The sequence below is a fragment of the Micrasema longulum genome, unplaced genomic scaffold (assembly GCF_059751315.1).
Source record: "Micrasema longulum isolate JH-2025_06_02 unplaced genomic scaffold, ASM5975131v1 h1tg001657l, whole genome shotgun sequence".
NCBI classification, from domain to species: Eukaryota; Metazoa; Arthropoda; class Insecta; order Trichoptera; family Brachycentridae; genus Micrasema; species Micrasema longulum.
In genome coordinates, this window is record NW_028278836.1 from 1 (window position 1) to 55,848 (window position 55,848).

The 55,848-nt window shown below is 33.5% G+C and overlaps 1 protein-coding gene across 1 annotated transcript; it reads right to left on the reverse strand.

The window, feature by feature from the left end:
* Positions 1 to 5,755: 5,755 nt before the first annotated feature.
* Positions 5,756 to 38,691, reverse strand: LOC148274420 (WD repeat-containing protein 47). Its single transcript, XM_088237140.1, has 7 exons — positions 38,377 to 38,691; positions 18,893 to 19,083; positions 12,476 to 12,656; positions 10,631 to 10,774; positions 9,514 to 9,669; positions 8,700 to 8,919; positions 5,756 to 7,278 (listed from the first exon to the last, which is right to left on the reverse strand). The coding sequence occupies exons 1-7, from the start codon at positions 38,689 to 38,691 to the stop codon at positions 7,133 to 7,135; spliced, it is 1,353 nt and encodes a 450-aa protein (XP_088093266.1). The 3' UTR covers positions 5,756 to 7,132.
* Between the last annotated feature and the right edge of the window lie 17,157 nt (positions 38,692 to 55,848).

Consider the following 55,848-nt stretch of genomic DNA (forward strand, 5'->3'; position numbering starts at 1 on the left):
TATCAGATACACAGTTTAAAAATATGTGTATGTAATTTATACAATAAATAATAAAAGTGGCTTAATTGTATTTAGTAAAAAATATTATTTATGGAGAGAGGAAATGGAAAAAAAATGGTTAACTAGAAATGCAAAAAGTTAACAATAACACCGGAAAAATAATTCATTTACAGTCAATAATAATTAAGTTTAATAAAGAACTTAAAACTTTACAGCAATATTGTTACAGACAGGATAAAAGTATATAATCATAAAAACAAAAGGCAATTTATATACGCACATAGATAAACGCAGAACATATATTAATAATCGCAAATAGACAGGAAATTAATAAACACTTTTTTTAATAAACACTTTACGCATTAAAAGACATTTTAATATACTGAATTAAATAAACAAATCTTATCTTATTACATACACTTGATGCCTAAAATTAAATAAGAAATAAGATAAAACAGTTGGTTAAATTATTATCTAATTAAATTAGCAAGATTTAAAACAGAAATGTTAAATGTATAATCGCCACTCGCAACATATGTATAATATATTATACTAATTTATAGCAACACTAAAGGGTTTGGGAACAAAAAAATGAAGATAATTTAAACTTACGCAAACACTTCAAGATGAAGTGATTCAATGCCCATCTTAATGGTAAAAGTTAGAAAACTAAAGCACAAATATTTATTATGACAGTAATTATGATTGCTTTACCAGTATAAAAACATAACATGTTTAACATTTCATCACCATTTCCTTTCCGCAACTAATGGTGCATAGGGCACTGCATTAATCATTTATTAAACTTTTAACGGTCATTGTAATTGTGACCAAACTCTTTAATGATAAAAAACAATCCTAAACCTATATCTAGCACACTTTGCGTGCAAAAAACAGAGAAAAATACTTTTCGCTGTCCCTATTATTACGAAAATAGAGAATCATATAAATGAACAACACTTTTTATTACATAAATATTTTTTATTGGTGAACTTCTCATTTCTCATATAAAATATTAATAGATTCATTCAAATACTCGTCTATGTTATTTACAAATTAGAATAGGTAAAAACAAGTGATTTACAAACTTAATATTTTAACATTGTAAAGGTACACAAGAATGTCATGCATTTTCATAATTTGATAAATCAATATCTCGGTTTATGGTTATAGTTTAATTTAGAAGAAGTAATAAAATTATGTGAGATCGTTCATACATTGAACAGATTTAGGTATTATTAATTACATGTAAAATCATGTATCTGAGAAAACGTTTAGATTTAATCTGAAGTGCATTTTTAAAATGAATTAGCGAACTGCAAAAGTAAAATAAATATTAGGATTTGAAAAAAAACCTGTCTACTCAACATAATAATGCATGTAACTATGTAATTACTTGTTCTAATACAGCAATGACATAACAGAATTTACAGACTGCCCATTCATTTGAAAACCAAGAAATCAACTGATTTACTAAAGATAATAATTTGTGACCATTCTTTAAAATTAAGTGCCATAAATAACTGTAAGTAGCAGTTTGCCAGAGTGGATTACATAAACTACATATGTATACTAATTTTTCATAGAAAACTTGAACTATTGTAATTATTACAAATGAAATGCAACAAATATCATCAATGGTATCTGAGAAGTAAAGTTACAGCACTACTAGTAATCATATTTGGAAGATCCTTAAAAAAAATAGTGCCTATCCAGCCAATTACTTAAAAAATCTTACTTTAATAGACATCAAAGTTTTATATGAGTTCAAAATTAAATAAAAATAAAAAAACACTTGATTTTTCAATTGGATTAATATAGCTAATGTTACTTAAAGTTATGTCTCAGAATAACCTTTATAATACTATAAGGTGTATTAAAGCATGTTAATTTGTGAGAAAAGGTTTAACTAAAAAAAAAAAAGCAACCTTGGCTTTTTAAGGAAACAAATAAATGTATGAAGGAGAGGCAGACATTAAACTATGGCACCATTTTTAAACTGTCTGCCTTCGATGTCCAGTAATCTCTATAACAAAATGTAATAAACTGGTGATGTTTCCATTAGGTGTTTTGTATTAGACAGTACACACGCATGTATAAGAATAATACAGGTACATCACTAAAGATAAGTGGTTATGTACTAAGTTAAGGTAAAAAATAAATCACTCGAATGAAAATTTTATCACAGGAAGACAATTTTTTCTCAAGATGTAGAAGGAAACAATATTGTTCTAAAAATAAAATCACAAGTAAAATTTCAGCATATAAAACCTAAAGTTAATTATCAATAATGTTTTTAAAAATTTAAAACATCTTCGTTGTTAAAATTTAGCACAAGATAGTAAATCTATAAAACTGCTGAAATAAAAAATATTTAAAAAACTGGACCAGTATATTAACACAACAACTTGAATAAATTAATTATGATTCATTAAACGCCTTTTTTTAAATGTGTTTTTAAAGTTAAGAAATTGTAATAAAATTTTCTTTAAGAAGCTTATAACAAATCATTTCAACAACTATAAAAGATTTTTATAAACATCTATAAAACTGTGAATTTTCAAAACTTCCAATTATTAGATTGTCAAACAATAGGATTACAAGAAGAAAATAAAAACATGATACAGAAGAAATACATGAAAATGAATATTGAAAATTGATTTTTTATTGTTTTCACAATCAATATGTGACTTTATAACTATGTGCAATAGTTAGCGACAACTTTCATTTTTAAGTTGCAGTATAGCTTGGAACATCAATCAGTATTGAGTATTTATTGCAAAGGGGTTTTTACCCCATATATTAGTGGAATATTGCAGATATAAGAGCCGTAAGTAATTTTTCAAAAGTTTAAAAAACAGTTATTAAAAATGTATGTTTTGAACATTATGTGGTCTATACATGGATGTTTGGTTGTCTTTCCTGTACCAAAAAATGAACGAATTGTGTGATGTGATGAGGAATAAATGTTTAGATATATTATGTATAACGGAAAGTTGGAAAAAGGGAAGCGTTCGATGGAACACGGTGACGCCCTGGTTCTTAGGTCGGGTGTCCAAGATACAGACAGAGCCTGCCAGGGTGTTGCCGCGTTTCTATCGCCCAGAATGATAGAGTGTATGAAAGAGTATGTCTTTATAAGTTCTAGACTTATGTTTGTCAGATTCAAGATTGGATTGACAGGTATTATTGTAATAATAGGATATACTCCTGTGAATTCCGACTGCGAATCTGAGAAGGATAAGTTTTGATAAAGTGTGATGAATGTAATGAATGGAAAAAAAGATAGTGAGAGAGTAATACTTGCGGGGGAGATTTGAATGGGTGGGTGGGAACTCAAAAAGAGGGGATGGAGTCAGCCCTAGGCATGTTCGGGGATGGAAATCAGAATGATAATGGAAGAAGACTGCTAGAGGTATGTCTGGAATGGAATCTTTTTGTGTCAAATACGTTCTTTGATCATAAGGAAATCCACCAGTATACGTGGGAGAGAGGCAATCAAAGATCTATTATCGACTATGTAGTCATTGACTCTAGATTGAAGCCTGTGATAGTTGATACGCGGGTGTACAGAGGAGCTGAAATGGAAACAGATCACTTCTTGGTGGTATCAAGAGTAATTTTGTTTCAAGGATGGCGGTCCAAGACCCGCAAAATGCAGGCGCCCTCTAGAGTCAAAGTTGAAAAACTGCAAAATGATTGCATAAAAGATAAATTTGAAAGGGCCGTAAATCTTAGACTGATTGATGAATGTGTGGAAAATATGAGTATTGATGCAATGTGGGAATGTTTGAAAAATGGTATGTGCGAATCTGCGATGGAAGTATGCGGTATAACGAAACAAGGAAGGAAGAAAGGTGATGCTTGGTGGGACGATGGAATAAAAAAAATAGTGCAAGAAAAGAAGGAAGCATGGTTAAATCTACTGACAGTGAATAAAGCAATTGGTAGTAGGTATGCAGAATTAAAAGGCGTATTTAATTAATGTAAGAAGAGAGTGAAGTAAACAAGGTGTGAGTGAACGAAAGAAATTGTTGAAAGAAAGAGAGGGAATCAAAATGACCGAGAACTTCCAAGAAAATATAAAGATATTCTGGAAAGCGGTGAAAAATTCCCGAAACAGTAATGAAAGTGGATGTATGACAGCTATAAAAGGAAAAGATGGGAAAATGGTGACAAATGATAGTGGAATAAAAACAAGATGGAAGGAATACTTCATGGAGGTGTATGAAACACAAACAGGAAATATAAGCACTGCAGTACCTCCTCAGGTAAGTTTAAATGCAGATGATGGTACGACAGAGATAAGAATGGAAGAAATAAGAATTGCTGCCAAAAATGTGAAGAATGGAAAAGCGCAAGGTTTTGATAATGTTGCTACAGAGTTTATAAAGGCGGGTGGTGAAATAATTTTTGTATGGCTGCACAAACTATTCAACCGATGTTTAGAGGAAGAATACACTCCTCCAGACTGGAGAAGGGCTGTTGTTACGCCTCTATACAAGGGAAAAGGTTCAAGAGTAGAATGTGGAAATTATAGAGCAATCAGCCTTTTGAGCGCTGTTGGCAAAATGTATGGAAGAATACTGATTGAGAGAGTAAGAAAAGTTACAAAAGATAGAGTGTGGGATATTCAGAGCGGTTTTATGAATGGAAGAGGATGTATGGATCAAATATTTGCTTTACGAAACATGACAGAGAAATTTCTCGCTAAAAAACAAAAGCTTTTCTGCGCATTTGTCGATTTGCAAAAAGCGTTTGATAAGAGTTGACAGAGAAAAATTATGGAAGGTGTTATCGGAGTACGGAGTAAGCGGAAATCTAACACGTGCTATTGCTTCTCTGTATAAAGACAGCACAGCGTGTGTTAAGGTAAACGGATCATACACATCGTGGTTTGACATTCATAAAGGAGTGAAGCGGGGATGTGTTATCTCACCGTGGCTGTTCAACGTGTATATCGATAACTGCATGAAAGATCTGAAAGGCTTAAGAATAGGAGCAAAAAAGGGTGATTTAAATGTCAATTGTCTTTTGTATGCTGACGATGCTGTACTCCTTGCTAACAACAAAGAGGAACTGCAATTCTTGCTAACAAAGGTCTACGATGTATGCGAGAAAAGCGATTTGCTGATGAATGTCGATAAATCGAATGTGATAGTTTTTGAAAGAAATGAAAGTATGACTAAATGTGAAATCACTGTGAATGGAGCCATACTAAAACAAGTAGAGGAATTTGTGTATTAGGGAAGTATGTTCACTAGGGATGGAATGACTGAGAAAGATATTGAAAGGAGAGTGAGTGCCGGGAACAGAGTGAACGGTGCACTTAAATCGACCTTGGCAAATAAATGTTTGTCACGAGAGGCAAAATTGGCAGTTCACAACAGAGTCCTGGTCCTGTCCCTGATGTATGGGAGCGAAGTATGGACTTGGAAAAACAGGGATGAAAGTAGGCTGAATGCTGTCGAAATGCGATGTCTCAGGCGAATGTGTGTTAAATTGTGTACGATAGATGCACAAATGTTGAGATCTGTACATTATGTAAGGCTGAGACAAGCATTCTCGACAAAATCAAGAAAGGAGCTCTGCGGTGGTTTGGAAATTTGGAAAAAACTTACGGGGAAACGGCGTAATGGTGTGATGGTTTGTTGTTGTTGTTGTTGTTGTTGTTGTTGTCCTGTACCAAAATTATAGATTAGCAAATATTTTAATCATAATAAGTTGTTCTGTTTCATAACAGGATGTATTAATATTTGTTGTTTTTTCTGATTATGTAAGTTGTGAGAACCAATTTTAGTTAAAGATAACCAAGGTTAATGTCCCAGATAAGTGGAAATGTATTCTGAAGTGTATGACATATTGTTGGAAGCTCAAGTCAATGCGATGTTTACGTGTGCCCTACTTCAAGATTAAAAATAAAAAATAATATTGATACATTCTGACTGAGTTGCTATACCTATAATTTGAGTCAGTTTAATATGCAGTATAAGAGATAAATAAAAAAATACTAGTAGGCTTTCTAAAGCTATGTTTAGTGCAGACAAAATAGATTTGTTAGGTGAAAATTTTATGTACAGTTTTAAAGAAGCACACTGAATTCAGACATCAATTTTACAACATTCACTGATTTCACTAACATTTATAATTTGTTTAAATTGAAAAGTAACGAAATTTAGAAATGAAACAAAGTATTTTTCATAAAGAGGCAAAATAAAAAATGCCTTCAAAGCAAAGAAAATAGTACATTTTATTTGCGAAATGGTAAAATAAATAAGCTCAACATCAGTCTTATAAATTTATATAGAAATTAAATGCTGTTTTAGAAAAAAAAAATATGGAATAACAAAAAGCAAAGGTAAATTACAATTTATTTTTTGGGTATATTTTTTTAACTTGCGTTAATAATGCTATTCCAATCAACATTTATAAAATAAAAAAATATGGGATTTAACATTTTTGGAATAAACATTTACAAAACGACACATAAAATAATTTAAAAGCAACATATAAGATCGATGTTTCTAAAATATAAATAAAGAAATAATCGAATAAAGATCTTAAAATCTATATAGAACATAATCAGTTAAGATTCAACCGAGGGATATTTAAATCAAATAATAGTAAAAAGATCTAATTCTTACAGTTCGTACAGGTATCATATCTTCTAAATGGTGTGATCGAAATAGAAATATGAAGTAATAAATAATAAATGTGAGAAAATTTCATTGCTTTTCAGCATGTTCATTCGGTGTGTGAACGAATAATAGCTATGGATGAAATTTGACCTAGGAAAAGAATCACAACCGAGTTAGCTGTTTTAAAGAACATTGATTGTATCATATTGATAATAATTACTGATAACACTTGGGAAACATTCTGGGAGTTATATAAAACGGAATAGTTTAGTTATTCATCGGCAGATGCATACACACCATATATTCAAAATGATCTAGTATCAATACCATATCTCTAAACTTTGATTTAAACATTCTCGGAGTTAACATAACATTTATACAATAAAATTAACACAGGATTGAAGACATTAAAACAAAGAGGCTAAATTATGCGGTTAAACAAAGCGACGACTTTACAAGTAGGATGTTGGTTATTTGTGCGGTAAGGTGTGTTCCTAGGCGGGCGGCAGCGCCCAGAGGGTTGCTGTGCGGTCGGCAGATGTGGACAGGAAGGAGAAGTCTCGCGGGTGCCAGCGACCGGAAATGGCTTTGTCCGAGTGGCGGCCCACCACTACGCTGGGGAGGGCTACGGTCAGGTCACCTGCAAAGCCCATCAAAAAATAAATTCGGTTGTTCATTAAATGCTTTGGAATGTGTATTGTTTCTCTTTCGTTGTTTGAGTATGTGTCGTATTAGGCGATTTATTTTAATGTTTCCTAGATGTATAGGGGTTATGTATCATTGTTTGTATTACAATTTACAATGTTCTTCTTCTCTTCGAAGGGGGATTTGGGAAGTATAGCTGCGGTCCCTATTTGGAACAAACACTGTATTCCTCCACTATCATATAGGAAACCTAGAGTAATGTAAATGTACTAAAAATGTGTATTTAATTGATCGCAAATTGACAATACTACAGTACAGGGTGCAATAAAAGCTTTTAAAGTTTCTATAATTCTTATTTTCACACTTTAATTGTATAGATATATCAAACCTTCATAAAATTGATAGCGATAATTTGATTCAGGATACGGCACTAACCGATGTAAGAAGTATCGCTTTACCCACCGTTAAACTACTGGGAGTCTTCCTTAATTCTGACCTCTCTCTTGACGCTCAAATTAGTAGAACGATAAGTTCATGTTTCTATCAGCTAAGACAAATTAAATTCATACGCCAAAATTTGCCGGTTGATGCCGCCTGTCGTTTAATAAATGCGTTTGCAGTGTCTAGAGTCGATTATTGTAATGGTATCTATGCAGGTCTACCAATGAACAAAATGACTCGGCTACGGTCTTTATTAAATGCCGCAGAGAGACTTATTTTCGGAATCTCTATGTTGTCATATCACTCCACTATTTTGGGAATTACACATGCTACATTTTCCACAGGGGGTGGAATACAAAGCCTATTGGCTTATGTATAAGTCACTCCACAACTCTGCTCCGGAGTATCTAAGAGTGTAAATGCATTGCAGATGGGCTAGATGACAAGCGTCTTACGCTTAGATCAGCTACGTCTACAGCGAGAGGAAAAGTTATTGTACCTGTAAGCAAACAGCGCACTAAATTTTGTGAGCGCGCATTTGCAGACGCAGGCCCTATGGCATGGAATGCACTCCCAGCAGAGGTGTGAGGCTGTGAAAGTGAAGTAATGTTTTGGAAAAAACTTAAAACCCAAATGCTCTCCCAGCAGAGGTGTGAGGCTGTGAAAGTGAAGTGATGTTTTTGGAAAAAACTTGAAACCCGCTTGTTCTCTAAATCATTTGAATAAATCCGTAGCATGTGATAACGAAATAAATTGTTTTACTTAAATTACAAATTTAAAAGTTTAATTTAAATTTATTTATCACTTTGTAAAGCGCCCTTGAAGCATTATATTATGAAAATGGCGCGTTATATAAGTTATCCATTATAATAATAAAAGTGAATATGCAATACTGAAAAAAGCATGCGTAAAAGCGAACTAAAAGTATTCAGGTTAAAACCATATGGCCTATCTCTGTATGTATAGCTGGCTTACCTTGCAGATCGGTGAGCGTCAGTTTTGAGTCGTAGCTGGCGGTGAGGAGGTAGTAGGCAGCCGGGGAGAAGCGCACAGAGCGCACGTCCTGGGAGTGGGGACGGAAGCTCTGCAGCGTGCGGGCGCCGCGCACATCGTACAGCACGCACGCTGCGTCCTCGTGGCCTGACACCAGCAGGCGGCCCGAAGGCTCCACACTTACGCTGCCAACCGGGGACCCCTGAACACACCATCACATTTACTTTATTTAATGTATAAGTTCAAAATAATTGGTTGAAAACCGTGCGGAGGGAAACATTTTACATAATTTTCAAACATGCCCTAAATATCTATTTATTTATTTACATAAAAAAGACATATATTCTTTATCTTTTTATGTACGTATATTTAAGATACGATAGAAACGACTCTAAAACTACATACATCAACCGAAAGGCAGAGATTGGTAGAGACATATGCTTCCAATCCCCTGGACCTCGATAAAGACAAATATTTCTTAAAAGCATATTTAAAAGATGCCGAAACTGAAAATTAGACACAAATGAAGTTCTTCTATAAATTTAATCAACCAAAATGATCGACAGAAAGAGAATGAAAATCATAATATTTAAATTAAACTTTCGGAAGTCAATAAATAAAATGAACATGAATAAGCCAAATAAAATTTAAAGTTCGAAATTCGAAAGGTATGGGTGTATTGTAAAATAAATATCGTCGGTGGTACAGACATATCAGAAACACTAAAATATTTTGTATCAACAAAGGTCAATAAAATTCAGCAAAAGTAGATGATTGGGTAGTAAAATTAACTAACCCTGGGTCCGATGGCCGTAGGTGGTGTGAATAGAGCGATACATGAAGCCGTACGGAGGTCCCAAAGGCGAACACTCCGGTCCTGAGATCCACTGGCAAACAATGCTCCTCCCCAACTACACAGAGACAGCACTGGTCCAGAGTGACCACTAAGGGCCTGCAAAAGTCAAGGAAAACATTCATCCATATTTAAAAAAAGGATTCGATTTCTTCAGTTCATAGTAAGATGTCTCCAAATAACAAGTTTAGAGTATATTATATAATTTTACTTCTCAATATACTTATGTGTACACTCCTACATGATCGGGATTCAAACCAAAGGATGGGTCATGGGGTCAAATACAAGTTTGTCATTTGGCCAAAAGAGCTTTGTATTTTTAGGTGACAAAATGTTTAATCTGATTCCCCATGTTTGCAATTTTTTCAATTATTTAAAACTCGGTAAATTTGTAAAAAAATAAATTGTTTGGGATTGGGAAAGGAGTATTGAGAAAAATTCCTTAAACACAATTTTACTTCAAATTTAAAAAAAAAAAAAAGAAAAGTGGTCCGTCTTGTTTGGTAAATAATTTATTGCTGCATAATTTTTTTTGGACTTATAACAGGTTTTGCCCATGGTATTTAACGATTCTGTGTATATGCATGGTTTGAATATTACATTCCCACGTGTGTTGGTTTACGACAGAGAATGAAAGTATGGAAAAACTAGTGACATTTACTGTCTGAACCAAGGAGTCGATTTAGTGTTTTTTATTTTAAATTGTAATATTTTTATTTTGTGTCTGAATTTCACATTTTATGAACTGATTCCCAGTGATTTGAATACGTAGGGGAAATGTCTTCTTAGTTAGACACAGACAATATCACTTCTAACCAAAAACACAAAAATGTGTAAAATATTTTTTATATTTTAAATAAAGGAGCCAAAAACAATATTTACCACATATATAATGAAACATTGTAGAAATATTCAGAATAATTTCTGAATTTGAAACACAAGCATTTTTGATTTGTTTCTTATATCAAAACATTAGTCAAGGGGCAATAATTTTAAATTATGTTTTAAATCATTAGTGATTCTTGATGATATTAAATAAATGGTTTGGAATAAGGCTTACCTGGAAAGGATTTCCAGTGGCACAATCTGTAACATATATTTTACAATCTCCAGCCCCAGCGCTTATCAACAGACTGGATTTATTACTCGTGTCTTCTATAAAGCACAAATCACGAACCGTTCCATCGTGCATCATTAATTCTACCTGAAAATTATAAACGTCACATTAAAATAAGGTGTTAATTATAATCAATTGAAAATGTAGTAACTGAATAAAAAATATTTATGTAAACATTTAATTAAATTTAAAAAAAATGAAATACATAAATATAAGAATAAACATCAAGCTTTAATGTTAAACAATGATTGAGGCACGTCGGGTTTCTGGCACAAGTTGGTAACTACAAATTTTGAAAAAATGAGATGTTAACATAAATGGCATCAAATAAACTTTGTTTACAAAGTAAATATTTTATAAATACAAAAAATAATAATTTATAATATTTAACTGGCAGCTTTATTTAAATTGTTGATTTGGGATGAGCTTTGAACTTTAAAAGTGCAATATCTCACAACCAGTAAAATGTAGTTACCAACTTGTGCCAGAAACTCGACATATATCATCGAGTTGGGGAAACAAGGTTCTATCTGACAAAATTTTATTTTTTACATTGATCTTTTATTATATTAATATTTAAATATCGGTTCTATCTGCATTAAAATTTCAAAGAAAAACTAAATCTATCCTAAATTATTATTAAGTTTATTGAGACAAAATTAATAAAAACTATTAGATAAAATAATCCACATAGAACCTTATTTCCCCAACGCGATGATATATCAATAATCAAATAAATTCTATAATATCAGTGTAGATTTGAAAAAAGAACATAAACTTTTTAAAGTTTTATGACGGAAAATCTTTTGGCTCAAGTAAATATACAAAAAAAACTTCCTTATTTGCTCTCACCGTCAGTTATGGAGAAAACTATTGCAATTAATGTAGTTGATTTATTATAATGTATTAATTACTTTAATTGTAGTTACAACTCTAGAAATCCACTGATAACTATGCACAGTATTGTGCGAATTAATGTGAACACTTCGCATATCCTTTGTTTAAGTTGGAAATACTGCTGCAAGAAATTTTGACAACTATTAAAATAAAAATGACATAACCCATCATTCTGTTTCGAGTTATTGTCAATGTCAGTCATTTCGCTGTTTCCTATCAATGAGTTATACATGTTTTTGTGGATTTGTGTTAAAATTTGCTCAGAGAACTGGAAAGACTTTTTTTTTTAATATTTTTTTTTTTTTTTTTTTTACTATGAACATAATAATAAAACAGAGTATTAAAAAAATAAAGTATAATTACATAGCAATGAAATACATATTAATAGAAAAATAGTAAACAAAAAATCTCACAAAGGCCCTGTTCGTGGGTATACAAGAAAATGTTAATGAATTTTTGCTCCTATAATAAATAATGGAGAGTTAAACTTGCAGTTGGAGAACCGATCTCCTAGCATTTAGCACCATGTATGGTTTCAAGGTGTTGAATTATTTCAAGAACAATATGGTGGATCTCCTTGATTCGCCTGGACACTAACCACATCCTAGTACTAAGACTAGATTTCTTAAAACGTATTGTGTAATAAAAGTTAAGATGATTGAAATCTTAATTCAGGCGTCATAACACACCCCTTATTAAATAACATAGAAAGATATAATAAACCATTAATACTGAAAAAAAAAATTCCTTTAAAAAACTTTACTAATAAATCTGTCTGTGTTCACATTAATTCGCACAATAAACATAGTTAGTTGAATCTATATATATATATATATATAAAACCACAATATGTCGAATTTGTTAAGACAAAAAGGTAACACAAATAATTACTTCGTCCTGGCCTTCCAAGTTAGCCGTATCGACATTGAACCTCATCAACTTGACAGTCTTGTCATTAGACCCGGTGGCCAGGAGATCCCCAGCCGGACTCCAGGAGAGGCAGTACAGCGAGCCCTTATGATGTTTCGTCCTCTTCAGTACCACAGTTGGCTGATATGCTTTGTGATCCTCCCTGGAAAGGAAACATTGCAGATTATGAGATAAGTTTTTGAATTTTTTATTTATTTTCTTAAAAATATTTTTTATTACAGTTTATTGTTGCCATCAATTCCTTAATAAAAAATATACTAAAAAGTTTTGTGTTTCAAAAACTTATTTATTTTTCGACCGGCAGATTACCTACCATGCAAGAGGTCTCTAATTCAATTCCCGACATGGTTGACATAAAATATTTATTGTGATTTCGTACAATAATATTTCATGGTTCGTGGAATGGCTCCACCTGAGCCCCGATTACAAAAGGAAGTTAAGAGAATTATCTTCAACTTTCCATACAATAAAATCGAATTTTTGTTTAAAAATTTTCAGTATCTTCGTCAGCAATCTTTAATTGAAGACGTTTCAAGAAAAATATTTTATTAGTATTACATTTTTAATACAAAAAAATGCTTTTACTTTATAGACATTAAAGATAACTCTGTTAACTTCCCGCTGTCATACAAGTCCAGGGGTGCAATTCTGAACCGCTCTCGTGAAACGAGAAAACAGTTCTTCTCTTGTATTTTGTATGTAAACACGCGAGATAATACGGGCGCGAGAGGGTTTGGGATACCACCCTTGGGCTGGCATCTTGAATGGAATTGTGTGCGAAGAGATCTCTCTGTAAGCGTACTAAATACACGCTAACAGAGCGATCTCTTCGTGCAAGTAAAATTAAATTTTCTGTATGAAAAATAAAATATGCATATATTTTTTCCAAACATGTTCAATTACAGGCTACATACGAATATACTTTTAATTTTCATACAAATATACACATTTTCGTAAATAAATATGGATTTTACTTTATAGACAGTCGAAGATAAACCTTAACTTGCGATTGTAATTACCCCCTGATGTGTAAGATTGGTCATTTTACCATCTTGTAACAAAAATGATCAATCAACAATATTTTGAGTTTGTTCAACCATTCAACTCCCTGGGGAGCTGTTTATATTAACATATTACAACATAGATAAAGAACATTTAAGAGAAGTTAATATAGAAGTCTAGGCATCTACAGGGCCTTTACTTCACAAACATCAACAGATAAAAGAATTGAAGGAATATAGGTTTTCAAATATGGGCAGAATGGTGAATGTTACACAGTGTGTAAAGTGGCCACTTAAACCAGTCATTGACAGGTCATAAGTCCTGTAGATGCCTAGACTTCTATATTACCTTCTCTTAAATGTTCTTTATCTCTGTTGTAATATGTTAATAAAAATGATCAAGATACGCTGAGTTTGGTATGCCAATGCAATGACCTATTTATTTATTTTTGGAATACAGGTAAACGTCGTTTTGCACCGGTTTGATTTACGCCGATTTACAACTACGCCGGTTGGTGCCGGATTGGGATGTGCCGGATTGGGATTCCCCGGTTTGGCTGACACCAGAGCACAGTAAGCGCCGCGATTCTAATAGCAGACACACTTTTTCATGTTGTTTTATTCTATTACCGTGTACGCGAGCAGCCTATTGTGTGCGTGAATTTTTTTCCGAGTTAGTTTTCGTTTTTTTTTTTAAGAAAAATAAAAAGGTATGATTATATTTTCTTATGCTATGATTCTACAATGAAAAAACAATCGAAATGAAATTGGATGCTTTTTTCAAAATAGTGTGAGAATTTAATTTAGTACCGACGAACTGGTGAGTTAGTATTTATTATTATGAAAAAATCATTATTTATATCAAGAGATTATTATTTATTTTGTAAACGAATTTGCGCTGTATTTATTAAATACATTTATTTTATTATTTTATTTTATTTTATTAGGTAATTCAACAAAGATACATACTAGAAAACATACAATTTAAAAGCATTCGTCGAAATAATTTAACATGCATATATATCTTCAATTATAGAATTACACAAAATAGATTTATACGTTAAGTTGTAATACATATTTTTTAATATTTTTGTTTGTACAGGATACAATGCAATAAAAAATAAGTTGTACGTGTGTACTTATTGAATAAGATTTATTCCTAAGAGATTATTCGCAAAAGCTGAGAGAGTATCATGAAAAATGTAAATTTTATTGTTTCGGCAGTATGTATTATATTCCCGACACATGCGGGCCATAGGTGTGTGGTATGTAGCATTATTTGAAAACAAAGGCAGTTTAAATATTTCCCGATGTCTGAGTGTTCTCAATCCTGCATTTATTTGTATTTTATTTAGAAGGTTAGTATCTACTTTGTAGTTTAATATTTTATATCGAAAACAACGCGGCGTTTTATCAGATAATTAAAATGAAAAAGAGTTGGAAGTTGCTCGTAATTTGAATTTGAACGTGGGTTAGAAATTTGGAACTTATACAGAAGGTACTTTAAGAACTTTTTTTAACAGATTCTATTGAATTTATATGGTTTTGAAATTGCGGACTCCATACGCATGAGGCATACTCAAGATTACTGCGAATCAAACTCATATATAGACATATGACAGTTTCCGGTTTTTTAAAGGGTTTGGTTACTCTCTTTAGGAACCCCGAGGAAGGATTTATGATTTATTTTGAATATATTTAGAATATGTATTAAATAAACATGTTAGATTGTTTTTGGAATTTTGACACGGAACCTAACCTTATACCTAACATTATATTTGTGATCATTTTACGCCGATTTTTTTACGTCGGCGTCTCTCGAAACGGAACCCCGGAGTAAAACGACGTTTACTTGTATTTAAAAATGAAGGAGAAATACTTAAGTTCTTATAATTTACTCAAATATTTAAATTTTGAGACCATTTTCTAAAAGTCGTAAATAACTTGTGCTGGAAAAATGGAAATCGAGTTGTAGAAGAGTGGGATTTGAACCTCGGACCTTCGGTCTGTGAGTCCACAATACTACCACGTGGCCACAGCCCTATGCACTATTAAGCGCGGCAAGGGTGGATGATACTATTTTAAAACTTTAAAATAATCATCACCAAATCCTTATCCGCACGGGGTGGTGCAGGGGGCACTGCACTATTAAATCAAATTCGGGGTATTTTGATCATCCGTTACATAAAGGTATGATGAACAGTCTTACGCTTCAGGTGACAGTCTTAGGATAATGAAATGTTACAGTGTAAAACCACTTTAAAAATTTATATTTCATGTCAAACTTCCTAGGAATCGAACCCGGGCGTGGTAGACGAACCCGCCACCACTGTACTACGAGGCGGACTTTCCTCGATTCGATTTCTTTTGTCAGGATCTGAGAGCAGCCATCGAGCCGAAAACACTCGTCCAGAATTCTGGTACTGTATTATTCATCCACCCGGACATAAACAAAAATAAAATATATACAAAATATATTTCTTCAGTTCACGCCGCTACACGACAAGAAGGTCAACATACAAACATATTGTCTTCTGAATAAATAAAAAAAATAGCAAATTTCTACGGTTTACTCACACCGTTTTACAGATTTCCCAAAGCTTTCCTATTTTACAATTGCGAAAATGCTACCGCAACGTCTGATCTATGCAATTTGGTTTATTTAATATTGGTACGCCACACACTTATTACGAATGTATATTATTATACGTATCAAAAAAGGTCAGAGAATTTAACTACGGTTCACGCAGGCGCAGTGAGAAATGTGTGCTTGAACAATGTTCTTGCTGATAGCAAATTCTTTTGTTCGGGTCAAATAATTAATATAATTATATTAATATTGTGAACCGACTCCCGTAGCGCATAAGGCAGGGAAACTCTGGGCGGGCGAAATGTCGCATCGGTCGGTACATTATTTTCCCATGGATAACAATTTACAACCGTTTGTACTGATTATTTATGATAAACTTTCTGATCAGGGCCCCGATTACAATGGGAAGTAATTTTATTTTTTATATATTACGGCCCAAGCCAGTTAAAACAGTTTTCAAAAAAGTTACCTAGTGACGTGTGACAATTTTACGGAAGCGTCAATTAAATATACAAATAGTTTTATAAGTTAGTACCGCTTTGAAATTCCGCCGCGGCAGCGCTGCGGTCGGTATAGCGCATGCGCACTGTGTACCTACATCTGTTGATAAGCCACAGACGCCATTGCGGCATCAGTCGATCATGTTTACATTTCCTTTTGCGTATTTTAAATGCCTCCGCCGAAAGAGAATCCCGCCGACTGAGAAATACGCGCAGTTCTACGTTTTCTTAGTGCCAAAGGCGTGAAAGCAGTCGACATTCACCGCAAAATTTGTGAAGTGTATGGACAAAACATTATGAATGATGGAATGATACGCTAATGGATCAGAGCTTTCAAAGACGGCCGAACGAATGTTCGTGACGAGGAACGGAGTGGGCAAACTTTAGTGATCCTTGAAAATTTGATGCATTTGGCGGTAAACTTCTATCACGACGGAATACGAAAGCCTGTAGTTCGATATGACAAGTGTGGCGGCAATTATGCGGAAAAGTCAATAAAACTGTGGTCTTTTATTTATTACAAGGCATGCTAATATTTCTGGCTTGCCGACCCTTCATATACTGAACATACTCTGAGTACAAGCAAAATTTGTCAAGAGTGTTTTTTGTGCCATTTTGTAAAATATGAAATGTATGTATGTATAAATGAATAAATAAATGTAAAAATAAAATTGTTACTAAAAGTTTACTTGTTTTTTTAAATATCAAAACGGTACTTTCTTAAAAGAACACGCCTCGTGTATACATATTTTAATTAATAAATAATCCCGCATTTTATTATTTTTATTTAAATTATGTAGGAATCACGCCAATAAAATACATATTATACGTGAGATTGTTTTTTTATTTATTAAAAAAAAACCGAATTGGCTCTTTTGTAAAGTTGCTACACGTTTCTTTGTATTTTTTTCCTTTCCAGCGTCGATATGTTCAATAAACTGAACAAAAAGAACATACATTACACTAGGCAGCAAAGTAAAAAAATAAGGGCAGTTAAATAATGGTATATGATATATTAAAAAACACGATCAACGGGTAAGACTTTAAGCTAGCTCATGCCAATCCCACACGGTGTTGATGGCGAAGAAATCTACGAAAAGCCGGAAGATCTATTCCAAAGAATTCCAAGCTGTGTGACAAATGAATTAATTTACACATTCTGGACATTGGGGCATAAAAACAAAAGTTGCTCTCAGAAGATTAATAAATAGCAGATTTTGACTTTGGAGACGATTGGAATTTGAAAAAAAAGAAAGAAAGATCTATGGAAAGATGTATGGAAGTGAAACATGGAACTGGCAGAGGAAGGGTGGAAGCCGAGTGAACGCGGTTGAAATGCGATCTCTTAGACGAATGTGTGGGAAATCAATGTATGACAGGGTTACGAATGATGAAATCAGGCGAGAGTGTAAATCTGAGTCAAGTATAATTGATAAGATTAAGAAAGGGTCTCTGAGATGGTTTAGTCACGTAGAACGAATGGACGACGAAAGAATGGTAAAACAAGTATATATATCAAAAAATGAACGGTAACGTGAGACGAAGACGACCAAGGAAGACGTGGCATGATCAGATTAAACAAAATCTTAAGTCTGGTCATGTCAAAAGCAGACAGAACCGAAGGACAAGATGTATGAGTGTGGAAGAAGCTAGGAATGTATGCCAGAATAGACGTGTGTGGCGGTCCATTATCCCTACGGGGAAATGGCGTGATGGTAGTAGTAAAGAAAGATCTAAAATACCTTCAAAGAAATATCGATTTTTTTATAGGAAAATGTGTACATGTGTGTGAAAATTTGAAGTATCTTCGTTGGAAGCCTGTAATAGAACTTGTGTAAAAAAATTATTTTTTTTAAATTATAAAGTATCTGCATACCCACATATCCTGGTCTCTCCCACTAAACAGACCTAAGCTTAGAGCTTAACTTACTAGTATTTATAATAAACAAATATAATATTTGTACTCCAGCATTTAATTTAATTTTTTCATTTTCATTTAATTTATTTTTGCACCACTACAGGCCAGTAGTCCCAATTACAGTGGTGAATTACATCACAGAACACCCAGGCTTGAGAAGAATTCATTTTGATTTTTGTGTTCTCACCGGGAATCGAACCCGGAACCTTCCGAGCGTGAGTCAAGCGTCTTGACCACTACACCACGGAGGCCGCCTATAATACTCGTATCAAATACCTTAAATACCACACGAGGAAATAACAGTTTTTAAATGCAGTGCTCTATGCACCACTGTGTACGGAAAGGGTAATGATGATGGTGAAAATGTACCTTAGTCTCGAGGTGTCAGGGTACGCGCAGATCCTCAGGGTCTTGGAGTTGGAGCCCACGGCGTACAGCCGGCCCGAGGGGTGGAAGTCAGCACAGCGGATGGCCTGCGCGTCCTCCAGCGTCGTGACGGCCACGAACCTCGGCCTCGCCTCCGCGGGCTCCGACTGTCGCAGTGCGCTCGAGGCGATGGGCTGCGGACAAACTCAGCGTTACCATACACATTCTGCTGATCTTCAATGGCAATCATATATGGAGCACACTAACACATTATCTCGTATGTTAAGATTGCATCATTACGTAGAAAGTAATGTTGATATTGATGTCTTTAAGGATACTTTCAGGAGGACCTTAATTATTTTAAGTATCAAAATTGCTACATTATATTTTATTTGCTTGTCTTCTAGACCATGGAAATCAAGGTTTAATTAAGTTTTAATCTAAGAAATAAGAGTAAATACCGCCGATCAAACATCCCGGTCTGTTGTGTTGAAATACCAAAAATACCAAAAATACCAAAAATATATACAAAATACAAAAATATACAAAAATACCAAATTCAAAATATTTCAATTGTGAATGATTATGATAAAATTATAAACAAACTTATCAATGAAACTTCTTGGTTTCGTTTTACTTTTTATTATTTTGACCAACGAGCACCACTTATGACCATTTATGTTTCTGTTCCCCGTTAAAATACTTATTTGATCTTATCTCCAAAATATGTTAAGAATAGTATAAAAACTGTAAATGTTGTAAACAATTCACCAGTCTTGAAGAAGCCTACTTAGGCGAAAGCGCTCGTTGGTCAAAATAATAAAAAGTAAAACTAAACCAAGAAGTTTCATTGATAAGTTTATTTATAATTTTATCATAATCATCAACTATGGAGTTATATCAAGAAATATCAACAAAAAACATCAATATTATTTCAATTGTGACCAATCTACTTAAATGTACGTGTACATATCGAGCCATATATGATCCACGTGTATATTGTAGTGCCCTAAACAGCACCGAGTGCTGATGAGGGTTTGATGATGATGATTAATATATCGAATATTCTTGAAACTGGAATTTATTCAAACAAAATGGGATTTTCTATTGCAAAACATGAGAAATTTTTTCTGACTTTTACGATTACACAGAAATACAGTTCCAATATTATGTAAACAATAAATATTACGGTAAATATTTCACTAGGATACTTAGTATGGAGAATCAAGTCTGAGTTTAAAACAGTTATTAATCGGAGACGATTCACAAAGGAATAAACTGTTACTGGGTACAAAAATGAAATAGTTTTTTTTTAAACAGCTGTGAATCTCGTAAAAAAATTAAAAAACTACTGTTGTTATAAATTTGTCAGGATATCAAATGCAACCGTTTTAAAAAATAACAGTTAAAAGGTGCGTGGGTAAATTCATGCCCCATCTCCCCCCCTACCCTATGAAAGTGGAAAAAATGTGAAACTGTTTTTTTTACATAAAAGTTTCAAGTAGAGCAACGTGGCTCGTTACAAGTAACAGTAATCAATATTTGTGAAATTGTTCTTTTAAACTATATTTTTGCCTACACTGCTCTAAACTGTTATTTAGAAACAGCTTCACCTAATATGACCGAATATCATATTCACCGAATATCACTTCACCTAATAGAAACCTATTAATAACCGAAACGCCCATTTTTAGTAGCTATTATATCGACAAACATCATTTTCGTCTCTTAACGTCTCACGGTGGTGCGTGTCTCGGTCAGTTTGACCCGTGATTCTTAGAGGTGAACAGGTGAGCAGTGACAAAAACGCCGTGAAAGCATCTTGGACATTTCCAAGATGACGTAAAATGTTGGAGTTATAAAAGAAAATGATAAATGGTAGAAACTCTGTTTAGCACGCTATGATGTAAGGATGGAGGACACCCGACCTCCGAATGGAAAACGTTTCTATATGGTAGTGAAATGTTTGTAAGCTGAAGCTAAGGCGAAACGCGATAACTGGACCGCGATTACAGACGCTATCTTCTTCGGTACACATCGAGACGGTATAAAGTAAAATCGATATCGTCGGTAATCTGCATTTGAACAAAATTGTATACATATTCTATTTTTTAAAGATAAATTATAATTTTCCATTGGTAATACGGGCCCTGGATACAGACGGAGGTAAACTATATTAAAATTTTTAATACAAAGTTAAGAATAAAAAAACACGTAGCATTTATATTTTTAGGTCTTTAAAGCTATAAATTGGGATATTATGACAAAACAATGATAGACGAAGTTTACAATTTATTGATATTGTGTTTTTTCGAATTCTCATTCCCATAAACATATAATTTCGTTATTACATTTCGCTATAGCACTACAGCTATTAGATCATTTTCATCTTCTTCAGCCTTCTGTTCTCCACTGCTGGATATAGGCCTCTTCCATATTCTTCCATTTTTCTCGGTCGGTTGCTACTTGCATCCAATTTTTACCCCCTACAGCAGCTGTGTCGTCGGACCATTTTTTTGAGGTCTTCCGACGCCTCGCTTATCTTAAAATTTTAGGGGTCCATCTTGTGGGGTCTTGTCTCGCAACATGTCCTGCCCATTGCCACTTCAGTCCTACTACGCAATCCTTAATACTCTTTATTCTGGTTCTGTTCCTGATTTCTTCATTTCTTATTTTATCACATAGCCTTGCATACCAAGTATGAATCTTTCCATGGATCGCTGTGTGCATTTGAGCATTTCTACATTTCTTTGTGTGAGGGCCATGGCCACTGGCAGTATACATGATTCGTAAGTTTTCCTTTTCAGACAAATTAGATAATAATACTCTTTTATACTTCGAGCGTAAAAAATAAACATAAATGATTTTTTTACTAAATGAAGTGAATATTATATTTTTTATATTGCTGTTAAAATATATAATACGTTGGCGATTAAGCATGACAGATTAACATGATTATATGGAGATAAAATCTCCATACAAAAACAATATTTTATGGGAAAAAAAGCAGATGTCTAAGATTTATACTGGGAAATTCGCCAACATTTGATACAGAGCAAGTGGGTGATTAGCCTTTATACGGGCAGTAAAGACTATAAATAAAAAATAAGGCAACTAAAAACAGTATTATAAACGTAAAACGTGTACCTGTGTACCTACATAAGTGAAATTATTGAAGAGTTTATTTTTTTGTTTTATGAAAAAAAAAAAAAATATAGCGAAGCCATTTTCAAACCAGGGCGCCGATTACAATGGGAAGTTAACAGAATTATCTTCGACTGTCTATAAAGTAAAATCGAAGTACGAAAATGTATATATATTTGCAGGAAAATTTACTTTATGGACAAAATTGAAGGTCACTGTCAACTTCCCACTGTAATACGGGCCTTGGTGTTCTGACTTTTTACAGTTTTTAATGAAGACGGATTCTTTTATTGTTAAAAAGAAGTTCATGTAGATATTATACGTGTTTTTGTATGCATATTATACATTTTTTATGAAATAAGAATGACAAGTAAGGCCAATATCAAACGACCGTAAAAACCCACACAAAATTACACGGGGTGGATTGATTTTCATTGTATTATAATTAATTATTTAACGCCGGGCAAACGCGCTAGCGAAATGACTTTCATACAATAAAACCTATCCACCATCGTTTTTTTATCAGCGTGCTTTTTTAAACGGTACTGCGTAGGACGTATCCTCTGTGTAAAAAAGAGGTTGCACGGTGCATTTAAGATATAAAACAAAGAAACTATTGAATTCATAAAACAAACGCAGATAAATTGTACGGAGTACGAACCTACTATAATGGAATTCACGAGTTAAATAATAAATATAATAAAATGGAGGACATTTAATTCTTCACTGTAGCGTCAAGTTGATACAATGCTTTATAATTACTCAGCAAAACAAAATAAAAGTTGCACGAAGCGGCACGACTTTTCATTAAGTACCTGTGGATAAAATGATACAGGTACTTGACCTTTTTCTGTACAATGTACAATAATAATTTTCCATCAAAGTGGAGCGAAGAAAGTAAACACGGCCCGAGCATGTCGATGTTGGATCTGATAGCGACACAAGCGATCACACTTGACGCTCGCGACAAGCACGGCGCTGCGTAATGTACCGGATCAGGGTACGTATTCTGATGGCAAGTTAAAATTTATCTTCAATTTTATCAACAAAGTAAAATTAAGTTTTCTGGATGAAAAATAGAATATGTTTACATTTTTTTTTTCTAAACATGTTCAATCACCGGTTACCGACGAATATACTTTGAATTTTCGTACAAATATACGCACTTTCGTACATAAATATCCATATTAGATTATAACGTCTCAGTATGTACCGATGAAGATAGCCGTTCATAATCGCGGCCCAGGGCCCCGATTTCAATGGAAAGTTGACATTTATTTAAAGTAAAATTAAGTTTTCTGTATGAAAAGCAAAATATGCAAACAATTTTTTCTTCTAAACATGTTCAATTATAGGTTACCGACGAAGATACTTTAAATGTTCATGCAAACATACTCATTTTCGTACACAAATATCGGTTTTTCTTTATAGACAGTCGAAGAAAACTCTGTTAACTTCCCATTGTAATCGGGGCCCTGGGCCCGTATTATATTGGGAACATTTCTCTTCAATTTTATAAAAAAATAAAATTTAACTTTCTGAATGAAAAATAAAATATGCATACATTTAATTCCAAAGTTCAATTACAGGTTGCCGAAGAATATATTTTAAGTTTTCATACAAATATACACATTTTGGTACATAAATATCGATTATACTTTATAGACAATCGAAAAAATCTTTGTCAACTTTCGATTGCGATTGCCCCTCTAGGGCCTTATGCTAGAAAGATGTTACATTTTGTCGTCCACTAGACAATAGTCGAGTGGCCGATTTGATTGCTTTGCCATAATAATGCAACAAATGGTAACACTAACAAATACGTACAGTCCATCAACATCTTTAATAAACTTTTCTTATGTGTGAGGAGCAAAAAGTTCTCATATTCATTATTATAATGCGCGTGCTTACGCAAGCAAAAAAGTTTACTTTGTTCACCGACAGGCACTAACACATTAACATAGGCTTATTTAAGATTCGAACGCACTGTATTTATCTTTGTCTTTCCTGTTACATCAATTTTATTTCGCGATTTATTGTTTATAGTCAAACTTGCTCCTTTGAGTATTCTGTGTATATAACACTTTTGTGACTAAAGAAAATGTTTTATTGAGACAGTTTTTGTTTGGCTTTGATATAACACACATTTACATGTTATATTAAATATTTGTTATTCAAATAGGTAAACATGTGTGATCGATACAATACTTTTTGAATCATGATTCTAGTAAAACTCAATCCGAAAAACGATTGGAAATAAGTACAGTAATATAAATATTATGTATCTTTTTTGGGTGATACCGTGTATGTTGGATTTGATCCGACGTTTCGGCTACCATTGCAGGAGCCATCTTCAGGGAAAACTGTGTGTTTTATAGAGAAATGTATGTGTTTATGTACTAGTAATTTGTACCGTGTCACAGTCAGCAGTAGGCACATTTCTAGTTTTGTAGGAAAGAATAATTATGTTTATGTACTAGTAATTTGTACTGTGTCGCAGCCGGCAGTAGGCACATTTCTATTCGTTTTTGTCATATGTAGTGCTGGGAACCATGTTGAATTTAATTTAAGCCCGTCGTCTTTGTTTATATTATTTGGATGTCTGTGTATTTCAATTGCCTCTTTTATTATTCGTGCACTATAATTACTAGGTTTATGTAGAATTTTTGGTTCAAAGGCGAAAAAATGTCCTGTGTCTATAAAGTGTTCCGCTATTGCGGATTTGTCTGGATGCCCAAGTTTACACGCTCTTTTGTGTTCGTCAATTCTCTTCTTTGCTGTGCGCTCTGTTTGTCCAATATACACTTTATCACATTCTTGGCAACTTAGTTTGTACACGGCTTCAGTTTCCAGAGGATTTTTATCTTTTGGGTTTACTAAATGGTCTTTTATTTTTCCCACAGTCCCAAACGTTGTTGCAATATTTTGTTTCTTCAGCACTTTGGCTATCCTGTCAGTTACATTCTGTACACATGGCAGGTATGCAGTCCCTCTGGTAATATGTTCTTCCTTGTTCTTCTTTGTCCCTTGCGATTTAATAATGTTGTCAATCTGTTTCTTCTTATATCCATTATGCTCCAATGCATCTGAAAGTTTGTTGAACTCTTCGCCCTTTTCGGAATCTTCGCATATTCGAGTCGTTCTTGTTAAAAGTGTATTTATTAATCCTCGTTTTTGGGCTGGATGATGATGTGAATCAGCGTGTAAGTATCGATTCGTATGTGTTGGTTTTCTATACACCGTATGCCCAAGACTGCCGTTTGGTTTTCTTTACAGTAATATACGTTGCTCATTTCTCGGTACACCAACAAAATAATATTTATTTTAACTTATGTTAGTTAAAATGAAAGAAATCTCGTCATTCAAAGATTAATGGCAAGCGTTTTACAAAATTGAAGTTTGCCAGATAAAGGTACGATGTCGCCGGTGCTTTGGGGCTCTCGAGATGAAGTCGACTGCTTTTCAATCGACTTTAGTCACATGTATGGTATCAAAATGCCGTCGCTGACTATAAGTCGCATACGATTTTAATAACGAAAGAAACTATTTTATCTGTACGTATTCACAAATAACACCATTTTAATGAATAAGATCTCTCTCATCAACAACCCCGGGAGGAGGAGGAAAAGATAGAGATACACTAGATCGCGTGTTGTGGAGAGATATGTCGTAGTGTAGTAGTTGGCGCGTTCACCAACCTTGCATGATGTCTCGGAATAGATTCCCGGCACGGTCGATATAAATTAAATATTGATTTGAAAGGTTGATTTACACTGCAATATATAATTGTCGCGTGAAACAGATAACCAATTTTTTTTTCTGCGTTTGGTGTACCGTTGCAGTGTCCTGTGCATCATCGAGTGCGAATAGGGGAGTATGATTGACGATTGAATAGAAAGGAAGATTTTACGCTGTATTTTATATTATCTGATCCGGCACATAAAGCGTAAAACTGATTATCTTGCCTTTATTTACCAAAAAAAATAAGACAGTGCTCTAAATACCACGAGATTCAGATTAAGAAATGATGAATACAAAGCTCATAAATGTATTGGTATTCAAAATCAATAGATTTACGAATGTACCAGATTTAATAACAAGTTCCTATGTAATTAGTATTGCGCCGAGGTCTCTGGCGTGACACTAAGTAACCTACCAAGAACCGTTGTTGTTAAATGCATTATCTGGAACAAAGATTGTCATCAATGAGGATAGAAAGTACCGATTTACACGCACGAGAGAGTTATCGCCAAACTCAAAATATATAAAATAATCTTTCAGCCTAATTTATTTATTTATTTCATCATATTTTACTCTTACAAACTATAATCAATAATAAAAATAACGAGACCTCACTACCCGTGCCGAGGACACTTAACAATATACTTTTTTGAAATGTTTTTACATTAGAGAATAAACAAAGAAGACTAATACTCGTATGCAGAGACAAAACTCAAGGTGAGGAAAGTACATTCTAATCTCATATGCATAGAATAACCCGAAGGTGGAGACAATAGAATGTACCCACCTCACCTCAAGGTTTGTCTCTGCATACGGGTATAACTTAATAAACATAGATAATTAACAAAATATTCAGACAGTTTTAAAAAGTAGGTATATATGTACATCTATATTATTTATATTGCAAAACGCACGATGAAAATAACCAAAACCTAACATAAGCTATACACTTGTGGAGCAGTTGATTCAATATTGGTTTGGGCGAATGAGACAATCCATTTTACTTCTACCTAGATCCACTATCCATTTTTTATAGCCTTTTTAAACATTTTCTCGTTACTAATTGTTTTAATAGATAGTGGAAGTAGATTATACATTTTAATTGAATAATACTCAAAATCCCTTCGTCCGAAAGTGGTATTAGTTTGTATTTGTTTAAGTTGTTTATGTGTTGAGGATCTAGTGATTATATTATTTGTATGTGATGTATTTTAGGGGTTATGTCTTTCATTTGAGTAAGAGTAGTTTTTGAATCCGTAAGTGATTATTGTTTTAGCGTATAATTGATCTTATTGGACGAAAATAATAAAAAACGCTTTTTAATTTACAGTCAACAGTAAAGACAATATTATGTATCTTTTTTGGGTGATACCGTGTATGTTGGATTTGATCCGACGTTTCGGCTACCATTGCAGGAGCCATCTTCAGGGAAAACTGTGAAGATGGCTCCTGCAATGGTAGCCGAAACGTCGGATCAAATCCAACATACACGGTATCACCCAAAAAAGATACATAATATTGATAACAGTGACCGTGAAAACCTTCGCACCTATTTAACAGTAAAGACGTACCAATTTTTTTTTCTTTTTCATTGTCCTAAACCTTACTACCTTGCGATTGCGAAAATCTTTGAAAACTTCCTTAGGAAAAATCGGTTGTGAAAACTATATGTCAGAAAGTCATGAAACCTGAAAATTAAGCTAATGCCGGCCAGGAGACGGTAATTTTAGGTATATTTCAGGTATTTAGATACATTGAAGAAAAATGTAAACAATTTAATAGTTCCGAAGATGCTTACTCAGGCGAAAGCGCTCGTTGGTCAAATAAAACAAAGTAAAACTTGACCAATAATTTTATTGATATTTTTATCAAAATTATTAACTGTAAAGTTTTATCAAGAAATATCAACAAAAAACACCAATATTATGAAGAAATTCTGACTTTAGAGACATCGAGCTAAATAAACATAAAAATACACATTTATTTTATATTACAAAGTGAATTTTATAGAAAGTACAGTGTAATTACTTACAAAAACAAAATCAATAGTATGAATGCAATTTCTAGCCAAGTTACATAGCAATTGCATCATAATGAGACGACTTGTAGTGTAGTGTTAGTTCGCTGCGCTCGCGTGCGTGATGTATCGGGTTCGATTTCCGTATTAAAATGATAAATCGTAATTAATGTATGTTTTTCGCATGAATAAACTCATTATGTTTAAAAGTGAGAATAGATTTCAAATACTTATAAATGCGTAACAATATAATAAGATGCTCTATCGCGTTACTAATAGTATGTTCCCATTGAAGTCATCCGGGTTCTACGGATATCCGTAATTAACCAGAATGTAAATATTTTAGCGAGTTAAATAAGTAAAATTAAAAGAAAATCAAACAATACATAGTGCATACAATAAAGGAAAATAAAAAGACAATTAACAGATTATTCGAGAGGAAAAAGAAAATATAGGTAAATACGGAGTTGGACATTATATTTTAGATATTCTGAGCATCCACGTGGAAGGAAATTAATTATTATATAGAAAATTCACATTAAGATTGCATAGTGTAAACTGCTGAATTATTAATTACCCCAATACATTAAGTGTTCAGCTTATCAAAGTAAGGGTAAGTTTTGCTAAAAAAAAAAGTTTTATAATTCAATAAAATGTACGCGACTATCGATGGTTCATTGCATTTATATAATTTACCGAATAGAATAACGTAAATTATCTTAGACATACTTTTCTTGACATCATTCATAAAACATCATCTAAATCACGAAATGAATTAATTGATAAAATAACAAATAACGCGTAAAAACGAACAAAAGGAAAAAGGTGGAGTTTCGGTAAAAATGACGGTACACTTCACTTCGACTGCTCAATTTGTTCTAATAACATTGAAACTGTGTGTTAAGGATACGAGTATAAAAAATGTTTAAAAGTCTCCATGTTCCCGGGTAGAATTACCGTAATTTATATGAATGACAGTAAAATACCGGTGATTTACCGGCCAGTTCGGTTTGGAGATACAATGATATCAAAAACATATTTGTAAAATCATCATAAATTAACCATGTGATAGACCATGAAATTGTAAGTTAATTTTGACAGATTAAATCATAAGTCTAAGTTACTGTACATTTCCTTTCGTGTGGAGATACTAAGGTACTGGCCGTGGCCATATAACAGATAGGTATAATAAATTACAACGTTCGCGTTGAATTAGCATCCAATCACTAGAAATTTACGATTTATTTACAGCTACGTACAGTTTCTTCCAAATTAATTATTTTATATACCGCATAGTACTTATTATTTTATTTTCACGAAACGTTTCTCTTTGGGTATTTTCTCGGTTCTGGGAAATGGCGGCTATTTATTTACTGGCAATAAAACAGTTTTACGTATACTCGTATAACATACAAAAGGGTTATCATTAAGGTAACTTGACGGTTTTATTTGATTTGCTCTCAACAGCCCATTAAAGTTTTGATTAGAATCGCGAGCATTACGAACGAGGGAACGGAATACCACCAAAGAATAAAGGATATAGGATTTAAACGTGTATTATTTTGATAAATGTTAAAAATAAACGAAAATAAATTTTTAAGTAGTTTTCTGCTGTCATTTACTACCAAGTACATATGTATAGTTAGTTGTATTTTGATTTGACCAATACTATCCGACTAGAAAGCAAAATATAATTATTTATTTGTTTACGGACTATGTAAATCCATCAGATTTTTTACATACAAACACGATTTTATTAAAAAAATTACGATGAAAACGGAATTTATATTTTTTTCGTTCGACGTCGGATAGATTTTCTAGTAAGGTTTAAAATAAGCATATTTCGAATTACCCGAAAACGAGACGTTTCGCGCCCTACAGGGCAAACGTCACGTATGACGTTATGGCGCCAAACTTGCTCATGTTTAACCCCGAAAATTATAAATTAAAACTCGTTTTGAATACATCGATACTTATATCATTAGTATCGTAAAAATCCGCTCTAAATATATATACTATTTTTAACGTTATTCCCGACTTGTGAAAATACCCTATTTAATTCAATATCAATTTGCATTACTGACTGTATTTTGTTGGTTGTATTATTATTAGAAAATAATATTTGTAATGAACGACGCGTTTATATATTGTCAGCTACAGAACACAACGTTAAACAAAAACGGCAAAATGTGTTCAGTGCTAGGGAGATGTAATAAAAATATTAAAAAAGTTTTTTTGCGTTATGAACACTTTTTTAGAAAAATATGGAAGATTATCGGATATAGAAGATCTTACATGCAATCTGCTTACGATCGTGTCATTAATTTATCTGAACATAGTGGGAAAATTACTCAGTGCTTTGTAAAATCTTGCAAAAAGGTCCCGTATGGTACGGCTACCAGCCGCTATAACCAGTTTCTGAAGTGCTAGCTACAAACTACGAGTTTGTAAAAACGGGAAGGTTACTTTTTGTCTCATATTGCGAAATTCAGTGCAAGGTTACTGTACTGCAATGCAAAATGCAGCGTAAATAGGACTACGGAAATGACATACTAAGATTCAGCTGTAACAGATATTGCAAACAATTTGATGTATCTCATTTTTCATCAATTTAAATTTAAGTAGACTAAAATTGTGTCGTGTCTTCTGATGACCATAGATGCGCTATAAGTCCAATTTAGTTAAACTGTGACATGCGTTATTTATTCTGGAAATTTGACTTTAATTTGAAACTATAATAATCTTCCAGAAATCTTAAAATCAATAGCAAATATTAAAACATTTAAATCTAAACGAAAAAAACACACGAGATCCACGAGAAAATTGTGTATTTTTAAGAATATAATATCTTATTTTAAGGAACCTGTTTTAGATAATATAAAAAAAGAATATAAACGAACTCCCTCTCTAAACACGAGTTTTCACTGCTTCAAGGGGTAAAAACGTTATTATTAATTAGGTAAGTGCGAAATATTTGTAATTTTATACTTTTTTCGCTAACATTTTTTTCAATTGATAAATAAAATAAAAAAAATAATTTAAAAAAACACACGACTAAATCGGCAAAATCTCAAACGTTTCTGAACCGGCATGCGGAAAAAAATTACCCGAACGGAAGACTCGACTCCTCTCCACATGAGCAAATGCTGAGAAGTTCCTGATTGGCCCATATTAGAATATCTTTCCTGATCCCAACAGTTTAGCTAGTATAAAGTAATATTAATAGCAGAAAAATCCTCATTTTGAAATATAAACCTTGTATATTATAAGCAAGGTAAAAAATAATGCGACTCCCATATATATATATTATTTTTAAAGTACCCTAGTCACCACTTAGATCCACCAATATCATAAAAAAATATATATTTTATGTTATTTTTATTTGTTTATTATTCTCAAAGGTCCAGTCGTGTTATGTCTCGACTGGTAGGTGTCATCATGTGCATTTTCAGGTTCATTTTAAATTTGCCTCCAGTGTAATTTCTCAAGTGGTAAGGTAAAATATTATAGTATGTCCATCAAATGTTATTTTTTTCTGACCTACGTTTGTCTTTGCTTTTTAATGTGGTAGTGTTGTTGTTGTTTTGTATTATATTTGTGTAAGTCAGCATTTTTTGTTAATGTTATGCCATATTTTCCAGTGCAATTCCGAGTGCAATTCCGAGTGCAATTCCGAGTACAATTTTCATTGTCTCAATTTTCGTCGAGTATTTTATGTCAAACTGATTGGGTAGGATAAGTTGTATGTTAGTTTGATTATTTTATTTTGTTGTCTTTATATCCTTGTTGTGAAAAAATAGCAGGAGAAATCAATCCACCATAATTTCATCGTGCCGTGTGGATTCGCACGAATTGTCTGAAATAAGCCTCAATTTGCAACAATGCAGGCTGGTTCCGACCGCAGTAAAAGAGCGGAAACTGTGCGGAAGCAGTGAGATTTTGCAGTGTATTGGTCGGTGTTAGCACGTCTTATTGTTGAAAAGGTATAGGGACTGATTCCGGGTAGGTGTCTTCCGCAACAAAATATTGATTCATTCGCACGTGCTTAAGACGCTTCCTACACGCGCAAGGGTCCATGGTTCGATTCCCGGCGAGACCACAAAAAATAAAAATGTAATATTTTTCTCAAGCCTATGTTTTCTGTGCTATTTTTACCGGGTTTTTTGTGACGCAACAGATGAATAAATTAACAAATTACAACAGGGATGGAGAATACCTTAAATAAGGGAATATGGAAGTCAAGGCATTTACAGGGCTTATGACCTGTCATTGGCTGGTTTAAGTGGCCACTTTACACACTGTGTAACATTCACCATTTTGCCTATTAATAATAACAATATTATTTGATTGAATTCTGTTTATGTTATTCAAACAAACACACAGACAAACCATCACGCCGTTTCTCTGTAGGGGTAAGCAGAGAGGATAGAACGCCATAACACTCTATCTTGGCATACATACCTCGCTTCCTCTACATTCATACATCTTCTCATGCACGCACGCCGATTATTCCTACTTTTGACATGTCCATCTTCAAGTATTTGATGGACTTGATCATGCCATGTCTTTCTCAGTCTTCCTCGTTTTCTGCATCCATAAACATTTGCATCGTGGATCTTTCGCTGTCCATTCGCTCTACATGTCCAAACAAACGCAGCACCCCTTTCTTGATTCTGTCAATAATGCATGTCTCAGCCTAACACACTTCACGCATCTCGACATTTGTGCACCTATCATACATCGTTTTACCACACATTCGCCTGAGGGATCGCATTTCGACAGCATTCAACCTACTTTCATCATCATTTTTCCAATTCCACACTACGCTCCCATACATTAGAGTTGGCACTAGAACTCCGTTGTGAACTGCCAGTTTAGCCCCCTGCGATAAACATTTGTTTGCCAAAGTAGATTTTAGTGCACCGTTCACCCTGTTCCCGTTTATGTTATTAATTATTATATTATATTAATTATGTTTCTGATCCAATATTATATTCGCGGTGATGTACTGGTACTGGTATGTCTGCGTCAACTAATTACTTGTGTCCCAAAAATGTGTAATTAAGTAAATAAATAAATTAAACATGCACAACATAATAATTACATTAAGGAAAAACGTAGAATAAAGACATAAATCACCGTATTTCGCTTCAGCTTTGTCGAATATCGCTTTCGTTTTAGGTCAAGGATAGTAAGTCCGCGTCTGCCCGACTCCGGCAGTTTGACAGGTATCCGGTCAGTGCATAATACCCGTACAATATGTAGATATACCAATATGGATATTATTCGGGTGTACCTAAGTAATGAGCAGTAGCTACATCGCACGCAACCGAGGTATTAAATACCGCAGACCGCAATCTCATACGTTTTAAACCAACGCGGCGCGGCGGTTGCAACAAATACCACGAAACATAAACGTAAAACTCGAGAGGAATGTAAGCAAATAAGAAAATAACTTCATCTGTAATTCGTACACATAGAAGAACATTGTCGTAAGTCACAATTGAGCTGTTTTGAGTTATAAATGTAGTCTAACAATATTATTTTCTCTTTCTTAGTACTCTGAAATATTTCTATGATTTTTTTTGAGCGAGTTATACTACAAACTTCAGTATTCTATGAAATCAATTGAGTAAAATGGTAAATGAAATGAAATTATTAACATATAAACAAAGAATATTTCACAATACAATGATATTTGTTCATAAAATTATAAACTCTAATAAAAAAACCGAATTTCGGAAAAAAATTGATCGGAACCAGCATGAACACGATCACAATACTAGAGAAAAGAACAAAATTAGACTTCCATTTAGGAAAAAGGCAAAGTCACAAAATTCAATTTTATTTAAAGCAATTAAAAAGTACGAGTATTACGAAATGGAAAAAAATATTTATGAAGAAAAAAACATATCAAAATTTAAAATAATGTTCAAGACATATGTGATAAACAATTTATAAATTAAATATATTTGCAATGTTATTATTAGAACACACATAACAATATGTATGATATGTGTGCCCTACTTTAAGATTTAAATGAATAAATATCGGAAAGAACACTGCAGTAAATATGACGCTAGCGTTTTTCTCATATTTTGACAGTCAAATAAGCAAATACTATAACAAATACCGGGCATTATTATGTCAAAATACATCAAATTACGAAAATTAATACATTGTTTTTGCTCTTCTACAAAATGGCCAGTTTAGCCATACCACGGTGTACTTTTGGGGGGTGCTTTTTTTTTAATGAGATGAGAACCAAATCAGAGATGAGATGAGATGAGAAAGTTGTGGTGTCTCGAACCAAGGAGGGGTTCTGATCTGGAGTCCGCATAAGGTAGGTACTACCACGGTCACCGCGAAACAGTATCCGACTCCTTTATGGACCTCATTATGCAAACATTAACCCTTAATAGTATAACTAGAACAAAGTGGTACATACATATACCACCAAAATTAATGTATTTATTTTTCAATACATATTTCTTTTAATAAGTTTATGTCACAAGAGTATCGTAATAACGTACACTGGTAGATGAGTGTTCCATTCAGCCTTTTCAAATGCAATATGTTTACTATCTTAAAAAATAACATATTTTATTAGGCTAGCAAGACAAAAATCAACACAAAGTGTGATATGTGTCTTATAAACTTTATTTTACTTTATTTTCATTTTACTTAGGAAACCAACAGTTTTACATACATATTTGTAGTAAACACAGATATATTGTATAAACTCAAAACCAATTTTTTTTTTCACAAATTGTACAAAGTTAGTGAAGAAAATATATTAGATAATATATAATATATAGGCGGCCTCCGTGGTGTAGTGGTCAAGACGCTTGACCACACACGAAAGGTTCCGGGTTCGATTCCCGGTGAGAACACAAAAATTAAAATGTGTATTTTCTCAAGCCTGGGTGTTCTGTGATGTAATTCACCACTGTAATTGGGCCTCCTGGCCTGTTGTGGTGCAAAAATAAATAATAAAAAAAAATAAAAAAATATTTTGTATAGTTTATAAATATAAAAATATTTGTTTCTTTGTTTTTTTTAAAAATAATTATATAAAGAAGGTATATATATATATATATAAATATATAAATATATATATATTCGTATTATATATATTTTTTAAACTGTAAATAAGACGGGACTAGGAACAGGGATGCACGAAGAGAGGATAAGGAGGGGAGGGGGGAGATGTACATAAATATTATTATAGTGTCTATCAGTAAGTTAAGGCCTATGGAAAGGGTTCATGCATAATAATTCCGACTCCTACCTTGTCTTTTAGGAATAAAAATTAATTATTTAAAAGCAAGAAGTATGTATGTATTTTTTGTGAAATAATAAATAAAAGGTCTAAAGTAACAACAAAACACTAACGTTACCAACTATTACGCAATTATTATGGTTTTTAAAAATGTAGTTATTGCTGTTTAGTTATAAATGAATAGTTTTTACACTAAGACATATTGATACGGAAATACATTAACGAAATACTATTTTTTATAATAAATCACAAGAAATAAGACATAAAACGCAGTGTCGAAATTCGAATAAATTATTACTTTTTAATAAAAAAAACTTGTTGCTCTTTGTATTTCATAACCACGTAGTGATTTAAGCAAAACGTATTTTTTACATAAATTTACGACATTTTTATTTTAAAAAAATAAAAGAAAAGTAAAGAATTAAGAACTATAAATTATTATGTAAAACTATAAACGTACAAAAAGTAAAATAAAAAAATTATAAGTGCAAATTTGGGCACAAAGATTCCGTATTTTAGCTTGTTTAGTTGGCATGGATAAACATACACAAAATTAAGTAAATATTACATCAGAACTGTTTTGGGTATGCCCAAATGTTTGCAGACAAACTGGATTTCCACCCCAGGTAGTATCTAAGATCTAAATGTAAATGCCTAGACTTCCATATTCCCTTCACAAAAAGGTTTTCCCTCTCTGTTGCAACAAATTTAGATCGATATTATATGAAAGAATTGAAGAAATATGAATGTCCAAACATGGGCAGAGTGGTGCATGTTACACATTGTGTAAAGTTGCCATTTAAACCAGCTAATAACGGGTAATAAGCCCTGTAAATGCTTAGGCTTCCATATTCCCTACTCTAAATGTGCTCCATCTCTGTTGTGATTTGTCAATATTATATACTTAATTAATAACTATTATTGATAGTTTGGTATCCAATATGCTCATACTGAAACTAATGCATCTCCAAATAATCGTGAAACATAATGATCAACCCGCTCGGTTGAAACAAATCTAATGGTTTTTACAAACTACGTCACGGAAGCTCTGGATGCAGGACATCAGGTAGACTGTTCATATAATGACTTCGCCAAGGCCTTTGATACTGTCGACCATGATGTCTTATTAAATAAGCTATATGAGATCGGTTTCTCGGATGGTATGTTAAAATTAATAGCGAGCTACCTCCAAAACAGAAACCAATACGTCTCCTACGGTCTATTCGCGTCAGAGTGTTTCCATACTTTCTCGGGTGTCCCGCAAGGCTCTAACCTGGGTCCATTGTTGTTCTCAATTTTCATTAATAATATTAAAAATGTAATTTTGAACTCGCGTTTTCTGTTGTTTGCGGATGACTTAAAACTGTTCTTAAAGGTGACAACTTCTGACGATTTTCGTCTTCTCCAAGCGAATATATCTAATATATCTGAATGGGGAAGGCGAAACAAACTTGGGTTTAATGTTTCCAAGTGTTCGGTCACGTCCTTCACTAGGGCCCAAAAAACTCTTTTTTTAGCTACAAAATGAATGACCAGAATCTGATACGAACATCGAATGTCAAGGATCTGGGCGTTAGATTTGTAAGCACTCTGACATTTCATGAACACATAGAGACAATCAGTGGTGATGCATTGAAGATGTTAGGATTTGTTCTGCGTACTGCCAGGGTTTTCGAAAATACCCGCGTACTGAGAACTCTTTACAACTCCTTGGTGCGAAGTAGACTCGAGAGTGGCTCGATGATTTGGGGGCCACATGAACTGAAGTACTCTCTTATGATAGAGAAAATCCAAAAGAAGTTTCTGAGATATCTCTACATGAGAGAGTGCGGGTATTATCCTTGGCTCTACCCGACCGAGTTTCTCCAGGGTATGCTTGGCTACAACAGTTTAGAGACTAGAAGGAATGTGTATTTGACCACACATTTTTATCGATTGTTGCGCGGTATTGCCGATAATCCTGAGATTATGATGAGCATTGGTTTGTTTGTTCCTGATAATTACCTAAGACAGCGTCAGCATAGATTGTTTCATATTCCGATATTCAGGACCAACCTGCCTATGGTTATGCCTGTTGGAAGGGCTACCGCTATGCTGAACAACATCGCTCTGGATATTGATCTGTTCCATGTATCCGAATGGGTTTTCCGGAGCAGGATTCTTCAACTACTTTGACATGAGTCTCTTTCCTGTATTTTTTTTTCTTTTTTATAATATGTACGTATTGAATATATTTTTGTAATGTATATGTTATATTTAAAATAAATAAATTGAATTGAATTGAATTGAATTGAGATATCAAACCCGCCAAGCAGCGCAAGAGAAATCAGAAACAGATATCCCGCCTTCCCTACACAAGTAGACGCAGAGGATAGAAGTCTTTTGTTGTTCTTTGTATACCGATTATTCCCGTTTTGAAGTCTAATTTTAAACATTTGTTAAAATTCTATTTCTGAGGGGCGAGGAAGACGATTACCGAGGATTATGATCAGAATACTAAACATAAAAATACGAAGGATAATGAAAGACAGATTATAATTGGACGTTTGTACGAGATTGGGTTGGCAAGACTGCGGATGCCCCTACGCCGCGATTATGAACGTTATCTTCATAGGTACAAATCGAGACGGTATAAACTAACATCCATATTTATGTACGAAATGTGTTTATTTGTACGAAGATTCTTTCGAAGTATCTTTGTAGGTGACCTGTAATTGAATATGTTTAGAAAAAAAATGTAAACACATTCTATTTTTCATACCGAAAACTTAATTTTACTTTGTAGATAAAATTGAAGATACATTTTAACTTCCCATACGAATACGGACACTAAAGGCCTTAACCACGATTGTCTACTTTACAAGTCATTACGTTCTCGGCGTCCTGGACGTCCATTGCAAACAGTTAACCAAAAATATATACTAAAAGTACAAGAATATAAAATCGTCGATATAACATTAAGGAAAAGAGGGAACAAAATTGGACTAGGTGAGAATGGAGAAAGATGGTTTGAATTCGATTCAGTGATCGAATGAAAGAAGACAACCTGTTATCGAAGAAATCAAGACTGAAATATTCGTTGGGAGACCTAAGAATTTTGGGCAAGGCCAAGTGAAAACCAAACTTAGTTCTATGGTTTTCAGTTTCAGCGAGTGAGTTGAGGATTTTAATTAAAACAAAAGATCGGATTTATTTCGACGATCTCGAAAGAAAGATATATTTAAGATATTTTCTAGCTCATTATATGTGTATTCGCTTCTGGATAAGCTCAACATCCAGCCTATCTCATGCGCAATATCAGACCTGGTAACTCTGGTCGAGAAGGTTTTCCGCAGATCTCCTGGCGGACAGCGGCAGCGGCAGCGAGGGCCCCCGGCGCGCCGGGCCCTCCAGCACGTCGGCGGCGCGCACGTCCTCCATGGAGCGCGAGCGCGAGCGCGCGCGCGCGCAGCCGCAGCGCGCCGCCCGCGTCGCGCCCCCGCCCGGCGCGCCCCGCCACGGCGGCGAGAAGAAGTAGTAGTCGCGCCCCTTGGCGCCCGCGCCCGCGTAGTCCGGCGACGGCCGGTACAGGGGCGGCCACGGCCGCGGCTTGTGGCGCATCAGCAGATCGCCCATCATACCGGCATCAGGTGGCCCGACTTACGGCCGAATTTACTAATACTCGATACCGACGACGGCGCGCTTTGGTTTTTTGACACCGATGATACGAGTACTTCTATCAAAATTAATAAAATATATTCAAATTATATATTTTCAAATGGTACTGAACTATTCTTAAGAGTTGAAGATTTTGTATTGTATTGCAGTTGTTTTTCTTAATAAACAAAAATAAAAATTAAATTAAAAAATTTAATGCACTTTGTTTTGCTACAAATTTTGAGATTGTTTTTACCGCAAGATTTTCGCAATATATACGTACGTTCACTTTTCACTCGATGTAATCATATGTATATTTTATTCAAAATATATTTTAAAAATACATAAATCATGATCGGCAGCGTTAATTCACCATTTCATAAATAAATCACTGTTTCACTTTTCTGCTTTCAAGAACATGTCACTAAATAAAAATAGTCCATTTCTAGGAAACATTTCTAATCGTATCAAATTCGCGACGGGGAGTTTGACGCGAGTCGACTCGATACAGTTTCCGTCGACAATGAGGAGTGCACTAACTGCAGTCGTAGAGAAAGGTCCGATCTCATCGGAGAAATGCTATCTACTGCCGCTTCTAGTCTCCCGCCCCACTTAGCGGATATCTCTTCAGTGAGCTCTTAACCGAGCGAGAGGAAAGCAACTCAGACCCGCGGAAGAGAAATAGCAAACCATCGCGCATCGCGATAACGGAAGATACACAACAAGATTCGGTCCGCGCCGCGGCGCGGTTAGTGCAGACAATCATTCTATGCTTCTCGAGAGAGTGGATGTTCCCACTGAGTCTTTCACCGCGGATTCCCGTTGCACTGGATGCTACGAGAGTCGGTTTTTCATTTTAATGACTCGGACAGCTGGACCCGTTCAGCGACAAGCTCACAATCGTACAAACTTAGAAACAATTGGACACCAGAAATTCGCAAATATAGGAAAAACCACTGCCAAAATGGTCAAACGTACTTCGAATATTATTCGTATATTTTTTATAAACTTTTAATACGATCAAATATTATCACGGTAGATGCGATAAATTAAAGTTTTTACTGATAATGAAGGCACACTGTACGCAGTGAACTCGTTTCATCGAATGTGAATTGGCTTAAATTAATTGGCGTTTTAAGTAGTCCGACAGATTAAAAATATTAAGTACACAACACAATATGTGGTCCTGCATAATACACTACTTACTGACCTGCTGACGAAACTAAATGCGTACAAATGTATGTTACGTTAATAAAAACAAATCTAATAAATTGACTTTGTTATCGAAAACCGCTCGGTACAAAATAAACGAGAAAAGAGAAACTTTAGTGCGAGTAGATAATAACACCTTTATCCGAGCAAAAGGCGGATAAATAGTATCGAGAATAATTATTTCGAAGGAATGGCGGAGAGCGAGATTAACGGATTTCTCATTTTCTCTAAAGAGAGTTAACTTTTAGTTCAATTTCGTTGCTTTCCTTTTCGATGTCCGGGAAGCTCTCTTCCAGTTTATTTTATACCAAGCCACTTGACCAAGTTGGCGCGGAAAGAAAAGCGGAATAATTAAACGGTAAGATATTGATCAGCGACTTCCATAAATACTAGGATGTGTATAATTCGCAGGATATAAATTGAAATATTAGAAAACGAATACCAACATGTGCAGGATTTCAATCCGAAGGGGGACACCGTTAAAAAGACCCACGTTTTTCAAATGATTAAAAAAAGACTTTCATACAAGTAACGCTCAATTGTTAAGTAACTCATAAAAACAAAGTTAGATTGAAAGTCGGCTCGGTATACTAAATTAAGCTATAACAATTTAAGTCGTGTTTTATTATTAAAACGGAGTTCATAATTGCGAAGGAGTGTGTGATGAGAAATGAACACAATTAAGAACACAAAAAATCAGACCGAACCCATTAATGCAACCGCAGAGAAGCTAATGGACGCATCTCCCGGGAAGGTAATAATTAATTGTATGTAAAACTGATATTACAAGGCACAGATTCACTAATTATAATCGAGAGAATGAATTAATTATCGTGGGATTTTTCGAACCCTAACCCAAATCGACGAAGGAAAAACTAACATAATTTTATAATAATGAACTTATAAGAACATTGAATTAAAATTTACAGATCAATTACAGCGATGTCATGGTGTTATTATTTTACTCGACGCATTAAACCAACAGAAGATTGTCAAACATTGACGCTGTTTGGTCAACTGGACAAGATAGCTTGATTTTAAAATAAAATGACTTAATCCTCAAAATACCGTTATGCTTAATTATATCTGCACCCTTACGCCTTACGGGCTAAACCGAGGGAGCCACGTTGAACGAAATGTTCAGGAAACGAGATTTTGTAATTTTGCGATTTCCAAAACATAACTTGAACAAAATGAGATCATTTCAATCTATAAAGAACTTTCAATGTAAAAAAATGATTATTTTGTTATTAATAATACATATTAAAATTGCATACCTGAGACTACTGATGTATTTTCCATTAAAACAAAGTGGACTTCAGATTTTCATTTCAACCTTAAAAAATTACTGTTTTTATTTCATGTTTATTCACTTTATTTTTTAATGGCGCGATTTCGAAAGAACGGCGTATTGAAAACGTATGATTTCCTCACTTTTTACCAGACTACAATCTTAATTCACAATAAAATCACAAGTGTCCATTTGAGTCTGATATATTTATTTTGATAGGTAATTGAAAAATGCCGATGTTTGATAATTGAACGCGAAACTCATTTGCACAGCAATTATGAACCCGGTGCGCGTGTGCGTACAAGAAGTAGAAATTATTATAACGAGCAGCAAGGCGTGTAAAAATAACAATAATCTAATTACAATGGGTTCAAGACGAGTCTCTCACGGGGACCGTTAGCGAGCATATTGCTTGCTTATTGGATCAGCGGACGTGTTCGTACGTAAACTACGATGAAAAGATACAAAAGATGGAAGTCTAGGAATTTACAGGGCGTATGACCTGTCATTAGCTGGTTTAAATGGCCATTTTGCACACGGTAAAATTTTGCCGATGCTGGAACATCCATATTTCTTCAATTCTTCCACCTGCTGATGTAAGTGAAGATTAACCCTTTTCTTGGCAACGTAACCTATAGGATACATGTGGTCTTATTTTTTCTCATGAACTTAAACACGAGTGATACAGTAATCAGTTAAAATCGCTTAACCATATTTTTCATTCCTAACTACATTATCATAAATAGAAAAATAAAATATCCATTCGTTCTACCGAAATAAGAGTTAAGAGCTGAACCCATCATCATTCATCTGATGAATTATTTCACATATTAGGCAACGCCTTAAAAACAATTATTCAATTTTTATACATCTTCTTGTTGACAAGTTAGTTAAATAACAATATTTTGAGTTTGTCAAAATGTTTGTAGACAAAATACTGGAGTTTACCACTTAGGGAGCTATTAAGATTGGCGAATTACAACAGAGATGGAGAACATTTAGGTATTTTATTTGGTTTATTTAACACTTTATATGCATATACAATACATATAAGGGCGGGCATATTGCCTTGAGGTAATTTCTTCCTACCTACCCAAACCGTTCAGTTTGAGAAAATTACAAGCACATGGACATATTCTAGGTAATTCATTATGCAGAATCTTATAATTTTATACAAAAATTTCAAACAAAATTTAACAAAAAAATTACACTATACTATGAAGAGTGGTGAGGAGATGTGATGGGAAGGAAAGAAGAAGGAGAGAGGAACAACAATTTAAATATTTAGATAGTGACATTTCAATCTTGATTTAAATGTAAATAAAGGTCTCTGACATTAGTGGGTAGATTAATCCACAATCGAGCAGCTACTACTGTGAAAGAGGAGGCAAGAAAATAAGAGCGGAGAAGGGGTATTAAAAGGGTTCTCTCGTTACTAGAGCGAAGAAATAATCCATGTTGTGATAGAGGTTGGAAGAGCTCTCATAGATAAACAGGCGAAGTGAGATTATTCAAAATATTGTGAAGAAGTGATAGAATGTGAATGTTTCTTATATGTCTGATACCGAGCCGGTGTAGTTGCGCGCAGCATTTGGTTATGTGGTCAACTTTAGGAAGATTAAAGATATAACGTATCCCAACATTCTGCAATTGTTCTAACTTATCAAGCAGTTCAGAATTAGCATCTAGGTAACGGACATCTGCAAATTCAAGGAGTGGGAGAAGTAAACTCTGGGCTTATGTTTGCTTTACGTTGATTGGCAAGAAATTCTGCAATCTTTTAGTATGCCTAGAATATGAAATAATTCAGTCACGGTTTTAATAATAAAGGTGTCAGCTTTAATAAACAGATGAAAGAATTGAAGAAATATGGTTGTTCAAACATAGGTAAAATGGTGAATGTTACAGAGTAAAAAGTGGCCACTTAAACCATCCAATGACAGGTGATAAGCCTTGTAAATGCCTAGACTTCCATATTTCCATATCTAAAATGTTTACCATACCTGTTATAATTTGTCAATATTAATGATTCCCTCGGGGGTGAAATCGAATCTTTTGACTACAAACATTTAGACAAATTAAAAATATTATGGAAGACGATTTAAATCAATGTTATCTTTCGAAAACAATATTTTATTTGACGTATAACTAACTGCACATTTCACAGTTAGTGGTAAAAAATGAAAACGTGAAGAAAACAGTTTTCACCGGTCACTTTAAAAATATATAAATTTATTTTTCTCAGTTATATATTCAGTAATCAAATGATTCATTATGAATAAATATATTAAATTTATATAATACTTCTAGAAGTCATTGTTGCAAGTGGAAATATATTCAGAATGACGACTTCATTACATCATCGAACATTTTAGATTTGAAAGAAGCTTCGCAAATATTTCTTCGCAAACAAAATGACATTATTTTTTGTTTGTCCAGAATTGACCTTCAAGAAAAAAAGGCAGAGTAATATATTGTAAATAATGTTTTGAGTATGTCCAAATGTTTGCAGACAAATGCCTAGACTTCCATATTCCCTTCTCAAAAATGTTTTCCTTCTGTTGCAACAAATTAAGATCTATATTTTAAATAACATTAAAATAATATTAAAATGTTTTTCAACAGAGAGGAAAACAATTTTGAGAAGGGAATATGGAAGTCTAGGCATTAACAGGTCTTATGACCTGTCATTGGCTGGTTTAAGTGGCCACTTTACACACTATGTAACATTCACCATTCTGCCCATGTTTGAACATCCACATTTCCTCAAATCTTCCATCTGTTGACTTTTGTGAAGTAAAAGAGCTGAAACCTTTATCACGTGGGTGAGATTCATCCGGCTGAACCAAATCACCTACTAGGCAACGCCTGAAAACAATTTTTATACTTCTTCTTTTACCAGGTAGTAATTCAACAATGTTTGATTATGTCCAAATGCTTGCAGACTGGCTGGATTTCCTCCCTAGGGAGTTGTTCATATTTAAATTTATTTCAATCCATATTCCCTTCTCAAAAATGTTTTCCTCTCTGTTGAAATAAATTTAAATATGAACAACTCCCTAGGGAGGATATCCAGCCAGTCTGCAAGCATTTGGACATAATCAGACATCAATATTTAGAAAATACGTAAAATTTCTGTCAACTGAAAGACAAATTCAAATTTTTATATTTTCTAAGTAAAATGAGTTGGGATTTCCCACAATAGCAAATACAATACGACATGCATAGTAAAATTAACACATGTTACTAAGTGATGAGATTGAGAGTACTTATTATTCATAGTCAATTAGTTGAGTCACCAAAACAATACTGCAGGAAGTGAGGACACCTGGGGATTGTTTTGATATGCAAAAACACAGAGAAACAAATAATAGATGCTACTTCAAAGTTTTAGTAAATTCTTAATAATTTGGTGATTTTCTTTAATATTTCTACAAAATAATTCATTCGACTAAAAATCCATTTTTGAGTATTTTTTTAATGAATCATATTTTAACGGAACTCCTTTAGCTACTGATTAACGAGTATGTAGGTAGATATTACTGCCAGCGTAAGCAAAAATGAAGTTTTTTTGACAAAAAATACAAAATGAGTAAAATATGAGGTAATGTGCTACAATACAACTTGTCTGTGCTTTCAGTTCAGTTTCAGTGCTGCAGAGCAGCGTTTATTTTATAATTAAAAAATACATAAAAGAATTTGTTACCCACTAAGTCTAGAGACTTTTCGGTGGGAAACATTTTTTTATTTTTTTTATTTTTATGACAGGTTTAAATTATATTTATTTTATTTGTATTTTACAGATTTATTTATAAACAGGCACTATAAAGTATCAAAAATATATTTCTTCAATCCTTTTTTTTTCATTTGAAGATTTTTCATACTTTTATTTGTTGTATTCCGTCTATTATTTGTTTCTGTATTGTTATTGTTTTTCGTAATATGATTTGTTTGAATTGGACATTGTCCGTAATTTTTTAAAAATAAAATACAAAATATCGGCCTCGTGGTGTAGTGGTCAGCGCGTTTGCCTACCAAGCAAGAGGTCTCGGGTTCGATTCCCGGCATGGTTAATATGAAATATGTATTTAAAAGAGTGTTTTCACACCAGAATAATTCATAGTCCCTGGACTGGTACTTTGGGTTCCTTTATTGTAACATAATTTTTATTTAAGTTTAAAAGTAAGGTGATTTTAACGGTAGATTTTATGTTGATTTATTTTCTTATGTAGGCACTATCAAACGATTTGTACCTAATTTATTCAACAATTAAGTTCGCGTAAAAAGTGTTTAGTCATTGTTGTGATGTGCATGTCGTATGTTATAAAATTGACCTACAGATCATTGGGATAACAAGTTTTTGAAGCGAACGAGGTTTAGTAATGGATGCATCTGATTTTTAAGCCTCATCCGACAACTGCACTTAATATTACGATGATAATCGTGAATTGTGAACAGAAAAAAAAACGGAATAGAAGAAAGCCACGATTTTATTTATTAAACTACAAGCTGGCATAAACCATAATCACAAATGGCCGCTATTGCTTTTGCTAGTGGAAGAACTGTAAGAAATAAAGAAATTAGCGAAGAAAAAAAAACAGTAAATTTAAACCCACGCTGTTGAACAGAGTAGATGAATGATAAATACCTCCTACCTACTTTATGTATTTATATTTTTTTATTTAAATAAAAAAACATTTGCGTTCTTATGATTTACCGAATTCACATCGTCCATTCGATGTTATTAAAAATTGACTAGGAACGTACTGTAGAAATGAAATATTTATAACCAAAATATTATTCTTAAAAAAAGAAGGGAACAAACACCATTTAATAAAATAAGTATTTGTACTGGGTATTTCGATTTTTAAAAACGCTTGTAGAAAGCATTATTTAACTTGGAATTTACTAAAAACATCCAAAAATTGTTGTCATTAAAAATGCTTTTTAAAAACAAACATTTATGTTTTTTTCCACAAACTTTTCTATTCAATTTATTATTCGAATCAATAGAACAAATTTAACTTATTGTACTATACGACATTTCGTAGGCATCCAGATGTTTACTAACTTATATGGATATGTTCTCATCATCACTATGGCTGCATCATCTGCATGGCATGTTATGTTAATGACCTTATCTCCCTTAGTAGATTCACTACTTTTTTTATTCTTATAAGAGTTTTTTTTATATATTTATTTTGCTTGTGTAAGAAAAGGTTTTTGGCGTATATATTGCCGTGCTATATTTAGTTATAAAGGTGCTAAACTTGCTTTGTTTATTTGTTGTTATCAGTATGTGTTATTTTTTTATGTTAATATTATTTATGTCCCAAATTAAGTTGTTGTAACTCCTGGGAATGTAATTCAACGTATAATACTTGTAAAATATTTTGTATTATATGATTTATAAATAAAAAAACTTAAATATGGACCTATGTTAAGACTTTAAAGAGTCTTAAGAGTAGTAAGAATTCGTAGAGTCGTAAGAATTTTAAGAGTCGTAATCCACCGATCGAAAAATAAAGTATAATTTTTATCCGAAATATCTTTAAAACTAAATAATGAAGTTTTCGTTTACTTTTTTTAATTTTTTTATTGGCGTGACTATAGGCGCAAAACAGTATGATTTACTCTTCTTATTTTATCAGACAGCCTTAATCAGAATCAGAATTCAGCGCTTCATTTCGGTGCAGCGTCTCCATAAATTTTCCTCTTTTCGTTTTAAAAAAAGCGTCAGATCGACACAGGGTAATTACATATAATATTTCGCGGGCTCGTCATGAATTTTAAAAGCGTAATTAATAAGAGTAAAGCTGTAATGGCATGTAACATTGTTGAAACATATTTACTTCCCATGGTGGCTGAGATTTTCCCGCGAGAAACTTCTGGCAGTTGTTGCTGGTAGCCAACTGACTTATTTAATATCGAGATATTTGGAGAGTACGAACTTCGTTTTCAGCAAAAATATGCAGCTAATTAGTGTTTTGTAAGCGTATTTTGTAATGTACAGAATCTCGTTATCGCAATGTTACCAAATTTTTAGTAACTTTTTTTGTAAAATTGCAGCAGCTACAGTAGTCTATAATTAACAACCATAATACGTAGTTAGTTTAGTTAGAAAAATTAAATATAACCGCCTCGTTGTACAGTGGTTGACGTGTTCGCTTACCAGTCTGAAGCTTCTGTGTTCAATTCCTGGTAGGGTGGAGTGAAATATTGATTTCGAAGGTTTTTTAAATTGCATTATATTACTGTTCCCGGACCTAAGCGCGATCATATTACATTCGTGTAACAGAAGATTGAACTACGCTGCATTTATTTTACCAATGTGGTGCCCTATGCACCACTGTGATGATGATAATGATGATATAGAACTAATAAATAAAACAGGTTTGATCATTTAAAAAAAACTATTCCTGCGTCTGAGCGGAATGAAGAATGAAGTTCTGTGTGTAAAATAGAACCACCACCACAAGAACAACCACCCTCTTTTAGCGCAAAATTAATAAGGCTACCAGATTACAGAAAATTCCTCCGGGTATCTTTTCTCGTTCGGCAACGAGCAATTTTGCCGTGTACGTTGGCACCGCCAAAGGGACTTAGGTCCTCGGGTGCCGCGGTATGTGGTGAGCAAGCTGTAAAATAGAACCAGAACCCCGGGCGAGTGTTTCAGTTTCAATGACTTCTCTCAGGTAACAATCCTGAAAAAGAAATCAAGTGGAGACAATTCGGCCCCGTGTTGTACTGGTTAGTACATTTGCCATGCTTAAACTACCGGGTTTGATTCCTGGCAGGATCGAATTGAAATATTTGTTCGATGGGTGACGTTTCACTGTAGTATTTCACATTAATAAAAAATCATTGTTTTTAACATTGTTGATTCCTATTAACATATTACAACAGAGATGAAGAACATTTAAGAGAATGTAATATAGAAGTCTAGGCATCTACAGTGCTTATGACCTGTCAACGGCTGGTTTAAGTGGCCACTTTACACACTGTGTAACATTCACCATTCTGCCTATATTTAATATGTTGTAATATGTTGTATATGAACAGCTCCCCAGGGAGTTGAATCCAGTCCTTGTCTACAAAAATTTGGACAAACTCAAAATATTGTTGATTGTTGATTTCCTTTTGCGCTGCTGCGGATGTCCTAATCAATCTTCTGAACACATTAGGTGGTCGTTCTCCTTCTGTATGAATACCGGATGGAGCTTCTCGCTACTATCCATGGCCCAGTTATAGATCCTATCAGATATACAAATTTGGTGCCTTCCAAAAGGAACTTCGAAGCTTTAAAAAAATACCGTTATCATTTTGGCGAATTTTTCATGCCCTAATTAATTTAATCTGTCAGTGAAGAAATTAATCCCTTTTTTCTCAAATGAAGTACATAACATGGTGTGCTTCTGGGTTAGCTTTTTTCAGCACAAAGATTACAGATAGCTCTCTTGGGCATCTCTTCGTGTTTGGCAACGAGTGATTTTTTCCTTGTATGTGAGCACCGCCAAGGAGACTTAAGTTCTCAGATGCGGTGTGCGGTATGCGCGGAGAAAGTTGCAGTATTAAGCGTAAAACTGAATTTGTCTTCGAGATAACTTGCATTTGGAATACAATATCAGTGTCCTATGTACCACGGATAGGGAAATGATGATGGATTATTTAAAAAAAACACATTTTCGTAAAATTAAAATATAGCATAAATGACAAAAATCATGAAAACTATCGTAATCAGTCGAAAGGGGGGTTAAATATGTATATAAGAGGAAGGAATAATTTAACAACATAAGTCAACAAATAACAATAGAAATGGGTAACATTTTAGAGAAGGGAAAATTGAAGTCTAGGCATTTACAGGGCTTATGTCATGTCGTTGGCTGGTTTAAGTGGCCACTTTACACACTGTATAACATTCCCCATTTTGCCTATGTTTGAATATCCATATTTCTTTAATTCTTTCATTTGTCGATTTGAGTGAAGTTAAATAGCTGAAACCTTTACATTTGTAAAGAGATTCATTTGATCGTATTATTCCACATACTAGACAACGCCTGAAAACTATTTTTAGACTTTTAAACTTCTTGGACCAGTTGGTTTTATTACAATATTTTGAGTATGTCCGAATGTTTGGCCACTTAAACCAGCCAACGACAGATCATAAGCTCTGTAAATGGCTAGACTTCCATATTTCCTTCTCTAAACTTTTCTCTATCTCTGTTGTAATTTGTTAATCTTAATGACTCCCTAGGGGGTGTAATCCAGTGTTTCGTCTGCAAACATTTGGACAAACTCAAATTATTGTAATATAACATAAATGACGAAACCCGTAAAAAGTATTGTAATCAGTTTAAAAAAAAAAGATTAAATACCTACATAAAGACGAACGAATAACCGAGCAATTTCTTTTTCATAATGTATTTATTTTTTGTTTTGTACCTACCCCTTTAGTAATTCTCATTTTGACTTCAGATATTGTACTTTCCACATGTGTGCATCACCACTCGTAATTATGGATATTTCTTTGCAGATTTTTTGATATTAATAAAAAAAAATAGCATAATATCGTATTTATTGCTTTCCAATCTCTCAAAGGTAAAACCAATACTGGCCCCGATTGTATTCTCGAAATATTAATTAAGAATTGTAGATTTGTTATTTCACTACCCTTATCTATCATTTTTGATATATCGCTTCAATCTGGAGAGTTTCCAGTGGCTTGGAAATCATCGTTTATTACGCCTATCTATAAATCTGGAAACAAATCGGACGTCACTAACTATAGACCAATCTCAATTCTATCTCACATACCTAAATTATTCGAAGTAATATTACGCATAAAGTTACTCCTATTTTCAAAAATATCTTGATTGATCAGCAACATGGTTTTCGGTCTGGTAAATCAACCACGACCAATCTCTTGTCTTTTACCGATACAATTTAGGGGTCTGGAGAAAAATAAACAATTTGATGTGATTTATACCGATTTCTCCAAAGCTTTTGACAAGGTCGATCACCAAATACTGTTGACCAAACTGTCTTCGTTTGGAATTCGTAAACCATTTTTATCATTCTTTAAGTCATATCTCAGTGAAAGGAAACAGTTTGTAAGGGTAAATAATACCATTTCAAAAAGCATTAATGTATCTTCGGGTGTACCACAGGGTGCTCACCTTGCTCCTTTGCTATTCAATATATTCATCAATGATCTAAAAAAAAAATTCTTACTTCATCAATTTGGCTGTTTGCTGATGACACTAAAATTCTCAAACAGATTGACAGCCCTTCCGATTGTTTACTATTACAATCTGATTTACTGTCTTTTAGCACCTGGTGCTCATCCAATAATCTACATCTCAACTTAAGTAAGTGCAAGGTTATGAGATTGTTTCGTCTGGAAAATCCAATCATATACGACTACTCACTGGATGATGAAATATTATCATCTGTGTCTAGTATACGAGATTTAGGTATTATACTTGACACTAAACTTTTTTACATTCATATTGAACATGTTATCAATAAATCCTTAAAACTCTTTGGATTTATTAACAGTAGCACAACGGACTTCAAAAATATCAATACCCTTAAAACTCTCTTCTGTTCCCTAGTTCGCCCGCACCTAGAGTATTCCTCTGTTATCTGGTCTCCATATTATGATGTTCACATCAAGTATACTGAATCAGTTCAACATCGATTTTTAAGAAAGATTTTTTTATTTTATTTTTATTAATAACAAATAAATATATATTTACATTAACGTTTCCCATTACGTAAAAGAAATAAACAATTCTTGTGTACATAATGGGGAGTGACGTCTTGCAATAGTTTATATTATTTTAATTAATAATATTTTTTAAATAACATAAATAAATTACAAAAAAGATATAAACGATGTTTTCAATCAGTGTTACATAAAGAAGAATTATCGATGTAATTTTTCACTTCTTTCTTAAATATATTGTATTCCTGACTGTACTTTTTATTATATTTGTTCATTTCATTAAAGAAAAATATTCCTCTGTAAGTATAATGATGTTGTGCAGTAGTTGTTTTTAATTTAGGAATTAGGATATTACCACCTGTTCTAGGTCGCGTACTTACGATAGGCTAGAGGTTGGGCTTATCCAGAGACCAATATACGTATAATGAATTAGTAACTACCTTAAATATATCTTATCTTCAAAATCGTCTTGATAGTCTTGATTTCTTTGATAACAAGTTGTCTTCTTTCAAACGATCATTGAATCAAATTCAATTATAAACACCTCTCCCCCGCTTCCTTTCCCACAAAGTCTACTATATACCATTGAGTCTTACTACTTTTTTAATAATAATTTTCTATGTGTAAATATGTCATTAAAAATGCCCACTGAGCGTATATAAATAATAAACTTACTCGTATAAGGCACCATGAGATTGAAGAAAGAGATACAAATTAATAGAACGGTTTCTCAAAATCTATCAGGATATTGAGAGTGTAAAACTTTTAATTTCACATGAATTGCCAATTTCGTATTTGATTTATTTTTGCCCGATCCTATTTTTTAAGCATAATGTTATCAATCTCTATTAACGTTTTCAATTGTGACAAGTATATTTTCAATACGAATATTATACTTATTCCACTAAGCTTACGCCTGTACCAACACTAATTTTACATGCATTACAAATTGCACGTCCTAACATTAGGCTGGGGTCTGTGAGAAGTGAGAAGAAGCCAACAGTATCTGATAATTATTAAAACAATAATACTTTCTAATATGAGATACGCATGAGGATAAGCTATAGGTGTAATTATAAATTATGCAAATAAATTTTAACGGTTTACCATTACTATTTATAATTTAAGATCTTGGCGTGATAAATAAATTCGCCATTAATGCACTAATAAAATAATTTAAATTATAAAATATTAGTGAAGTGATATATTTTATACTGAATTTTCAATTCTACGGATATTAAAAATAACTATGCTATTTAAAAACAATCGGTAAATTTTTGCGCACTAAAATGATTAAAATAATTAAGAATGGATTTAAATTCAAATATCTTTTCGATAAATTCAACCGTGAAATATAATAAAATGAAAGTGGTATAGTTATTGTTGTGATCACTTTTAGTTTATTTAGTATTTCGTTTTTTATTCCGGTAGACGCGCACGCTTGCCACAAGCAGCCTGGCTAAAGGCTTGGCAAGCGTACGCAAGCCAAACATCGGCATCCAGACGCTCACGAATGCGGCAGTTAATCCTGTGGCCTTATTCTGTAATTAATTTGTTTCGAAAACTCATTCGCTTCGTATGAGAGGGAACGAGAGTGAATTACGATTTTGATTGCGTGAGAGTGAGACGAATATATGACGAACGAACGAACTTACGAAACGAAATTGTGACAGAATATGCCTGCTGAGCGTTAATACGGATATGCGATGAAAGAGAAATAGGATGAATAGGTATTTGAACACAGGTTTTCTGTCTCGCAGATACTGGGAAAAAGACAAATGCACGTCGGACCGATTATGCCTAACTAAAATCACCAAGGTCCACGTTTTGTATTTCCGTTTTCCGCAATCAAAATTATTTTTTTTGCCTTTTTTAAGTTAGAGTAACCACATTAAATTTTTTTGTTTCAGTACCTTTTGCATTTTTCAAAAATAGTTATCATATTTGTAAACCGTCCGTCCGAAGGCGGCACGTTTAAGGGTTTATGCATGGTCCTAGCTCCCAAAAGAAACGATTTATCAAAAAAAAAAAAAACGATAAAGACATATCTATAGTGAGTAAAAAAAATCACTGCTCTAGCGCTCTATCCAGTGAGAAAATACGGGAATACTTTTGCATAAAGAAAAGGCAGACCGCGATTCCTCTTAATTGGTTTAACCTACAGAATGTATATTTAATCTATAGTTTCTTTGCTGTGTACAAAACACCGACACCACCGTCCCAATTCGCGGTAAGAGCTCGGGAGCGTGCGCAAGGCGAGTCAAACGCCCCATCCACACATGTAGAGCTATCTTAACTTAATACTAATTTTAAAACGAGAATTTCATTAATATTGATTTAATTATATTGAATAGAACAAAAATCTTAATTCAAAAGGTCATCCACTGATCTACAGCTAAATGTTTAATTAATTAAATTAAAATTACCATCTGTAAATGTCACAGGTTTACAAAATAATAAAAAAACAGAATACCTACGGTGTATTTCCTGCACGGACACAATTTCAACTGGTATCAACAATATTTTGAGATTATTAAGAAGGAATAAAGTTTCGAGGGATAGCAAGATAAATATACCCTCACCCACCCACCCCCTGTCACATACACACGCAAACGCCTCTGCCCAGAATGATAAGAATTGTAAATGAAAATCAAGATCTAAATTATTTTGATTATAAATTGAGTTTTTTTGCAAATAGGCTGAAGAAATATTCCCAAAAAATTTACTGTATATCTGTAGAATTAACCTGGATTCCATAATGCCTGTCTAATGTATTTACTTCTTTGCTTTTATTTGTTGTATTCCTTCTATTATTTTTTACGCTATTATTATTGTTTTTTGTTATATAATTAGTTTAAATTGGACATTGTCCGTAAATTTGTTAAATAAATAAATAAACCTACTTGTTTACGTATAATGTATTTTTGTAGATATCTGTTATAGGTTTAAGTTTATGTTTTTTTGTCTGTACCTACATTCAAATATGCTGGATTTCTGTTGACATTCCGAATAAATAAAATGACTATCGTTGGTTTTTGACTGCAATATTCGTACTACCCGGACTGGCGCCCAAAGCGTAGGTCTATTTCTCAAATACGCTTCAATTAGAATATCAATCAATGCCTAGGGAAAAATGATAATAATCTAAACACACACTGCGAAATATTTTTTTGGAAGTGAATATAAAAGTCTAAGCAGTTGCAATACAACGAACATAATTACATTATTATACACGTGGGTAAGAACAAAATAACGGTGAAAATGATATGATGACACGTTGACAGTTATATTGTTTAAAATTGTGAATCTACTAACTGTACAGTAGCCATTTCGGTTTCGGTTTTGGCCAGTTACGGCTGCGGTTTCAATTTCGACCGAAAATTATCCGAAACTTCGGCTCAGCTTGCGGTCGGGATGTGTCGGATTTTTTTAAACAATTGTTAACAATAAATAAATTTACCTATTAAATTTATGCCTTCTACTTCATCGTGTATTTTATTTAACAATTATTTTAATGAACTCGTTAAGTTTAACAATAAAAAAGCCTAAGTTTAGGCGTTTTGAATTTTTAACTTATTTAAATAAGTTTAGGTTTCAGTTTAGGCCGAAACGAGCCACATTTTCGGCTGTAAATCTTGTTTCGGTCGGTCTATACCGCACATTGGATTTCTTTAGGTACATTGACAGCAAGCATGGGCAACCTTTTCTAGGTCTGGACCCATATTATCATTCTGTCTCCGAGTCAAGGGCCGAACCAAATTATTAAACATAATAAAGTAATATTAAATAAAATAAAACACGTTGCTATTTCTTATATATATTTGTATTTATATAATGAACGACATATTACATGCTGATTACAACATTTAGTGTGAAGATCGGCCTTGTACATGAATTGAACGTAGTTATGCAGAAAGCAGCCAGTCCACAATTTTGTAAAAATTAGATATTGGTGTTATCCGGGTGCAGTAAGGTCAATTCTATCTTCTGCTGAAAACAGCCAGACCGCTTTCATCCAAAAAACTATATTAATCATCTTCGGAAAAGGTGTCGATCACAAAAACGGCATTTTTCAATTTGCATAAAACACCCACAGCACTAGAAAAATCTTATGGTACTTTAAAAATCATAAAAACTGGTCAAATACACTAAGATTCTTGATTGTAATAAATAAAAAAAAACTTATGTATTCATTGTTTATCGTTTGTTAAAGTCAAAAACATTCCACTTGCGTAGATTTTATAATTCACTCTTTCTCACAAAATGGCCATTATCTCAGTTTCACTTTTCTATGGCTGGCTGCTTTCTGTATAACTACGTTCAATTACGAGACTATCAATATTGGCATTGGTATTGCTTAAGGATAATCGCATAGAATTTTTGAGATTTTCATCTGTTATCCTTGTTAAAATTTTTGATTTAGCGTGTTTCATCCTCGAAAAAAACTGTTCACACGTATGCATATGTGCTGTCAAAAAGACAAAGATTTTTCTTATTTTCTTTATCTTCCATAAGAATTGTATGTGACGCGCCCGTGTAATCTCCATTATTTAATAACTCCCTGGAACTATTAATTTCTTTCTCTATTACTTCGCTGAGATGATTGAGGGCCGGACAAAATAGATCGGCGGGCCGGATCCGGCCCGCGGCCGGTGGTTGCCCATATATGATTTACAGTCATGGTAATGTTTAGTATTTTGTTTGGCTACCCAAATGATTGTCACCGAACTGTAGACTCCAAATATTTCGCACGTTACAAACTCCCAGAAGCTGATGCGAGGCCCATCTTGGGGTTTGATTATTTTATTTTAATATGGAAAGGTTAATGACTTTTTTGTATTCATAACAACAACTATGTGTTCCGGGTTTACAGCTGGTTCATCAAATGCTTAGTAACGACGCAAGATCA

Bases quoted from the DNA above. Each gene is read 5' to 3' on its own strand.
- LOC148274420 (XM_088237140.1), bottom strand. From the start codon at position 38,691: ATGATGGGCGATCTGCTGATGCGCCACAAGCCGCGGCCGTGGCCGCCC. The intron at 10,775-12,475 runs GTAATTATTTGT...TATAATTTTCAG, and splicing joins ACTTGGAAGGCCAGGACGAA to GTAGAATTAATGATGCACGA. The intron at 9,670-10,630 runs GTAAGCCTTATT...TGACTTTTGCAG, and splicing joins CCACTGGAAATCCTTTCCAG to GCCCTTAGTGGTCACTCTGG.